The 72,089-nt window shown below is 41.9% G+C and overlaps 1 protein-coding gene across 3 annotated transcripts; it reads left to right on the plus strand.

The window, feature by feature from the left end:
* The first annotated feature begins 19,129 nt into the window (after positions 1 to 19,129).
* Positions 19,130 to 55,114, plus strand: LOC147458832 (beta-1,6-galactosyltransferase GALT29A-like). 3 transcript variants are annotated; one of them, XR_015187714.1, is made up of 3 exons: positions 19,130 to 20,734; positions 54,777 to 54,878; positions 54,980 to 55,114. XR_015187714.1 is itself a non-coding variant. In XM_086509703.1 (2 exons), exons 1-2 carry the CDS (start codon positions 19,410 to 19,412, stop codon positions 53,716 to 53,718), a joined length of 1,335 nt encoding a protein of 444 aa, XP_086365829.1. In that variant the 5' UTR covers positions 19,131 to 19,409; the 3' UTR covers positions 53,719 to 53,851. The 3 variants fall into 3 exon arrangements, 2 of the variants coding, with proteins under 2 accessions (XP_086365829.1, XP_086365828.1); XM_086509703.1 differs by lacking the exons at positions 54,777 to 54,878; positions 54,980 to 55,114 and adding an exon at positions 53,709 to 53,851 and having other exon boundaries at positions 19,131 to 20,734; XM_086509702.1 differs by lacking the exons at positions 54,777 to 54,878; positions 54,980 to 55,114 and having other exon boundaries at positions 19,131 to 20,938.
* Positions 55,115 to 72,089: the final 16,975 nt, after the last annotated feature.

Genomic DNA, 72,089 nt, shown 5'->3' on the forward strand with positions numbered 1-72,089 from the left:
TACTGCCAGCTGATAATGTGATGCCAGATTTCCGAAAGGAAGCAAGAAAGATTTTGCAAAACTTGGGGATGGATTACAATTCGATCCACTCTTGTCCTAATGACTGCATTCTTTTCAGAGGGGAATACATAGACATGGAGAAGTGTCCGAAATGTGATTCCGAGAGATATCGAGTAGATCTCCACGGAACAAAAATTCCACAAAAGGTTTTGCGACATTTTCCTCTGCTTCCTCGCATCAAGCATTTCTTCAAATATAAGTCCATGGCCACCCTAGCATCATGGCATGAAGAGAATAAATCTTCGGATGGCCCTGCTACCGATTCCTGCAGATTGCGCATCCTGAAAACATATAGATGAAACATGGTTGGATTTTTCCAGGGAAGCTCGAAATTTGTGCTTGGGCCTGGCTATGGATGGCATAAATCCATTTGGTTAAAGATCAACATCTTACAGTGTATGGCCTGTTGTCATCGTCAACTACAACATTCCCCCGTGGTTGACTACGAAGAAGGGGCACCTATGGCTAAGCTTGATTGTGCCGGGGCGATATAAAGTGAAGAATATGGATGTGTATCTTCGTCCACTATTGGAAGAGCTACAACAATTGTGGATTGGCATATAAGTGGTGGATATGAGCCGACACACAGGTCGACGGAATTCTTTAATCAGAGGCATTCTAATGTGGACTATGCATGACTATCCCGGACTAACAGAATGCTCAGGTGATTTACACTCCTCACTCAAACACTGTAAATCTTGGTTTTTCTCAAGCTTATCTATTATCATGTGTATACATGCAGGGCTTCAAACACGCGGATACAGAGCATGTGTCACATGTGGACCTAGACTGAATGCACGTAGGGTGCCCTCATTGAAGAAGCAAACCTACAAAGGTCTGAAGCATATCTTCCAGAGAATCATGTGTTACGCGATGGCTTTTTGGGAAGAGAGCCACCGAGGATGTCTGCACAAGCATGGTTAGAGCAGAAGGAGATGTGTGATGACGGATTGCCCCCCAGGGATGAAGAGACTATCTCTATGGTACGAGCTACCATACTAGACCCGACTCATGATCAATCACTTGCTCGATCCAATGCACATATTCAAGAATGTGGGTAATCTACTATGGGACCATGTGATCGGCAAGAAAGATACTTTGGGAGCCAGGGTTGACCTTATAAATGTGGATCGTATGGAGAAATATTGGCCGCAAACAGCGTTCGATGGATTGATAAAACTCCCTAAAGCACCATGGATTTTCACAGGAGCCCAAGAACGCAAAGTAAAAGAGACCATTCGATCTTTGCGGACCACCACTGGCGTAATGCACTCGCTCTGAACGTGTTTTACTAAAGAAGGAAATCTTACCGGTTTGAAGTCACACGATTGGCATAAAATGTGTCAGGTATGTTCATAGTGGAATATATCATATTGGGAATTGTCTAAAAAAATTTTGTGTGGACTTTAATATCATTGCTGCACGTGTTTTGCAATTTATTTTACCGGTTGCCATTGAGGGATGTTTGTCTCTTCACGTCCGTAACATAATCTACAATGTTGCGAAGTTGGTGCAATGGATCTCACAAAAGGAGATCAATGTAGACTCCATACCATTCGCCAAACTAAACGCTGCACAGGTTGCGTGCATGCTTGAGAAACATTTTCCTACTACCATGCTAACCATTCAGGTGCATCTTCTTGTTCACATAGTTGATGAGGTGGAAATAGCTGGCACAGTACATTCCAAATGGATGTTCTTTTTAGAACGTTTCATGAAAACGCTCAAGGGATATGTGCATCAGAAGGCACGTCCGGAGGGTAGGCAAAAGGTTGGCTGGTATCAAAGTCCCTAGTGTACATTGGAGAGTGGCTAGACGGATTTGATAAAGCCCGAGATATGCTATGGAGAACCATAGATGATGAGCGCATATCTGGGATTGTCATGTGCAATCTCGGTGTTGAGAAGAAGATGACGGAAGATCTAGAGGCTAAAATCAACCGATTTTGCATGCTTCACAATCCAGTGATGCAAAAGTGGATTTCACAATATGAGGATGAAAAGCAAGAGCGACAAAGGGCACGAATCGAGTGGAGACAGGGAAGACGACCACCGATGCACTATCCAACGGGTCTAGAGAGCCTACCAACATTCATGAGCTTAAGATGGTTGCACAACCAATTGAAAAGCGCACAACAGTGCGGTGAAGAAGTGACTGAGGAAGAGTGGGAGTACTCTCGGGGTTGCGCGACCAAGGTAAGTTTGCAATGTACGACTAGTGACTTTCTAGATGTTTGAACGGCCACTCATAATCTTTGTTCGTTGTAGTATAAGTCATACACAACAGCATGGTGTAAAGGTTGACATTTTAGGGTGGAACGGATCGACAAAAAGCGTTTTACTCAAGATTATGGAATCATGGCAAAATTTAAACAGTCTAGTCGACGACGGTCCTCTGATGCAGATCCTGTGGTGGCGGAACTCACTTACTTCGGCACGCTACAAGAGATTTTGAGGATCGATTATAGAGGATTTTTTGTCGACTTGTTCGACGTGCAATGGTTCAAGATAATCATGGAGGGTCGCAACGCTACTATGTGTAGAGGAGAGTCTGGTTTTCTTATGGTGGATTTAACTAAGAAATGGACTGACCTAAGAGACACTTTCGTACTACCCGAGCATTGTGAACAAGTAAGTATGTAAATAGTTAACATCCCATTTTAGAAGTAATGTGCTTGGAAGCTCTCATGTAAGTTATGTGGCTCTGGCAGGTGAGCTATGCGAGAATGAGAGAGAGACCTCTTAAAGCCATAAATATTGTATTTGAAAAATTTTGCTCCGTTTTGTAAAAACTCTGGCTCTCTAGGTACCATCCATGTTGTATAACGCTCTGGTTTTTCGAGTGCAAGATTTAATTGTGTGCGCTCTCTCTCTCTCTCTCTCTCTCTCTCTTTCGATTGAAAATTATGAGTTATTGACTTGCCTCTTCCATCACTCAAGTTGAATAGAAGAAGAACACATTCTGTTGTTGCTAGCCTTTGAACATTCCAAAGCTACAAGCACCTTCAAGTTTTACGTAAAAAAAGAAAGAGATGGTTGGGATTCTTGTAGGATTCTCCGTTTTGAACAATTTTGCTCCGTTTTATAATATATATTGTATTCACGTGGCTTTTTGTCCATTTCTATTTATATACGTCATTGCATCATTGTATTTAATGGTCTTTGCATCCACTCCAGGTATGCATGCTTTAGGTATGTTCTCACACCCAGGTTCACGCATCACCGGCGAGAGGGCTTGCCTTACTCCATCGACTTCAGCGGCGGTATCATCTTGGATGATGAAGGCAAGAAGGTGATTTCACGCATGCGTGGTCTTTGCTCTCAGGTGTTTAGACACCCATACTAAACACCTGGAGTCACTACAAGTGGTTGTGTGCTCTTGTGACGTTGTTAGCGACGAAAATACATTGGGTTTTTATAACCCCCGACGTCGCTAAGACCGTCGCAAACAGCGTCGATACGGGAACATCGCTATAACAATCGCTATATGTGTCGCTATAAAGGTCTCTATATAGCAACACCTATAGCGACGATTATAGCGACTTTTGCAGGCCATCTATAGCGACGTTGTAGAGTCTTATATAGCGATGTTCATAGCGACGTTGTAGAGCCTTATATAGCGATGCTCGAGAGGAATTTTTTTTGGTGGCAAGGCATTGAATGCCCTGCCACCCATCAACCATATTGAATGTTTCATTAATTGATTCACTTTTGAAAAAAAGTGCAAAGGTAGATATAGACCCAAAATAGTCACCCACAAGACAATATAACAATTAACTCCATCATCCATAGTAAGTATTGTTTGCAAAATAAAGACAAAACTAACAAGCGTGAATTGATGAAAGTAAATCAATGACAATTGTACACATCATAAGCAAAATCACTTGATTGTTAAACTTTGCAAATGTAATAGTTACAACACCATTGTCATTATTGAAAAAATACACATGGTTTTCAAAAAGACGTATAAAAGTCATCTCATGATACATAAGCTATGATAAAAAGAAACTAATGCTATCTAGCTACGGCTAGACTGATGTCACCTAATTAGACGTCTCATCGCGTCCAAGCGACGTATCTATCGGATTCTGCAAAAAAAAAAAGATAGCTTTTTGTAAGTATAAACATATAGAGACGTTTATAAAACAATACAACAAATAGAAAAGAGTAAACTCTAATACTAACCATGCCGCCGCGAGAACTCAGAATGTCCATCAGGGCGTTTAAGCCCTTCTTGCCTGCGTACTCGCGCTCGTACCGTGTGGGATCATGTCCTGTCATCGACCACTGTTAAAACATACAAAGAATCCATTATGTTAGAATTTAAAAACCCATAAACCCTAAACTATCAAACATAAAGAGAAATGTAAAAACACTTACAAAATCGGCCTCAAATAATGCCCACCCGCCACTCCCCAAGTGGTGCTAGCTCCTTGCCTCTACTCGCACTCTGGCTGCCTCCTTTTGTTTCTTCCACTTGTCGGGATTCTCGCGCGCTGATTTCTTTGCATTCTTCCAATCTTCTTTGGCTAGCCAATCTGATTTGTTCCAACCATGCTTGATTGCTTTTTGCACTTCGGAACGCTTGTGCTTGCAGTATTCACGTATTCGAATCTTCATCAGGTCTTCATTGAAACGCTCATCCCATGTTGGAACGGGAAACTCGTCGTGAAGCATGCTGATGACTCTGTCTTTTAAATCACTCGGTACTTCACTCCAGGTGTTTAGTATGTAGTGTCTAAACACCTGAGAGCAAAGACCGTGCATGCACGAAATCACCTTCTTGCCTTCATCATCCAAGATGATGCCGCCGCTGAAGTCGACGGAGTAAGGCAAGCCCTCTCGTCGCTGACGCGTGAACCTGGGTGTCTCGGTAGGGGTCACTATCGGCGTGTCGACGGGGGTACGGACGTGAGGCGTCTCCACTGGAGTGTGAGTCCCAAAGCGAGGAGTGTCCATTGGAGTGACTTCTGGAGGAGTAGCTAGTGGTGTGTAGCCGCTAGGAACGGCAGTCAGCCGCGCAAAACCTGGTGTCGACGGCAATGCCCTGGTTGGTGTCGGGGCGGGCAAAGAAGGGGAGGGTAAAGAGCCTCGTTGAATACGAGGCGGTGTCGAAGCATCGACGGTGGCATCCCCACAACAACCGCCACCGCCACCACTAGAGCACCGGTGCCTAGACAAGTGTGAAGATCATCTTGTCGAGACCGGAGCTTCAGAGCACGCTGAATGCTCCACATTAGAATGCTTCTGATCAAAGCATTCCGTGGACCTATGTGTCGGCTCATATCCACCACTTCTATGCCAATCCACAATTGTTGTAGCTCTTCCAATAGTGGACGAAGATACACATCCATATTCTTCACTTTATAACGCCTCAATACAATCAAGCTTAGCCATAGGTGCCCCTTCTTCGTAGTCAACCACGGGGGAATGTTGTAGTTGACAATGACGACGGGCCATACACTGTAAGATGTTGATCTTTGACCAAATGGATTTACGCCATCCATAGCCAGGCCTAAGCACAAATTTCGAGCTTCCCTGGCAAAATCCGACCATGTTTCATCTATATGTTTCCAGGCTGCGCAATCTGCAGGAATCCATAGCACACCATCCGAAGATTTATTCTCCTCATGCCATGATGCTAGGGCGGCCATGGACTTAGATTCGAAGAAATGCTTGATGCGAGGAAGCAGAGGAAAATGTCGCAAAACCTTTTGCGGAATTTTTGTTCCGTGGAGATCTACTCGATATCTCTCGGAATCACATTTCGGACACTTCTCCATGTCTATGTATTACCCTTTGAAAAGAATGCAGTCATTAGGACAAGCGTGGATCGAATTGTAATCCATCCCCAAGTTTCGCAAAATCTTTCTTGCTTCCTTTCGGGAATCTGGCATCACATTATCAGCTGGTAGTATGTGCTCTTTGAGCAATCTACACAACATAAAAATACGATACAATTGTGTAAAAATCTATCAGATCATTATACATTTAGAGTTTTATTAAAGTAAACTAATTGTAATAGATCACTTGGAAAGGCTGTGATGCTAGTGTCACTCCATCCAAACGTTGCCTGCATATTGAGAAGAACCAGGAGCGCTTTCAATCTAGACACATGTGCTCCATTATACAATGGCGTATCGGCTTCACTTTTCATATCATCATATATAAGCCTTTCTGAATCCATGATCGTCTCGATCATTTCATCAATCTCGGGCTCAAACATTGCCTCGTTGAGAATGTGGTCTGCATGATCATCCCCCGAGCTGTCAGAGGATACATCTTGTGGCCTCACATATGCTGCTTGACCAAAGCGCCTGCGAACACATCTATTGGGTTGCAAGATTGATGCCTGTTGGCGAGCACCAGAGTCCGACGAGTTATAATTGGCAACAACTCGATCTATAATAGATGGATCGAACTCGCCAAATTCGCGAATGTGCTACAAAGAGACGCGTCTTGTCCGTCGCACAACATGCTTGCATTGATTACAAGGACATAAGATCCTCGTTGAGAGATAGGTGTTTCGGTTTGATGGCCCCACATCCTCTTCACTACTCATAATGAGGGTAAAAATCTTATAACCTGGACAACAAATTTAATCTTCTATTGGCATTCTTCGTCTTTTATCTCTCTCTCTCTCTCTCTCTCTCTCTCTCTGTTCACATTGTAAACTACCTCACATTCTCTAGTCATGTCCAATCCCTGCACACCTCGGTCTAGAGGTGCACGGAGATCAGAACCACCGGGTTATAATCTCGTCTTTATTGATCAATGCCTATATTTGTGGGTACAAGAAATCTACACACCCACGTCTACATGATAGTGCATGTAGTGGACAAAACCCCTTTGCCTGTTCTCTAGCTGTAGCATTTCAACATCTTAACATCTTTTCACATTAGATCTTTTCACCGTTTGTGTAACTCTAATTTTTTTACCGTAATCTCGAAGGTAGACTGTAATATAAAAACTCATCCAAAATCTTATCTTAAATCTAACCTAATTGAACACGTGGTGATTCGCTCCATTGAAGGGTAAAAGACATACCAATGGGGCTACTAGCTGTGTAGATGTGAATGGGGCTCACATATACAAATACTTCAATGCAAGAGTTTAATACTCTCACCTCTCCACCCCGTCGATCCATGACCTAGGTGATGGGACAAAATCCTCCTCGAATGGCCCATCCGCCACTCCCCAGGTGATGGGATAATCCCGTCTTGATGCAAACTCTTGCTGCGTCCCTTTGCTGCCACCACTTGTCTGGATTGGTCATCCTCTCCTCCCTTATACCCCTCCACTCCTCTCTTTCATGCCAGTCAGGTCTGGCATCTGTGCATCTGACCTCCGATGCTTCATGTAGTCGCACATGCGTCTCCTCATCCAAGCATCGTCAAATGTATTCTCCAGAGAGGGAATTGGAAACTCACGATGCACCGTAGTATTAAGATAATCGTTAGAGGCTTTATCCTGATCCCTGCAAGAGACCATGACATACTACTATGTGTCAAAAAACTTGTTTACACAACTGTTGTATGCGGCCCATCACTTGCTTCCCCTTAGGGGTCATAATGGTCACATTGGACATACGATTGATGAGGTAGGCGTATCACTTTGGCATGTCCCTCCTGTGAACTATAGCAACCCTGTCCGATGAATGCTCATCATCCAGGCCTCTAGGTGACCCCAACGTAGTGTTCGGGTCACTCCTCAGCATCTCCGACGCACTGGCCGGGACACCACTCTTCAATAACATGTAAATAACCTAAACAAACCTAAATCTAATCTAATATAACGTAAATCTAAATCTAGCGTAAATAAACCTAAATAAACCCAAATCTACTCTAATATAACGTAAATCTAAATCTAACGTAAATAAACCTAAATCTAATCAACAATAAATCTAACTAAAAATAAACCTAAATCTAATCTAATTTAACTTAAATAAACCTAAATCTAATCTAACGTAAAATCTTTAACGTCTTTTGGGATAGTTTCCTACGATGTTAAAACTCTCTTCTTCTCGTGCGTGTGTGTGCCATTAAAAAGAGAAAATTGGTATAACCTTTCTATCACCCAAGTGTGGTAGATTGGTTATGCCATTTCCCTCTTGAATAATAGGTCTTAAGTTCAACTCCTCGTCGACTAGATCTTTAAGGTCTCTTGAATTAGTTTCCTACGACGTTAAATTAAACTCTCTTCTTCTCGGGTGTGTGGGTGTGGGTGTGTGTGCACGCCAATAAAAGGAGAAAAATGGTATAACTTTTCTATCACCCAAGTGTGATAGATTGGTTATGCCATTTCCCTCATGAATAACAGGTCTTGAGTTCAACTCCTTGTCGACTAGATCTTTAAGGTCTCTTGGGATATTAATAATAAAATTCTATTTACTTAAAATATCATTGAATCACAAAAAAAAGATTTTGAAAAATAGATTTTGGCTTAATTATGCACACAGGTTTTAGACCTTGCATATCGATACAAGCCACACGTAGCTCAAAATGAAAAAAATGCCCGCTGCATTCCTTGATCATTGCCACGGCTTGGGCAGGAGCTCACCGTAGTCGGTGCTTCGATGATCACGGGGAAGGCGCTATGATGTGAACTCTTGCTCGCATGCCACTTTACAATGGTGCAAAAAAATTGTTCTTCCTACAACTTTGGCAATACTTAGCCTGCAATCGATTTATGGATGGTATGACACAAGTGTGACAAAGCTATTCAGGTAAATATATGACATACTAAGTTAGCTTCAACACAAAGTTATTTTTTAAATTGTTTAAGTGCATGGTGTTGACATATTTCTTAACGAGCAGATTTTTCTAGAAGGAAATCACATGCCCCCTACCCAACCTACCAACAAACATCTTCTTACAAACTTGGGGATGGATTATAATAAAATCTGTGTATGTTCTAACGATTATGTACTCTTTTGAAGTGAGTATGAGTATTTGGAATAGTGTTCCAAATGTGGATCAAATAGGTATATAGAAGACACACAAGGAAAATTTGTCCTTGCAAAGATTCTATGACACTTTCCAAACATTCCAAGAATAAAGAGCATCTTCAGGTCCAAGTCTATAGCAGCTTTGATGACATTACATCGAAACAATAGATCCACAGATGATGTGATGCAGGTGCATGTTGATTCTCTTGCATGGAAGCACATATAAGAAAGTTGGCATGTATTCAAAGAAGAACCTCATTGTGTTCGTTTTGGTTTAGCAATGGATGGAGTGAACCCATTTGGATTACGGAGTTTCTCATGGAGAACATAGTCTATTTGCTTGGTGAACTATAATCTTCCACTGTGGTTAGCTATCAAAAGTGGCCATCTGCTACTATTAGTGATTTTTCGAGGGAAGTACAAGGCAAAGAACATGGATGTTTATCTGGCACCACTTATATAAGAGCTTGAAATATTGTGGATAGGGATTGATGTGTTGACTAGGGAGGAGCCGTAGGAACAAGACATCATGAGGAAGATGGATATCAAAATGCGTGAAAAGGTTACAAGGTTTTGTCTTCTCAACTCAAAAGTCATGTAAAAGTGGATTGAGAAATATGAAGTGGAAAAGCAACAATGTCTGGCTGATCGCTTGCAATTCAAGCGTAATCATGCCACTAGAAACCTTTCCTTTTCAAATCATCTTGAAAACCTGCTAGACTTTCATACTAGATGTTTGCTAGATAAATTTTTTTTGGAGACAAAGCGAAAGGGAGTATTGATTATTGAAGTAGAAGAGGAGATGTTGAGGGGATGTGATTGGCATGTATATATTTTGTTTGTTTCTTATTTTTAATCCACATGATAATATTTCTATAGTAAGTCTGATACTGTTTTATGTACTTGTAGTATTACAAATACGGAGCATTGTGGTCACGTGGGCGACACTTGTTGGAATTAGGGTTGTAGAGAAACACACACAGCTTGGAGAAGACGAAGGAAGCTCAAGGCACACAATAGAGAGTGTGCTACTTAGTGTGCAATGGAAAGATAGATATCCCTAGAGTGATGGACATATATACAATGCTTGGGGGAAAAACCTCCTAAAGAGGGAAAAAATGCCCCGGTGGTCCTAGTGTGTTCACACACATCACTACCACATGTATATGGTAACAAATCCCCCCCGGAGTGATGCGGTGAACGAGAGCTGGCACATGAGTAAAGGGAAGTGCCATGCCCTAAGGACATGATCAGTCCACAAAGGGGAGTAAGCCCAAAGATTTGCGGAAAGCTTCAAGCTTCTCATGAGACAAATGCCTTTGTGAACAGATCTACAAGGTTGTCCTGTGTTGGCACATAAGCCAAGCTGATCTCTCCTGCTGAGAGCCTCTCCCTGACATAGTGGTAATGCACCTAATGTGCTTTGTGCAAGCGTGAAAAACTGGGTTCCTTGCAACTGCCAATGCGCTCTGACTGTCAGTGTAGATAGTGTTGGCAGTGTCTTGTCCAACACCCAAATCAGCCATAAGGCGTCTGAGCCATACACAATCAACCGTAGCTATGAAGACTGACTTGTACTTAGCCTTACAACTTGTTGATCACCCTGGGCTATGCATAAATCTGCTGACCTGTGAGACTGCAAACTGAATATCTGGCCTCGTGTTGCATACATAAATAAGGCAGCCAACAGCAGTTTGGTAAAGAGTGACATCAGCTGGATCACCAGCATCATGTAGACTCAACTTCAAACTTGTTTCCATGGGAGTGGCAATAGGTTTGCAATCCTCATGTCCAAACTTACATACAATGTCTCTCTGTAACTTTTTTGACACAAGGCAATACCACCATCACACTGCTTAAACTGTATACCCAAGCAATGATGCAACAACCCCAAATTTTTCATCTTGAAAGTAGCATTGAAATCAGCCTTAAATTCAGAAATATGTCTCTCATTTGGTCCAGTGATCAACAAATCATCGACATAAAGAACCACAATGAGAAGTACATCACCCTCACACTTTACATACAATGTGCTTTCTGTTGGAATGTTATGAAAGCCTCGTTTGACCAAATGAGTGTCAGCTTTCTCATACCAAGCATGAGGAGATTGCTTCAACCCATACAAAGCCTTCTTATATCTGCACACTTTGTCCCCTTGTCCTTTTATGACAAAACCGTGAGGCTGCGTCACATAAACTTCCTCAAATATGTCACCATTCAAGAAAGTAGTAACAATGTCTGATTGATGTACATCCCAACCAAAATGAGTTGCCAATGCACATAGAAAATGCACAGTAGTCATACGACTAGTGGGAGCAAAAGTCTGTTCATAATCTATGCATTTTTGTTGTGCATAACCCTTTGCAACAAGTCGAGCCTTATGGCGATCGATCTCACCATCCGGCTTGCATTTCAACTTGTAAACCCACTTCGTACCAATGGCCTTTTTGCCAGGAGGGAAATCACATAAAGTCCATGTGTCATTTTCTATAAGTGCATCATATTTTGATTGCATGGCAACCATCCAATTTTTTGAATTTTGTGCTTCATCAAAGACAGAGGCTCCTGAACATCATGTAAGCTAGACATAGCCAAAGCATAACAATCTGATGCATAAGATGCATGGCAAGAGCTTGAATGAGTATGACTAGACAAAGATGCATCCAATTTACTGTCTCGCAAAGTGTGCACTAGTCATTTTGGCATACCTCTAGCCTACTCGTTTTCAGTCCTTTCCTCATCAAGTACATCATGTACATATGCATTAGTAATAGACTGATCTGTAACATTTTTAGAAACCCCCATAGGCTATATATTTGCCTCATTGGAACTTACATTCGTATTTCCACCACTAAAAAGAGGCAATAAAGTGTCATAAATGTCCTGTGAGCGTACATTACTCTCTAGTACATGACAACAAGGACTGAGCAGAATCTTCCACAAACACTACATCCTATGAAACCAGAATACGTCTCTAGTACATGACAGCAGGGGCTCAACAAAATTTTCCACAAACACTACATCCCGTGAAACCAGAATATGTTTTGTTTGCGGATAATACAACCTGTAACCTTTGCTTTCAGCACTATAATCAACAAAAATACATTTGACAACCTTATCATCCAATTTTCTGCGCTATGTTTGTGGCACCAAAGCATATGCCAAACAATCAAAAACACGCATGTGCTCAATAGAAGACTTTCTATCATGCCATGCTGTATATGTAGTAATAGACTGCAAAGCTTTCGTAGGACACCTGTTTAGTACATAAGTGGCACACATGATGGCCTCAAGCCAAAAAGAATGCGACAAAGCTTGAGTTTTGACCATACATCATGCCATTTTCGTAAGTGACCTGTTTTTCCCCTCAGCAATACCATTTTGCTGAGGTGTATAAGGCACTATACATTGGTGTTTTATCCCACGACTAGCCAGAAATGCATTGTTCATGAGACATATACTCCCCCCCTCGATCTGAACGGAAGGTATCCATAGTACATTTCGAGAAATTTTCAGCCATAGCCAGAAATTGTTTGAAGCACATAAAAACTTCGGACTTCGCTTTAAGCGGAAATACCCATGCATGCCTGAAGTAATCATCAATGAAAGTCACGAAGTAAAGGTAATTGGCCAAGGATAGAGTTTGCATGGGCCCACAAATATCACTATGTACAAGCTGCAACCTGCATGTGGCCCGAACTGAACCATCCTTTGGAAACTTAGAACGCTGCATCTTACCCAAAATACAACCTTCACAAACATGTTTGACAGGTGCTTCAAGAGGCGGCAAAGAAGAAACCATATTAGATTTCTGCAAACCTAGCAAAGTGGCAAAATTCAGATGACCAAAACGTGCATGCCAAAGTTTTGCATCTGAAATAGCCCTTGAATTTGCAACAGCATTTGTAAAATTGTGTCCACACTTTTCATACAAAGTAAGCTTATACAACCCACGTCACAAAAGGCGAGATGCAACAATTTCATCACCAAAACAGAGATCATGAATTGTACATTTGTCATCCACAAATTTGACTACAAGTCCAAGTCTAGCAAGTGCGGATACAGAGAAGAGATTCTTCTTGATCCGAGGTACATAAAGTGCATCAACAAGTGTGAAGGAACTGCCATTTGCAGTAGTAATCACAATCTTTCCAACTCTCTGAACCGGGTAAGAGGCATTGTTGGCACAAGTGACTGAATTGCCATGAGGGACAGACTCGAGAGAGGTGAACAATTCACTATGTGAGGTAATTTGTAGAACCACTATCAAAATACCACACATGTGAATCTGCAGCAACTGACAAGCATGCATCATGGATAACAGGATTGTAAGTGCACTCTGCGCTAAAACCCCATTCTGCATCAACATCAACAACACAGTCTCCTTTCATAGGGGACTCAACAATGATTGCATTTGTAGTGGAACCGACATTTGGAGTGGAGCCACCCTCTTTCTTCTTAGCCTCTTTTGCCTTCAACTTAGGACACTGCTTAATCAAGTGTTCATTAACTTTACAATAATGGCAACGCATCTTCTTTTTGCCCTTATCACTAGAATTGCCAGCCGAAGTGCTACCAGTAGAAGCATTGGGAACAGAAGTTTTGCCACTTGCAGCAGAACCATAAGAAGTGGTTACATTGCTGTTACCACCCTTTCTTGGAGAAGCAATAAAAGCCTGTTCAACTGCACGTTGTCTAGTCCTATTTTTTCTGGAAAGTGACTCTTGCAACAACAATGTTCATAATGCATCAAACTTGACAACTTCTGGATTTCCTTGGGTCATAAGTTTCGAAGTACTAGAAAAAGTATGGTAAGAATCTGGTAAGGGATCAAGAATAGTTTGCACAAGGGAACTGTCTGAAATGACCACCTACAAAAATAAGTTGCTCATTGATATCCTTGACACTAGCAAGGAATAATCTTCGACTCCAGCTCTTTATGTAGCAAAGCAATTTTAGCCTCATTGCGGCTTGCATAAAGACCAACCAAAATATCCCAAGCGTGTTTTGTAGATTTTGCTAAACAAATGTGAGGAACAATGGTACGCTTGACAGACAACGCAATCAATGCATGAGCCTGTGCGTCCTTTACATCCCAACGAGCTTGTTCTGCCATAGGCAAAACTACTCTAATAGCAACAATCCTTGCAGCAAGCTTGACCTGCAACATTCTCAACATCTCTTGTATCCTCAGAACCAGGACGTACATCAATGCCCTGCACAATATTCCAGAGGCCCTTTGACACAAGAACATGTTTCATTATGTAAGCCCACATAGGGTAATTGTCCCCATCCAACGTGCCCTCAACAACAAACATCTTGAACACATATGTGTTTTTGTCAGCCATGGTAATTGCTGACAAAGATGTGAAAACATTCCAAAAAGAGGAGAAACAAAGCAGGAACAACACGTGATATATAGCACAAACGGTAGAAGACTGTAAGGCACCTATTATGCAGAAAATGGCATTGTAGAAATTTTGTACAAAATGACGAAATAGCCTGTGCAGACCTGCGTGTAGTGGAAACGGAGGCCTAAATGAGCCCGAATAAAAAATATGAGCAGACTAAGCTCTTTGAGCTTTCCCAAAATTTTTGTCGACCTGCGAACTCTTGCCAAACCTCATTGTAATAGGAGAAAGTGAGTAGGTGTGTGCTGGAGCAGCTGGCGACTAAGCCCGGGAGGACGTAACCTGCTCTGATACCAATTGTTGGAATTAGGGTTGCAGAGAAACGCACACAGCTTGGAGAAGACGAAGGAAGCTCAAGGCACATAATAGAGAGTGTGTTACTTAGTGTGCAATAGAAAGATAGATATCCCTAGAGTGATGGGCGTATATACAATGCTTGGGGGAAAAAACCTCCTAAAGAGGGAAAAATGTCCCGGCGGTCCTAGTGTCTTCACACACATCACTACCACATGTAACAAAACTTTAAAGTTTAGAGTGAAACAAGAGAAGAACAAAGGGTTACCTTCGACAGTGGTGAAAGACCAAGCTTTGTCCGAGAAAGTCAGAGTAGTGCCGGCGATGATAACACATAGACTAGCCAGCTTGAATACTTTGGTTTTATCCAAGACATCTTGAAAATTAGCTTTAGAAATTTGACATTTTTATTTTTGATGTGAAGTGGTTCAATGTTATTACTAGTGGTCCCAATGTAACTATGCACAAAGATAGGAGTGGAGTAATTCAAGTGAACTCTAGGCAGCCATGGACAGATAATCGGTATACATTTGTACTTCCACATCATTGTGAACAGGTTGTGTTTATCATAGATCCACTATGGAATGAAAAAATAAAGATGATTTGACTAAACCATGCTAGCTCTTTGTTGTCCAAGTTGCTCCATGGAGCAAATAAGTGTGTGAAGGATTGGAGGTTGAGGACAAAGAGACACATGAGTAGCATGCATGGATTGCGGATGATGTTGATGAGGATATCGAGCTTGAAATCGGTGCTCTTGGTGAGTAGATGCATGAACCTACAGATGAGCGATTAGATACTAAGATAGATACAGAGATGGATATAGCCGTGGAGTTTGATGATGAAGATTAGAAGTTTAGATTGAGAAAGATGTCTTTGGTGCATCAGCTCTCATAGAAGATGAGAGATTGACTGGTGATTTTTGTTAAGAACTCTCTTGTAATGTCTACTTATGATTATTGGATTTTAATTATTATCCAACAGTGAATAGATAGTGATTTGTGTTGCTTAAGTTGTTTATTTATGGTTAAGTGAGATAAAGTATTGTTTATATGTTTTGAAATAAGTCTTTGCAACTATGGCAAATGACAAGAAGCCATACTCTCCGAGCTTCAATTTTCCAGTTACTCTGGTCAACATGTCACCTTATCAGATGGCCGCATTTTTCTCACAGTTTAATCATGAGCAGTGTGAATATGCACATCCGTTTTGGAGAGCTGGTTCTTCTAGACCAGCTCTCCAGCTGTATTTGGTCCTTCTAGACGAGATATAATTGCTCCAACTCTTGCAACGAGTGTGCCAATTACACCAGCAAGTGGTGCCACACCTACGATGAGTGGGCCAATCACACTGACGAGTCGAGCTACACTAGAGACTGTGCTCCCTTGTTCTTCTTCGAGATGACGAATGCCTCATCCATGTTCTTCTGGCGACACCTCTCTGTTCAATAGAGAATACACCACTTAGCACACAACGTATACATTGGGGATCACTTGAGCATGATCCTAGCAAGGTGTACACGATAGGAATGGGGTACTGGTTATGGATAGGGCTGGAAAGGCCATGCGATAGTGGGTTCGAGAGCACTGTATAGTGCAGTTTGGATACTTTATGATGAAGCATTGGGATGCTCAGGATCTGGAGAGGAAGAATTACATCATTGAGGCCATTCATAGAGAGTACATGCCAACAGATGGGTACGATTCAGTCCCAATGACCGGATCATGAGTGTGGTTATTGTGACGATGTCAATCGTCGATCGGAGGCGAGAGAAAAGTACAAGAATAATGAGCCAAAGGCGGCATGGTTGGACAAAGAGGAGTGGATGGGGATCGCACAAGAGGTGCAAGAGAATCCTAACATGTTTCCAAAGAGATGTAGATAGAGTATGTCTGGAGTTTGTAGGATCATCTCATCTTGGGAGTGGAGGGTGCGAGACTCTTTAACATGAGTTTGTAAGTGCCACACACTATTGAAATAGCTTATGTCCATATGTTTTTCTAATATTTATCTTATGATTAAGGGTTTATCTTACAAGAACTTGCCATGCATGAAGTGTCCTCTGACATGTCGAGAAGAAAAGTATGGATTGTTAGCTCTTCTGTGCTAGCTTCAGGATGAGGGAGAGGCCATCGACTACGAGGCATTACCTTGACGAGTATGGTTCATGTATATATTTTCTTTGAGTATAGCTCATGTATAGTTAGTTATGGTTTTGCTTTTGTTTCATGTATACTTAGACACCGGTTATGGTTCTAGTTATATTCCTATGCGCTCAGTTTTGGTTTTGGTTATGATTATGAATATTATTATGATTATGGTTATGATTCTGATCGTGGTCATGGTTATGGAATTGCTTTTTGGTTATGGTTTTGGAATTTTGTTATGGTTATAATTATGATTTTGGAATCTTGTGATGGTTATGGTTTTGGAATCATATTATGGTTATGATTATGGCGAGAAGAGGAGAATTTTAACGTCGTAGGAAACTATCCCAAGAGACCTTAAAGATCTATTGGACGAGGAGAGAGGTTTACTGTATGCGGAGAAGATGGAGATCGCACAAAGCTGCCCTAAATCCACACTTCTTCGTTGCTCGTAGCGCATGATAGTTGCTTACTCTCTAGAATGGCATGTAGCAATGTCACAATCAATCACCTCTCCCCGTACGAGAGGTTCAAAAAATGATGACTTCTTGAAATGGTCTTCTTAATTTCTTTAGCTTTTCCATGTCCCCAATAAACGAGGACAAGGGAACAAATTAGGCGTGAGAAATATCTCAAAAACCACCTAGATATATCCTAAAAGTTGACCACCCTTTCATGCTTTCACCCAATGCGAAGGTTTGAATAGAATCTTGAACAGAACAATCTTCCACAAAAATCATCAAAATAAAAATTAGTTGATGATATTGCCTCTTGCGAATCTTGGGGGTGTATGTAGTACGAGTGTAGTTTCAATACATGGAGGAGAATCTTGGGGGTGGGTGTAGTATCAACACATGAGGGAGGAGAATGGAAAAACCCTTACCCTTAACCAATTCTTTGATTACTCTTGCTTGCCGCGAGCTTGCCACTTATAGATTTTTAGCCAAAATCAAGCTCTAATAGGTGATGTAAAGACACAAAGAAGGAGATCGTTGGAGCTCTTGCAAATGCACACTCACACAATCAAGAGAGCACACAATGGAGATGGAATCTGAAAGATGTTGCACGCCTTCACTACTAAAAAGTGATAAGATGATCTACAAAACATAAGAAGGAAAACACAACATAAAGAGATAACTTTGTACAATAATTAATGTTAAATTGCTTGTGGCTGAGGTGACAAGATAGGTGCCATCACTCTCGATTGGTAGACCACGTTGGTGAAGTCCAAGTATAGTACCATTAACAATCAATGATCGTTGTGTCCACTACCTTGTGCTAGTGAGATGAAGATAGCCTAGAAGTCATCCAGGAGTGCCATGTGCGAGTTTGATGTCTCAATAATTCTTCCATCTAACTAGAAAGTGGAGTATAACCACAATTCATGACTATTTCTAGCACAAGGTGCTTCATTATAGTCAATTTCAAAGTTTGACTAATTCACACTAATAGGAGGTCGATTCCACAAGAAGGACCTGCCAGTACAACCTCACTTTCCTCTACTTAGAATTAAAGGTAAGCATTCTAGTGTGCATGTCCACGGGAAGGGGGGGAAGGTACCTATGCGAACTCAATGTCATGAGCCTTTATTTTAATTTGTAGGTGGTCTATAGCTGGCAGCGATGGGTCACAGTGTATTGGTTAGTGCCAGCAACCTTTACAGTGGACCCCTATACGCGAGTTCAAGTCCGTAGCATGTCGCTTGGCCTCTTCTAGTCTTGCTTGTCGAGAAACGGGGAAGATGAATCTCGAGAGATTTTGGTTGATAAATTGGAGCAGAGCCAATATTGTCCTCATTTCAAATCTTCCAAGAAAGAAATTGGAAGATTTGAACTTTAGTCTTAGTATACGTGCATGTTTTGAATTGAGTCTTAGAGTGCTAAAAGACTTTTCAGGAGTTGGCTATCTTCCAAAATGGAAGCATGAAGACAGGCAATTAAATTGAAACTTTGCCGCACAGTTTTTTAGATGTGCAATGCTTATGATTGATGTATCTCACTTGCTACACCCAAATGACAAGTTACAAGAGAAAACCCAATGTGACATCCTCTCTAGTATTAGCCACCCTGCAAAAGCAAAGAGGCGGGTGCCCAAGTGTGAATGGGACTAAGTTCTAGGTATTTCCTAACACTACCCTTATTTTTTGGGGATAAAACTACAAGCCAGGTTCTTAGCGGCCACCCGTACCCTATTGCTTGCAGTATGGAAATCTTCACAAGATCTTGGACTTCAGGGTAGGATGAGGATAATGGACATTTGATTAGCAATATGGAGGGGCCCGTGAGACGGGACAAAGGTTCACACTACGTCGTAGACGTGCGTGCGTATCGGGGAGGTGGGCTGGTACAGATTCGATTTGGAGCAGGATTTGCTAGCGCAGCCTTAGCTACTCTCGCCCTGTCGAAGATCTCCCGAGCTAATCGCTCTTCAGCACGCAGACTAATCCTTCCTTCTCCTCCATCGGGCCTATAAGCTGCTGTCTGCATCACGTTACTTCTCACTCTCAACATACTGCTATTCATTTTGCTTGCGAACCCTAATTTACTAAACATGTCTTACTCTTGCTGCAGACTGATTTCCATCATCATCTTCATCTCCGTCTCCATCTGCAGCATCGCGTCTTTGTCGGCGCTCTTATCTCGACGGACTGCACCTCTTCCTGCACTTCGCTCACTTGGGCTCGACCCGACCCAGCTCGATCATGAGAACAACAGCAGTGCCAGCTCTTTTCCGTCTCTCGATTCATCCCAAGCTGAAGACCTTTCCGCGCCTGCTTCGGCCAGCGGGCACAGTAACTTCTCCACATTACAGCCGCATTGGGAGGGAGCTGGCGATGGCGACCTTCGACTGGAGGCGCTAGCGACAGTCGACTTGGGCGAGCGGCTATTATCGCAGCAGGCTTCTGTAATGCTCGATGAAGTATGGGAGCCCTCGCTGGCAGATCAGCTATGGAACGGACTGCTGGGAATCAATGAGCGGGAGAGGCTGGAAGCCGCTAGCTTTAAGCTTGCGAGGCAGGGGCGCGTGGTACCAATGAAGCTGGCAAGTCCTTGGTACGTGAGCAGGTGGCCGCAAATCAGGAAATCTGTGAAGAAGTGGATGCAAAGAAGGCGCGTGTATGATCCCGGCGTACTCTTTACGCTGCTGCAGAGCGTGAAGGGCCCCATAGATGAGCATTACGAAAAACAACTGCTGGGGGCAGCGCATTACGGCTACGTGGCGAAGGCGGGCGAGCCTTACAAAAGCTGCGCCGTAGTGGGCAACAGCGGGGTACTTCTGGATGCGCAGTATGGCGGAATCATTGATGCCCACGAGGCGGTTTTCCGCCTGAACAACGCCAGAATCGCGGGCCTGGAACAGCACGTTGGAACAAAGACAACGTTGGCTTTCGTCAACAGCAACGTGCTAGAGGCGTGCGCAGGAGAGCGCCGCTGCTTCTGTCAGCCGTACGGGGGGCACGTTCCCACGGTCGTGTACATAGCGCAGCCGGTTCATTTCACAGAGGTGACGCTGTGCGGAGAGAAGGAGAGGGCGCCGCTGCTGGTGGTGGACGGGCGGCTGGACAAGCTGTGTGGGCGCGTGGCAAAGTATCATTCTCTGAAGAGATTTGTGGAGGAGGAAGGACCAATGGTGTTGAAGGAGGTTGCACAGAGGTGGAGCGCGGCAAGGGACGGGCCTGCCTTTCATTACTCGTCAGGGCTGGAGGCGGTGATGATGGCCCTTGGCGTGTGCAGGCGGGTGAGCCTCTTCGGCTTCGGCAAAGGGGGGCGCCAGCATCATTACCACAGTTCCGACCAGCATCACGAGCTGGACCTGCACGACTACGCCGCCGAGTACCAGTTCTACCGCCATCTGCAGCTGCTTTCTTTCAAGAGGTCCGCCCCCCTCATCCCTTTTCTCTCTGATTCTCTCTTTGTTTTCCCGCCTCTGCTTGTCCACGGCCCCCTCTGATCAGCGACCCATCTATATATTCCATCGCATCATTAACCCTTACTTCTATCGTTTGTTCACTTGTAACGTTTGAGAATCAATAAAAATTGAAATGCATATTCAGAACGGAAATATGTTTTGCCTTGCCATCAATGAATCTCTTTTTCATTGATTACTGCCCAAACATTGGACATCTCGTGTCCCTAGGGGGATTCTACCTTCCATTGGGGGATGAACTCTCTTACACACACTTACACACATAGTAAACTACAATTCTAGATTAAACAATTGAAATTCATTTATCAGATGAAGTTTTGATTTTGAAAAGAGTGCTACAAGTTAAAACTAAGGTAATTGGGTGCCCGATTGATGAGTTATAAGAGAAATCAAATTAAGCTCCCTAAGGAGTCTCAAGAGAAACCAGAGTCCCCTGTTAGTCCAGACATAGAGTCTCACACGTCCAATGAACCCATAAAGCACGACGCTAATACAAGTGGATTACAGGACCTGAAGTTAGATCTAGTTAGCTATATGATTCATATCTCGAGTGCTACGACCCACATTGTCAACCAACTAAAAAGAAAGATTAAAAAAGTAATACTCTGTGCTTAATCTCTCTTCGGTGTTATATTTTGTTGCGTTGGCTTGGCTGTCAAGGAGTTGTTATGGTAGGGCTATCTCCTTGGTGGCCGCAACCCCAAGTCCTTATATATTTCCCTTTGTTGTGGCCGTTAGGTGGCATCCTTTATCAGCTGATGTATCAGACATATTCATTTTGGTTGTTGGTAGCTACCATGTGTCAGAGGGAGTATGGTTTCCATTGTAACTTTTTTGGTTTCTTAATTTGCATCCACTCACTATTGTAAGTTTGGCAAGAAAAGGGAAAAAAATCTAAGGCTTGTGTTCGAAGGGTTATATAAATACATAGATGAATCTAGGATAAGCATAGTTACAGGGGACGGAGGGGACGGACCCTAGGGACGGGGGACGCTCGATTCCGGGACGGGGACGGAAGACAAAAGGGTTGCTTGGCCGGAACGCAAGCAAAACGTCCCCGGGACGGCAGGAGACTTTTTTAAAAATTTGAAAATTTGATCACTTCTAGTGGCTAGTTCCTCTCCAATAGCCACATGTTTGAACTTTGAAGCACCCCAATAGCTATAACATCCATCCTTTGGTCCTCATTTCTCAATGTTTTATAAGCACATTTGCGTCTATATCACTCATATTATTTGGTCTAATTAGTGTAAATTTGTGGTCAAAGTGATGCTCTATGTGTGTTGCATGTGTGTAGGTCAAAAAATGTCAAAAAAATCTTCTTTTTTTTTGCCGTTTCGACCCCGTCCCCGTTTCTTGACTTTTGCCGTCCCGTCCTCGTCCCCGTTCCCGACCCCGACCCGCCGTCCCATGTAACTATGAGGATAAGCCAAAATTCTCCCTTATAGGAAAGTGCAGGGTTTAGACCCATGGTAGTCACCCATAACAAAATATAACCATCAGGTCCATCATGCATAGTATTACTAAATACTACAACATCCCTGCCGACGTCTATAGTGCCCATTGCCTAATAGTGGGTGTAGAACTAGGTACTAACATATGCTCCCAAACACAACACACCACACGCACACACATATGGGCATACATCAACATAAATTTTAGCATACCGAGTTTCTGTCATTACTCCGGAGATCAAGGGCAAACTCATGTTTGAAGGGTTATCCCAATGGTTCAAGGAAAGGAAAATTTTAACCTACCTTGATTAGGCTATGTTCCATCTAGAATTGGAAGGGCCACTCTTTAAGAGTTTTCATAATGATATATTTCTTTTGAAGGGAATATCTATTCTATCCTTTCGGCCAGGCACTGAATGAAGCCTTCACAAACTAGGATAGAGGGGCCAATAGAGTACTGTAACTTGTGTACAGCAACGCATGACAATGTTTTCTTGGTGGATATAATTGCTAAGAGGTGCAAATGGTGTGTAGCTTCATAGTGTGATTGACACCTCCGACAACATAGCAGAATGCTTCTCCAGTGGCAAAGTGCCTAGTCCAATGCAAAAGTGCATACCTCAAGCGCTAGTAATAGAGATAATCAAGCGCTAGTAATAGTATGATTTTCAAAAAATCACAAACATACATATAAGCTAGATTTCAAGAATAGTTTACATTTGTGTCTCTAAACTAGTGGTAAATCCAATCTCCTTTTGGTGACCGCCTACCTATTGCTTCATCGACCCTTGTGTTGATTACAACCTCCACATCTCATACTAGTTACAATATACTTGCTCTTTTTTGTTTGTATTAGCTCGAATCTAAATAGATTCCCTCCCCTGTCCCCACTTCCCAAAAAGATCTCACACCTCCCCCTATCAGCCCCTCGTCACATCCTACTTCCGTGCGAGCTTCAAAGAGAAGCGATGGATGTCCTCATCATTTGCATGCATGATGCTATGCAACTCACCATTGTAGCATGTGTGTGTGTGTATTGTACAGCCTCTGTATCTCCCCGTGAGCCAACCCCCCCCCCCCCCCCCCCCCCCCCCCCCCTCCCCTCTTCCCTCTCTTACTCCGTCTCTAGTGTTGTGAATAACCCTTTTCGGTCGCCTCTTGTGCCTTGCACCTCCCACGCGACCTGGAGCTCCATCCTCTTGCCTACTAAATATAGCCCTTCAAATCGCATGTGAGTCCCGGCCCTTGGCCTACTACCCAATTCTACCTTAGGTCTAAAATTACTTCCCCTTTGAAGAAGCATTTTTGTCCTCAAAAACAGAACTGGTGATATCTCCATAAGAACACTAATTTTTCCACAGTGGTATCCCTCACGGATCTAGCTGTACATTTGATCGGAAGACAGTTTAGCAGGAGATTCAATGAAATCAAGAAGAACATTTGATATTCGACATTGTTGTTCCTTTTGTAACCGTTTTGTGTAACCTACCTATATCCAACATAGTGTGTAAACTCGATTAATAACTCATTAGAGTATGTTAAATGAGTTGCCACAACTAAGAGGCGCCTAAAAGAATACCTCTTCTGAACTTTCCAGCAAGTGACATGCTGACATAACTCATCAACAAAGATTAAGTCCTTGACTTGCTATCATTTCTTCTTACTAAACAATCCCACCATAAGTGGCGATCTAGTTTGAGAACCTAACTTAAACAATATGAAGGGACTAAATCTAGTCTTAAAATGCTGTGTATTGTTTAAGCAAACTTCAACAGGAGAAATAACATTTCCAATTGGATTGCTTTGTGCTAATGTACCTGCTTAGCATATCCTTTAGGACAAGATTAACACTTGTAAACTACCTATCATCTTTGGACGAGTGGCATTACTAATATTGAGGTGTTTCTTCTCAACGGTTTACATACAATCTTGCAAAAATGACTGGTAAACATGGGTCACAAGGATTCCTAATATTTATGAATAATCCATATAATAAGTGTAGATTATAAACAACCAACTTGGTTAACTTTAGAGATTGAATAGTGAATTGAATGAACTGTACCAAGTTCAATCAACTTATTTACAAGTACCAACAACGAGCCACGACCTCTGATAGTGATTCGTAGACCCACAATTAATCTCATAGAGATACTGCACATAAAGTGCGAAATGCTTCATAAGTTATCAATTTCATGAATTTGCATGCCGTTCCAAATCAACCTTTGCTAAACGTGAGGACCTATAACACCTAATGTATATGCATTTAGTAAATTTTGATTCAAACTTGCATTTTCATGACTATAATTGTCAATGCTTATGGTTGATGCGACGCTCATAGCACACATGAAAGATGAGGGTTAATAGTTATGAAAATAAACTATATACTCCCGATTGCAATCACTTGCAAGCCTTGCTAAAATGTCTGTACCAAAATAGAATGTGAAACATAAATCACATCTAGACACAAACAACGAAACATTTTCATTAACAATATATAGCCTTGCTATCTGCTTAAATAACCATCCATTAATGTGGTTCAACAACACTTGTAACCTTAATAAGTCCTTTTAAGCACCCATTAATTTTGGACATTGAAATTGTTTCCAATATTGTGTACTCAAAATGGTCTAATAAATGGATTTGACCAGTACTCAGAGACTCTGTCACGACATATAATTGGAATAATAACCGCTAGTGTCAGTCCCAAAGACTCATATTCTCCATATGTGGAATATGTCTCATATAACGATGTCCGAAAAAATGACATCCATCGAGTATAAGAGGTACTTGTGTGTGGAGATAACTAAAAACACTCAATGACATGAGTGAGAGAAACCCTCATTAGTCATAACTCTTGCTCAACACTAGTTAAACCAAACTCCATGAGTTCTTAGACCATGTTGCATCTTTGTGACTAACAATATGTACCAAATAAAACCTTACTATGTACATGTCCATAACTACAAGGTGCAAAAATGTATCTAGTACACTCTTGTCCCATAATTCTTTGCTCCTACATGGCCTTGTTATGTATTGGAAGAGTGAAATGGATAAAATCATTCTATCATATTCATCCGACTTCGAAAACTTAACCAATCATTTTTAGAAATGAAATAAAATCAAATCATATGCTTATTTGGAGGTTGAAATTAGCGTCCACTTTTTCAGAGTCAAGTGTATCATCCAAAGCCGAAAGGTACAACTTGAAAGATACATTATAAAAAAATCCAACCTGAAAAGTCCAATATTATCTTTAACCTGTTAAACACTAAACAAAAAATTATTGAAAATCAAGCCATATTGGATTGATAACCTTGGGTATTGCCTTGGCAATCCAAACCCCTTGGTTAGATTATACAATTTCAAACCCCTTGATTAGAGTTTGCATGGAAACTGCTTTAACTAGTAGTTAACAATGACCAAGATAGTCTACCGTGTCCAAAAGTGATTGTAATCAACTTGTGAAGTTGAACAATATATCCACTACGCTTTGATAGGTTGAGCACTTCTTTTCTTAAAAGTACAACTATGAAGAGGCCGAACCGTGACACTCAATACTCATAGAGTAATTTAGGTCGTACCCCTGGAAATACCACAGCTATAGGTACAATGAATGCTATAAAATAAACAGAAGATCCTCTTTAATTTGAATTTTATAACTGGATCTTAAAATAATAATATCTCCCTATGAAAAGAAGAGTTATATTCTCAACACCCAAAACAAAGTAGTCCTATTAGATTTTCTTTGGTGTTTGATACAAGAGATTACCTGATTGGAGGCTCTCTTAGTGAATTCATGTCATTACGTGAATTAGTTGTTGGATATTTGAGCCATGCTTACTTGCCATCCACAGAAAGCATTATCCGTGGTGGCTGCACCGTGTGCATATAGCCAATGATGTAAAGTGTCCACCACTCTACATATATATATACAACAATCAGAAGCCAATGTACGAGTTTAACTCTTCCTGAACAGAGTAGTTGATGTTCTAGAGAAAGCGTAAACAATGATTCAATGGAATAAATCTCAGTGTACCGGCACTCCTTGCATGCATATCAAAAAAATATTATGATAAGCCCTTGTTTCAACGACTATCTCATTAGCGTGAGACTATGTCGTATGTGTCTTACACAATTTGTAGTGACATGGATACATCATAGTTTGATGTTGTCAAATGTAAAATGTGAGCTTATATCTGTATAGCACATTCCAAACTTTGAAAGCTTCTATGCTTCTAATCGCATAAGTTCATCGGAAAGATGGGAGAAAAGCAGCTTGAGTGCTCTTAGCTAACATGGGCTCTTGAGATGTCAAAGCAAAAGAAAAATGACCGTGTCAAGATTTTCTAGAGAATCAACCTTGTCGAATTGTACGTTTTATGGAGAATCGTGAGATTGCCCAATATTGAGAGAGATAGCTCAGGAGGCTTAACTATCCAACTTCATCTAACTGCCAAACTGTGCTTGACCGAAGTAACCTTTGCTTGTCAAATTTAATGTACTTATTGATTTTTTGGAATTACCACCCTGGGCATCGGAAGTCATAGCACTCGGTGGTATGATTGTTGACATTGAATTCAACTCATAGCTATGGATATCAACGTGCTTCCAATGTGCTTTGTGTATTTATTTTGCTTGCACTCTGGCAAGCTGTGTATGCTTTGGAGTGACCATGCACCCGATGCATATATATAGATATGGAGTCGTGCTCTTGGAAGCCTTGCTTTTCCCCTTCTCTTGATAGCACAAAGAGGACATATCAAAGAGATTGGCAAACGAAATATATGGCTACTTATATACAAGCCGGATTCTTGAGCATCACTCCTTAGTTAAAATGTACAATGGTGCATCTTTTGGCATTGTCATACTAGACAAAGTTAAAAGAAAATTAACCCTGTCGATTGTCAACCTTGTTGGGTAGGATACCGTAGTGAAACTTGGAAGCAGAAAAATATCTACAATAATTTCACAATAGAGAAAGCGTACCTGAGTTGCCTTATATTGCATGCATGTTGCCAATTACCCGTGAAAACATGTCGAATCTTGCTGGCCAACAATGGGTTGATCATGACCATTTTTTACTACCTCTAGTGGATAAAAACTTGCCTTGAAGCCATGCTCTAGGACAATTGAAATCAAAACTGAGACACTAAGAGTGAGAGACTCCGCTTCACATCATTGCACTTGCTTCCATTCTAGCAATGGGTGTTAGAATCATTTGCTGTCGATATTCTTTGCATGATGCCATGCATATGAGAAGCCGCACTTCTTGTGCAAGGACATTCAAGAAATGTCCTTTTGGAGGATTGTGTCCTTGTCGAGATTCGTTATCTAGGCTGATTTTCGTTGTGTTTGGCATGGATAGCAGCGATTTATGGTGTGCTTTAAAGTATTCCTTGAAGAGGCCCTTGCCGTATTCTCACTCTTGTCGAGGCCGTATAGTTGTAGTGTAATCCCTTGGATTATTGTTATATTGTCCGGGTCAATATACTTTCCTTGCTTAGCCATTAAAGGCCGTGCGAATGGATCTTTGTACCTTGGACACCTTCATGGTCAGTGCGGAGCGCCTCTTTCCGCCTCGCATGGGCGATCTTTCTATGGAAGAGGCCCCTTAGCATGGCCTTAGGGCACCCTCAGGACTCCCGCGAAAGCAAAAACAAAGAAAAACAATGTGAAATGCAGCATCTCCCTATGCACGACGAGGGCGGTATGATCTAACAAGAAGATATGTTCGGGACGCCCTTTGCGTTGCTCTGTTGGAGTAACCAAAGAAGCGAATCTTTCCTAGCTGGGTGGGGCACTCCTCTTTGGAGCAAGTCGGGCTCAAAACGGTATAGTTCGACACTGCCTCTCCTTTCGTCTAAGGGCTCTTTCCTGCAGCCTTGCTGAAGATGCCCTATCGAAACTGCCATAGCCCGAGGAGACACAGAGAGAGAGAGAGAGAGAGAGAGAGAGAGAGAGAGAGAGAGAGAGAGAGAGAGAGAGAGAGAGAGAGAGAGAGAGAATGTGCTCCATATCGCTTCTCCCATGCACAACAAGTGTTCCATGCCCCTTCTCCATGCTGCTTCTCCCCCTCCTCCATGGTTGGCTCTAATATCCATCTAAGAGACTGGGAACTCACGCATGCTAATCTCCACCTATCCATGCTTTATAGAGGCCCTTGGCCTACTAAATATAGCCCTCTAAACTGCATGTGCATCCGGACCCTTAGCCTACTACACAGTTCTACATGAGGTCTGACAATGAGATTTCTCAAGGGTGCTCAAATTCGTGTTTGACAGGAGCCTTATATATCACACCATTTGAGCAATCAAAAAGTGAGCTTAAAAACTTAATTGCACTTGTGTATGTGGCTTCTTTTATTGCTCATCCAAAGAAACCTATTGGGTGCTATGATCATTGTGTACGTATACCCTCCAACCTACTCCTAGTATATACATAACAAGGGTATATCTTGTAGGTTGAGATCCACAAGAAGGGGACCTCAATATGAGTGTAAGATAGTTGCAAAAAATGAGGAGTGTCACGTGAGCATGTTGTAAAACCCTGGGACTGCCTGACCTCGCTCCTCCACCCAACCTCCCTTTATAGGCCTTGCCCCTAGGATCCCATCTCCATTGGCAGTCGGTCCTTGGACCTCCAGGGTGGCTCTTGGCCTGACATTACTCCCCCCTTGGAGAAGCGTTTTCGTCCTCGAAAACACAAGTGATAGTATCTTCGTAAGAACACTGATGTTTTCCTTATTGGCATCCCTTACTTGGGCCAATTTTCCTGATAGTTGATACTTGGTGCAGTGAGGAGGTTCAATGAAACCAAGAGCAACATCTTGATTTTCAACATTGTTGTCCTTTTGCAACCACTTGTATCTAAATGGTAACTCAATTTATAACTCACTTGAGTACTTTAAAGGAGTAACCACAACTAGAAGGTGTCTAAAGACAACCAGTTTTTAGACTTTCTGAAGATACTCGAAAAATGCAAGAAAACCTTGGTGCAACTTTCCATGAAGTTGTGAGCCAGATTTCCAACTCGCGTGAGTATCTTGAAAAGCTCATAGCTACTGAGGGACAGAATAGGGAGTGTCCTCATGGCAGACTTTTGAACATTTTGGAACACACATAACTATATGTTCACCCCTAATGAAGGTTACATACCAACATGCTTTGTCAGCACACCTACTAAGTCCTTGACTTATGAAACTGTTTAATCGGTATCCAACCCCACCACAACAGGTGTTCAAAGTTGAAAATCTAAGCAAATTCTATAATAGGGAGAGAATCGCCCATTCAGAATGCTTTGTGCTAACGTATGCTCTTAGCAGATCTTTTAGCACTAGAAAAATACTTGTGAGCTGTAGAATACTTGTAAGCTGTCCATCCATCGCGGGATGAATAGCAGCAGTAAGAGTAAGGTACTTTCCCCCAACCACTTACAGACAGTCTTCCACGACTGACGATAAACTATGACTCAACCAGTGAGTATCCAGCCATATACTCGATATAGAGTGGAGGCAACCAACTAGGTTGAAAGCGGGTTGGAGTGGAGTAAACTCATAGAGTTCAGACCAACCAACCCCAGACACCTATACTGAGCCATTGCCTTGTATGGCAGGGTGTAAACTCATACTAAATCTGCAAGAGAGATTGCACGGGCAGTGCAAAAGGGCGGAGAAGAATAAAGTCCATGAATTTGCATGCCGCTCGAATAAATTTGTGTTAAACACTAGGACCCATAACACCTAGTGTGCATGCATTTAACACAAACATATCCGAACCGCAATTCCATGACGAGACTTTCCACGATACGTACGTGAAAGTCTTGTAGCAAAGTTGGACCATAACAGAATGTGACAACCCAGTCACACCTAGGTACCAACCATGAGACATTCTCATGAATGTAGCATTCTTTGTTTTATGTAGAACGACCCTCCGTTTAAGTGGTTTCACAGTACTTGTTATCACAACAAGTTTGTACTTAGTACCCGAAAAGTTCTGGCCACTGAAATTGTGCCTGATATTGTGTGCTTCAAATGGTCAAATGAACAGATGCGACCAGCACCTAGGGACTTTGTCGCGACATATCATTAGGAATTGAGCGCCAGTGTTAGTCCCAAAGACTCCTATTCTCCACATGTGGAATATGTCTCAAAGAAGGATGTCAAGAAAAGTGACATCCATCAAGTACGAGCTGTACTTGTGTGTGGAGGTAACTGCAACACTTCGTGACAAGAGTGAGAGGGACCCTCATTATCATGCTCCACACTGGCTAAACTGAACTCCTTGAGTTCCTAGACCATGTTGTATCCCATGTGACAACATGTGCCAAATCCAACCCTACAAGTCATAACAACATAATGTATAGTGGACATTACGGCCCAAAATACTTCATTCCGACATGCCCTTGGCATGGCTCTGAAACCTTCAAGCGTAGTTATATGACTTGAAAAAACCAAGCAAAGCATACTAAAAAACGGAATAACAACAAGTCAATAGATGCGTACTTGGAGATTTGAACTGAATGTTTACTAACCCGTATCCAAATGCACAAGAACACCTCGTCCACCTGTGGAAAAACAAGCAACATTGCACTAGAAACCGTGGGTGTTGCCTTCGCAATCTAAACCTGTTGGTTAGAATCTACGTAGTCAAACCCCTGGGTAAGACCTTTTGGAGGAACTGCTTAACTAGCAGGTAACGGTAATCAACATAGTCAACCGTGTACAGAATGATTGGAATCAACTTAGAAAGTTGAATTTGTCTGTTATCCCGTGGTAGATTACGGGTTGCTTTCCTTGAAAGTAGAACTGGAATAGATCAAACTATGATCCTCAATGCCTACGAGGAGAGTTAGCAATCCCCGTCGGGTCTTACTCCAAAACAGTATGTCCATAGACAATTCCGTAGTGCTATAGAGAGAGCCAGAGATCCACACAAGTGAAATGCCTAGCTCTTATGGACAGCCATGCTGTCTCAACTGATTGCTGCATCTATACTCCGTGGTAGAGATCAGATGATGGGAGTTTAAGGCTATCAAAAACTCAACTCGAGCGTCGCATTGAAAAAATGTAGTGCAAAATGACACTCTAAACATCCAGAATGACAAGACTCTTGCTTGTCCATTAACGTAGATGTGTACTCCAATGGGTAGAGCTGTACGATCTTGAGAACAATCACCCAAGGAATACTAACAATTGGGTCTTACCCTAGATTCAAAAATGGCTCAAAGCTATACAACTTATCTTGTCCTTGACAAAGTGTCTCGTGTTATAGCGAAAGCGTGTTTCATGAGGTGGCAGAATGGAATCCACCTAGCTAGCATGCGGTGCATACAAAATTTTAAGCCCTTGGCAAAAGTGATGGCCTCAAACATGAGAACCAAAACCATAAGTGCCTTGCATAGTCTAAACTGGTAGGGACTCTGTGAGGTGATATTCCCTATTTTGCAAGTCTTTTCAAACTTGTGTGCCACTGCCCTTGATGCCAAGTCATTGGGCAGTACCTTGGCACAAGGGAGAAGCCTTGCTTCATGTAAAATTGTCAAAGCTCTTTGCTTTGCACAAAAGCAATAGTTTCCAATCAAAGATGTAAACATGGAAAAATAAGAAGAACGTAAAATTGGCTAACCTGGTCGTTGCTGTAACCAGTTGGCCCGAGAATCCGTGGAAGAAAACTCGCTTAAAAATGGCTCATAGCCATATCTGCTGCACAAGTGGGAGCTGTTGTATGTACATATACGTCCCTTGTATCATATACGCCCGTCTGTCACGTAATGAAATAACCTACAAGCATATTGCCAAGTCCGTCCCAAGTTTGTATGCTCATAGCATAGGACGAACGTGGGGAGCATTGCAACATGCATAAATAGAAGCCTTGCTTCACATAAGTTCATCAAATTGATGAGATAAGAATGTAACCTGAGTGCTCATAGCTAACAGATGCTCTTGGTGACACACATATGTCTGAGCAGAAAAAGATTGACCTTGTCAAAATTTCATAGGGAAACGGCCTTGCCAAATTTTGCTACTGATTGAGAATCATAACATTGCCCGATAGTGAGAAAGATATCATCTACCATTGAGCTATCAAATGTTAGCGATTGTCCAAGATTGCTTGCTGAAAGCAACCTTTGCTTGACAAGTTGGCATTGTGAAAATTCATGTGGTGGTCAACATTGCATTCAGTTCCTAGCTGTGGATATCAATGTTTTTTCCATGATGCTTCATGTATCTATATTGCCTGCTCCCTAGCAAGCTACAATGGCTTGGAAATGAGTATGCATCCAATGCATGGAGCCGTGCTCTAAAAAATCTTGCTTTCCTCCGCCTCGAGATAGCACAACGAGGAGAGATAAAAAATTAACAACCGACGGAAGACACAAATCGGTTTATTGGAGTGTCGCTATAGGAGCCTTGCTCCTGAAAGGTTTCTGATGGTAGACAATTACTTGAAATTATACTTACCAATCGCCCTTGCCGAATATCGTAATCAAATATGTCACAGGCCCTACCCGAGTTGCCTTTCTATCAACCTTCAACCTCCGACGAACGTGAGTTGTCGAAGTATTGTGTACTCAAGCCGTGCTTGATATTGATCCCTCAACCAATCAGTGGTTCTTTGCAAACAAAGTAGTCAACAAAGGTTGAATGCTTATGGAACTATCACAAGCCGTGCTTGTGCCTGCATGCAAGAGCTACATAGCATGTTTGAAAACATGCATGAAACCCAAAACAAAAGCTAATGCATACCTGGGTAATCATGCAATTTGACCTGTCAGTCAATGTGTCCATGGACCTCAAACTGCAGCCGAGGTTACGGAGAAGCCTTTCAGCACCTGCCGATTGGTTGCAGCCCGCCCTTGACAACACCCTTGCCGAGTCCGGGTTGTGTATGCCATTGGCCTCCGTGGTCACGGGATTCAGCCGCTCGCTCCTTTCGGATTTTGCAAGTTCCCTCCATTCGGCATCCCAACTTGCCATAGAACTTTGATTTTTCAGTAGCAATGCAAATTCTGGCATATAAACGTTTGAAAAGCAGGACATCCTGCATGTGGATGGTGTACCAACGCATGGATGGTCCATGCATAACGGCGAAAAGAAGGCTTTCTTACTCCGACTGTGTGACAAACCCCTTGTGTGGGGAGGGTGCCCAAGTTGGGGCGCCCATTGGTGTGTAAAGGGGAAAAAAAAAACGAAAACCACCTCATGTTGCAGTGATGGGGGCCGCTTGTCGATGACCAAGCGTCTCCAGAATCCACCCCGTTGCTCAGATGGCAGCGCTCCAAAAATGCGTTTGGCATCCCTTGCCGTTGCGCACTCGCCAAGCCCAAGCATGGGCCAAACGTTGTAGGTCGACCTTGATCTCGTGTCTTACACAAGGGTGCGTACCCGCGGGTCATCGAGACTCCTCTGTCGAAGGGAGATGACCCGACCTTCCTGTGTATACAAGGGCCATGTCCACGCCTCGAGTTGAGAGAGAGAGAGAGAGAGAGAGAGAGAGAGAGAGAGAGAGAGAGAGAGAGAGAGAGAGAGAGAGGGCACCTGCCACGCCATGCATGAACATGCAATACTACTTTCCCCCCTCCTCCATAGCTCCTCCTTCCACCGATCTCTGATACAAGTGTAAAACCTGGGACTGCCTGACCTCGATCCTCCGTACAACCTCCCTTTATAGGCCTTGTCCCTAGTATCCCATCTCCATTGGTAGTCGTGGCCCTTGGCCCGATCCTTGACCTCCAAGGTGGCCCTTGGCTTGACACATGCCTTGATGGGTATTGTGGCAGTAAGCGAGAATGACACCATGGAAGCCCTATGCATGTGTAGGGAAGAGAGATTGATATCTTGGGGATCCACTCTTCATAGCAAAGGACACGCTACCTATGCGTGGAGATTAAGAAAACCCTTTGTTTACGAGTTATAGTGGAAAAATTTGTCATCCTTCTATCTTACGAATATTGTTCTTTGAAAACACTTTAAAGCTAAATTTACGTACTATGTAGTAGAACTTTATTTTGTGTTTATTTAGTATTAGTCTATGTCAATAAACCACCTTGATAAGAGTCTCCTTATTCCTAAGCGCCTCAAATACTCCAAGGAATGTATCTAAGTCTTGCCCCCATTATAGTTAGCTTATCATGTGTAAGAATTATGAAGTATATACGAAGATCATTCAATAAAGCAAGGTGGCGATTATTGTCATTGGGAAAAGGAGAAACTATGAAGAGTGAGACAAAGTTGTGACTGTCGCTATGTCGGAACTACATGGGTAAAAGTTAGTTTTTTAGCCAGCCAAGTATTTCACCATTGCCGTGGGGTGGTCCCTCTATTAGCCAATGTACAAATGTTTGTTGAAAGACGTCATGGCTCGTCATGAGTATGATTAGTTTTTGTAATTCTTTTGGGTGTTAATATAATCTACTCACAATTGGGAGTTTCAAAAAAAAAAAGAAAAGAATTATGAAGCATATAAAGTGAAAACTAAGCTCGAAACCTACCTTAAAAAACTTTTATACTTATTGTACTCTTGCTTCTCGTACCAACATATGAGACATACGATCAATAGCTCTACAAACATCAAAAAAATACAACCACCTCTTTGGTATGGCCTCAATTTGTGCTTGCATGGATCGTGCTCTTGGGCTTTGAAGCGAATTCAAGGAGCACAAGGCTTTGCTATCGTTTTATCACCTCATGTTCGTAGCCAATATGGCTCCATCTTGCCCTTGTCTTGCAAGTGTCCCTTAGTTCTTAAAGGCTCACACAAAAAGATCCCCACGTTCTTGAATATGTGCATTGGATCAATCAAGTAGTTGATTCATAATCTAGCATCAAAACAAGTATTATGGAGAATCTCTTCATTGTTCCTCTTCATGCTAATCAATTTTCTTTGGCCACTTTCTTGCGCTTATGCTCATTGGTGCATGTTCAATAACTAAGAGACCTGAAGAGCTTGGTGTCTGGATTCTTGAAGTCAACAATCCATGTATCTTGGGACGTCATGTATAGTCCACATGAGAATGCCTTGAATGAGAGCAATGCTCTGACTTGCATACTAGCTCATATGTGTGACTTTGATGCCTCCGTAGTTGTTGCAATCTTCTTACTAGTGGGTGAGGGTAGATATCCATATTCTTCAGGTTGTGGCAATGTGGGACATGCAAGCTTAAGAACAAGTGCCTATTTTTGGTTGCGAATATATAGTGGATTGTTTTATAGTTGACATCTACTACTAAATGAGCTACATCTTAAGAACTATTATTTTGAATATTTATTAAAATAACTAGATTCATAGTGGATTGTTTTAGTTGACATCTATTACTAAATGAGCGATCTATTTTTTTTGTGGCAAAACTCACAATTGTGAGTGAATTGTATTGATCATCCCAAAAAATTACAAGATCTTGCCATGCTCGTGCCAAGCCATGACATCATCAACATACCATAATTACATCGGCTACCTGGGGAGCCACCCCTAAGGATCCACCCCGTTGTCCTTGATACACAAGGTCAATTATCATGTGCTTCAGAGATCTTCTATTTTCCAATGGCCAAGATTTTCTCCCTTCTTAAGTATTCCATCTGCTGACAACAAGGCACAGGTAATCCTAGACTAATCATCCAAGTTTTGCTTGCGCCCGAGCGTTCATATTAGCAATTTGCTTTCTTGTATAATTTTTGCAAAGCTTGCCACCTCAGGATCTCCTTCAAATACACGGCGGTTCCTTGTCTGCCATACATTATGTAAGAAGAAGTACCTGACAATTTGAGTGCTGATGAGGAGGACAAGACTACCCAAATCTTGCCTCCAAGGAATAAACCAATCTTGAAAAACCAATTTTCCATGTTCTTTGGACGCACTTGCATATTTATCCTGTGAGGCCTATGATAGCTGGACATTCCATGAATAGGTGGGCCAGATCTTCACTAGCCAACGTGCACCCCAAGCATCGATCTGTCCCAATCCCTCTCTCCTGAATCTTCACCCCCGTCGGTAGAGCACCCCGAATTACCTTCCATAGAAATACCTTCATGTGCTGTGGAACCTTTGGCTCCCAGATGTTCTACCTTTCCTCCAACCATTGTTCTTTCCATATCTTGTTAAGGGGGCTAGACCAATTCTGCTTCAGCATCATTGTATGATAAATGCCTCTAGAATGGGGTTTCTATAAGAGACTGCTTCCAAGCCAATTTCAGGCATTCCAGTCAAACTCCGAATCACAGATTGACATCACTACATTGTCAAGCTCTTTCATCACTTTGTTGACTAGCAAAACCTCCAAGCTATTAAGTTGGGAGAAGGTCAATGGTTTTCCAGCTATTGTTGTCACTGTCCCAAAAGTTCCCAAGTCGATTCAGACCCTTATTATTCAGTTTCTTCGTTGTTTCCATCCAATAGGGATTTTGCGGCGGATCTACAACCTTGGAAAGCCAGGGGGACCAATGCAAAATGAAGTTCTTGAAGTATTTGGTTTCTTCCCCCCACTTTAGGACTCCTGTTGCTCTGTTGCGTTTCCTTATTAAATTGCCCTGAGCCGCCCCCCAGACTTAGGATAGACCACGTCGGGGCTAATAGCTTGTCATGAACCTCTACCCCTCTCCACTTTCCACCTTTCGAGCCAAGTTTAGCTGCTTCTATCATATCTCTGATCATGATAGCCCAAGCTTGATCTTGTTTAGCCAAGGAGACAACAAATTTGGTGCAACAAGCTTCTGCATGGGCCACAAAGTTGAGAATTCTGAGGCCTTTTTGATTCACTGGTCGTGCGACTGGCTCCCAGCAGGCCCATTGCTACGGCTTGGAGGATTTCGTGTTGTTTTTCCATAAAAACCTTTTTACCTGTTTTAAGAACTCTTTCAAGTGATACTTAGCTATCTTGAGAAGCGGGCTAGTGAAGGCAATATAAGGGAGCATAAAGGCATTAATCACTTTTATCCGGCTTGGGAATGGGAGAAGAGCATACTCCCACTACCCATTTTTGTTCTGATTTTTTCAAGGACCCACTGAAATCTTTGTTTGTGAGTTACGTCCACCTCCAAGGGAGCCCCCAGATGTCTGAAAATATTTCCTTTTGTGATAATCTCCCCCAACCAGTCAGAAGGGTCAAATGAGTCATTTTTCGATAGGGAGATCAGCCTTGACTTCTCTATATTACACTAGGACCCCGAAGCTAATGAGAACATTTGTATAATCTCTAGAGCTTTCCTGACAACTTGGAGGCATGCCTTCAAGAAGAGGAGAGAATCGTCTGCAAATAGTTTTGCTATTAGTTGTTTATTTCCAGGTAAAGCAAGGCCTTGCAACTCCCTTCGCTCAACACTAGCTTCGAGAGTCGTGATTAAAGGATGTAATCCTATGGCTACATCTTAAGAACTATAATTTTGAATATTTATTTAAATAACTAGATTTATAGATGAGATTTTGCATGTTTCATGGGATAATAGACACTTAGATTTGTATTTTCCTTTTGTTGTCAATTGTGAATGAATTCCACATTTTAAACGTTCTTTAAAGGAGGCAACGACTCAAAAAAAAAGATCTTGTTGTTTGAAACGTTCAAAACTACCTTGTTACTGAGAGATGGTAGAGCATAGAGTTGGAATAATATTTTTATTAATGTGTGAGTCTAGGAAAATGACTAGAACACTAGAAAAGGATATATTGATTGGGCCACTTTGGTACCTTTGATATATTACATCGGATGGGTGACAGAGAGTATTTAGAAGGTGTATCTGACCATCCGGAACGGAGGTTTGTGATGGATCATCAACGGGATTGGTGATTTTGAGCATGGGTAAGCCCTAGTGCTTTTTGGTGCGAGAGGAGGAACAGCTTGAGGCAGCAAAGACGGCAACATGTCTTATCGGGTTTGGGGTTTTCCAAACAACACAATGTAACTTCTTAGCAACTATCAAGGTGGGCTCAGTGAGACACCACAATGTGACCTCGTAGGGATGGTGTAGCCTTGTATGTGTGTAATTTGCTCCCTCAAGACACCATTTATTCTTGAGGATTGTTGTACATCTTTTTTTGGGCTAATATAACTTCTCCACTCTCCATTGTGAGTATGGAAACAAAATAAAAAAGGAAAGCAAACATTTTTTTTTCCAAACTCACAATTGTGAGTGGATGTATTGTATTAAGCATCAAAAAATGTAGAGTAGCCTCAAGCTGATATCGAGCCTTGAGGGGCCGTTTGAGACATTAGAAGGCTTACACAATGCCAAGTAACAATGAGCCATTATCCACGCACCCTTACTCGTTGCAAAAGGTAATATGACCGCTAGAGATGCCTGGCTCCACTCGTCCGAATCCTTCTTTTTTCCCCATGGCAATAATTAGTTCACTGCTTTCGTGGATAATGTTCTTGAAGCTAGCTGTCATGGTGTCATTCTCAAAAATCCTATGGTTACTAGCTTTCACAGGTATTGATAATAGCAAAGTCTGGTAGTTTGAGTACATATCAACAATGCTTGGCTTTCAATCGCTTTCCCTCCAGGCTTCTAAATAAGTCATTCTTATAGAACCCTAAGCTTGCCTGCAAGGCCTCTAATTGCAGGGCACTTCTTGAATAAGTGGGAGGGATCCTCACTTGTAGTTCTACACCCTAAACACCTATCTGTCTTGATGCCTTTAACTAGGATTTTGGTGCATGTCGGCAAGGTCCCCCATAGCACCTTCCACAAAAATATCTTCATTGCTAGAGGCCGCTATGGGTACCATATGTTTTTTGCTACTACTACCTGTCTAGCTTCTGGCCATTGTTTTTACCCCAGAGTTTGTTGAGGGGGGCGAACCAATCAACCTTGAACATCATAGCATGGTAGGTGGTCTTTGTATGCAGTTTATAGAAGTGGCTGCTCATAGGCCATCACCAGGCTTTCCACTCGAAGTTGGGACTCACAGATAGGTATCAAGAGATTGTCAAGCCTTTCCACAACTCTGTTGACCAACAGTCTTTTAGTGCCATCGAGGTGAAATTGTGTAGCCAATTGTTCTGTATCTTTCCAACTCTTACTGTTGTTGTCTTAAAAATGGGCCAAGTGATTGAGTCCTTTGTTATTCACCTCTCTGGCAATTTCACTCCAAAAAGGGTTTACTACTATGAGGCCAGCTTGGGATAGCGAAGGAATCAATGTGTTATGGAGTTATGGAAATATCTAGTTAACTCTCCCCACTCCAGTGGCGCCATTGTCATGGACCTCTATCCCTTTCCATTGGCCACCATGAGAGTAAAGCTTTGCCTTGCCCATCATATCCTTTGTCATAATAGCCATGCCTGGTCTTGCTTTGCAATTGAGACTACAAAGTTTGCACACTGGGCATTAGCATGAATAATAGGGTTGAGTATCTCGATACCACCATGTTCCACATGCCTAGCCAGTGCCTCCCATTTTGCACATTGCCAGGGCGTTCAATCGTTGGTGTTATTCTTCCACAAGAATCTTTTCACGGGTTTCAAGAACTCTTTTCAATTACATTTGGCAATCTTGAGGAGCGGGCTCGTGAAGGCAATGTAAGGAATCATAAAGGAGTTGATCGCTTTAACCCGGCTTGGGAAGGGTAGCAGTACATACTCCCATCTTCTCATTTTATACCTGGCTTATGAAAAATGTTTGCTTCACGATGCAACTTTTGCCATTGAATCTCAAAGATAACATTTTCATAAACCAGTGTGCATCAACATTAGATTTGTGTAATGGGTGTGTAGGCAGTGAGTTTCTTACAAGTTTTCAAATAAATTTTGAAGGTTTTTAAAGGGTGCGGCTTGCCACTTTTAGGTTGGCAGCTAATATCCATGAAACGAGCAGCCCAAAACTTGTTGCCTTCTTTCTCTCTCCTTAGTGCTCTCCCTAGAATCACCTTCTCTCTCCTCTCTGTAAAAACACCCTCGTTGCCATTGTATTTTGGTTAAGAAAAAGTAAGACACCCCCTATAATCTATTGGGGGGGGGGCTTGCCAATGATTATAAGAGAGAATGACTCCGCTTCCCTCTCTTAAATTTAATTCTAGAAGATGTGAAAGCTTCTCGTATGATGCTGTTGTCTTGAGATGATGTCGAGCCTTTGTATTTGTTTGTATTGTTGCATCGAGTGTTAGAGTGTGCTCACACGGGCTTAGTTATCCGTAATGGATAACTAAGGGCGACTAGGTACTTGCAAGCCCAGGGAAGGCGGCAGGAAACTACCTCGTGGTCACGCGTTGCGAAGCAAACAGTTCTAACCTCCACTTGCAGGTAAATCAGCAGGAAGTCACTCACGGTAGCAGGTGTCGAGGAAGGAGAGAGAGAGAGAGAGAGAGAGAGAGAGAGAGAGAGAGAGAGAGAGAGAGAGAGAGAGAGAGAGAGAGAGAGAGAGAGCACCCTGCGCTGGTGCCTTGCCTGATCGCATGGGCCATTAGGCTGCCTGCACGTCGCTCAAAAACTACAAAAGCTGCGGAACGGACAGGCGCATTAAAATACTCCTTTGCATAGTTGTGAAACTATGCCGAAATCGGCATAGTTGCAAAGGCATGTGCTTAGTTTTGTTGCGCATCCTACTAAGCCTCGTGTGACCATGAGAGAGGCATAGTTATCTGTCAGAATTACAGATAACTATGCCTTGCGTGACCACAGCCTTACATAGGTTGACAATCTGAAGGAGTACCTGTGAGGATGGAATCGATCTCTATTTTTCTCTCTTTCGCTCCATAGACTAAAATAGAGTCAATGTTTCTAATAACACTTCTCACTATGTTGATCATCAAACCATATTGTACGTGTAGCTTTTCAAGTTCTTAGCATTGATAGGTGTTCTTTTTGGTCTTGGACTCATCTAGCATGTTTCCAACTATCACAAAAAGTTTTGGACAGATTCTCACAATAATTCCCACATTATGACTTACCTCAACATCATGAGCTTCTGTGAGGGAGGCATGGCATACCTAGCTAGGTACGATTGGGGGCAGGGGACTGCCGGCCCGGTGGGGGGGTCGGTGGTCCCCTGCCCCCAATCGTACCTAGCTAGGTATACGGTGCCTCCCGAGCAGAAGCTCATGATGTTATGCATTGTATGAAAAACACTAAAAAAGGCTCCCTTTTCCTACATGACAAAATTTCTAAATCTTCTTGTGTATATTCTTCCTTTGAAGAGGTAATAGGAGCAAGAGAGGACTTAAGTCCTTGCTCAAGGAAAGTGATTTTTGTACTAGTGCCAAATGATCTAAAATGAGCATCAGGAATTTGTGCGCATTATGAATTTATGCCTAAAGGCATCCATGAATGCGCGAGCGCTGATTGCTGATCAAACGAGCTGTCTTTTGCAGAACAATAAGTATTCGTTGTGTTAAAAATATTGTTTTTGAGCAATAACTTGTGATTTTTTTCAAGACTTTCATAGGGCAACTTATTTCTCATATTTTTACTTGCATTTTTCTCACATTTTTCCCAATTCGGTATTAGAACAGTCGAGAATCCCCAAAAAAATTCAAGTCTAGTGATGACGTGGTGACAGGTCTACTCGCCTGAGTAGCTCAACAAGTTTTACTTTTAGTAATATTCTTACTTAAACTCAAGTTGCAACACTTTCTTACTATTTTTAAAGAAGAAAGCTATATAGAGGCCATCTCTTTCTCTCTCTGGAGTGGGTACATACACACACCCTTCCATTTTCAGCCATCGGGAGCCTATCTCTACATAAAGACGTTGTCTTCTCTCATTCAACTCTTTGGTGAACAGCGAGAGCACATCTATATGCTTGTCTCAAAGTTCCATGTAGTTTTGAAGGGTATATAAGCTTTAGATACGTACAACGACGAAGCGCTACTGAATTGTTCGCAAAAAGGCAAGTTTTTTAAGACTATTGATAAATAGCAGCATCGAAGGATTCCATCATAGCGCATTCGAAGAATTGGAGAAGACAACTGGTGTTTGTCTATTGGAAAGCCTTTGGGATAGAACACATATGGATGAGTTACTTCAACACTTGTACGTGTATGTAGATGAGATTGCGCACAAGCGAGGAGAGAAAAAGTACTTAATTGCTCCATAGTCACAGAGGACGCCCTTTTTCGAGCTTCCCGTCCCCACTTGCCATCCCACCCTCTTTTTTACACTAAAAATCCATTTGAGCCTCGTTCCCCGTTCCCCATCCCGGAATGCGTCCCTTGTGACTATGGTTTGCTCGTTTGTTGGTGATTCCATGCTGAATTTTGAGCCTATATACTTGTAATTTTGACAAAATTAATTTATGCCTATGAAGGGCAGGTCATTTTGAGCGAGTGTTGTGTCACTCAATCTTCTCTCTCTCTCTCTCTCTCTCTCTCTAACCTATCATATGACTCAATCTCTTAAGCTCTCCCCATCTATTATGAATATATCTCTATGAATATTTCTCTCTTGCTGAAAATTAATAATATACTATGCAAAAATCAACCCTAACTTCTTGTGCAATGTGTTGATTGGTGGTATAAGCCTGTGATGTATCAAAGGTGAGTTTTATTGGTCTCAGAGCGGAGTTACCTTCCTTACTTTTTGGAAGACGTTTTTGGATTGAAATACTTTTGTTGTAAGGTGTGAGGCCACAAAGAGATTGAAGTCAATGACACACTCTAGTCACTAGAAGGTGTCCTCTTCTTCAAAAAGAGAATTTTCCTTCAAGCATAACAACCATGAGAAATCAACCTGCTGACGTATAGAAAGATTCCATCATCATCTCACGCCCTCAACCATAGAGAAGATGGGTAGACAAAGCTTGAAAAGAAGCTTCTTCAACGTATCACAGAGATTGGAGGATTTTTTGTCAAAATCATAATGTGCAATCGATGGTCATTAGAAAGGCAATCATAAATTCAGAGGTTTCACTTTGAAGATTTCATTAAAAGTTATGATCTCGGAGACCCAATTGACTTTGCGAAGGAATATTAAGGAAGGGCATCTCGGCTTGGACTCCCAAAATAGCCATTTTCTTGGAGCAGCAAGTGCTAGCATCTTGTTGTTCATCAAGGAGAAGAAGATAGACAAATCAAAGAAGGGGAAGAATAAGAAAGAAACTTGAAAATTGGAAAACAAGAGTACGCAACTTCCTTACTTTGTTGAAAAGAGAATGGATATCAGAAAGGCACATTCTTTTATCAACGAGATTGAGTTATCCTTCAAGAATTGTGACTTTTCTGGAGCCTCTATGCTTATCAAATATCTGTGCATCCAAAGAAGTTACTAGTAATTGGTACCTAATAAAAAACACAAATCCTAAAATTTGGAAGAAATTTAAGGAGATGGATTACATCTCAATTCTTGCCAACGACTTTTCAAGGTGTGTGCATAGACTTGGATAAGTTGGAATTGTGTAGGACTGCACTAGCCCTCCATAGAAGTACCTATGTAGCCTCTTTCAGAAAGGCTCAATGAACTGATTCCCCTTTCACAAATGCTCTTTTTCTCTTAGTAATCATGTTCACCGTTGTTGGTGTGGCATGTTGAGCTACTTTTGGCCATTTTTGGGTTATTTTTGACCATTTTATGGTCGTTTTTAGCCCATAAATGTTCCTTTTTTGCCTGTAAAAGTCCAAATGAGTTGGAAAAAATCCGTAAAGTTTTGAAAAAAATCCTTTTTGGCTCACAATACATGATGAACCTCATTTTTCCACTTAGTAAGCACTTTAGATGCATTGTTTGCAACTGTGTACGAAATCTGCTATTTTTAGACGAGATCGCTTACTTCTAAGCGAGAAGAGTGGTCGACCACATTGCATTGGTTCTTATCAACATTCCCAAAGCGTATTAGGGATCATTTACATTAGAAAAACACTTACTACGTCGCATTGAGGGCCATAACTCCCCGTTAAGGTACATACACGGCAACAACCGTTCCTACACATAGCACACTATGTACATGATGGCAATTGTTCCCAAAGGCATAAAGAGTGAGTTTTCAAATTATATGCATGCCACGGCATGACATCCGTCCCCTTCAAACCAGCACATCCTGAGGATATGCCACTATAACAATATTGCAATATCGGTATTCATGTTCATATGTTGCATCTTCGTTCATTTTCCTCACTTTCCAAAGTGCTAGTATCTTCATCTTGCTCATTATCTTGTGCATCAAAGGGATTAATATCCCTCTTGTCTTGAACACTTAATCCTTTTTCCCGCAATTGGAACCTTTTTCTCAGTTCCATCCAGTTCACTTAATGTGTAAGTTGCATTTCCATGCACATGCTTAACAACATACATAGCAAACCATCTTTTTGCAAATCTTCTCATTGAAGTATGTTGGTTGTCAATGTCACGATTGTGACTATGTTAACAACAATACATCTACTCCTAGTTGCAGATACGCAAAGTGCCATGCCAAGGAGAACCCCTGCACTTGGATGATCACACCCCTTCGCCCAAGAGACGTGCCTTCGCTCTACGGGTGTGACTCTTCGCCCAATGATTATGTGCAAGCGTGATTCTCGTGTTGCTGCATGGGTAAGAGCAAAAGTGTGCCTTCGTGTGAGCACCCTTTTGGTGGAATTTCTGCTCCTACGGGCTGAATTGCATACGGGCTACCTTGCACTCTTTAGCTGGTGTCCCTTCATTGGTGTCCCTCTGCTGGTGTCCCTCCGCATGGTACCTTTCCTCAAGCGGCACCTCATCTCTCCCAAGCGTCCCTTTTCTCCAAGCAACAACACGTTTCACTAGCGGCAGCACATAAAAAAAAAAAAAAAACTATGCGCGTTGGTCTTTATTTTTTACGCCGCACAGTTTACGTTGGCAGCCAGTTCAATTCAGCGCCAGTTTTACTAAAGGGCTTCATTAAAAATTTCCCGGCCAAGCCTTGGTTTAAAGTGGCCGCCCATACCCCATCATACCTATTCAATAAAAAAAAAACAATGAAGAGCCAGCGTACGTTTCGAGAGAACCTTTCTAGCGTTAATTCCCAGCCAGTGCTACACTCTCTTCCACTTTCCCTCCCTGGCCTTCGGAGTACTTTGTGCGCGCGGGTTTCTTCGTCGTCATGGTCGACGATGCCTTCGATATTCCAATTCCTTTTCTCTCGTACATAGATGAGATTCCCGATGCAGTTTTGCCGGCATACATACTCTCGGCACTCGAAGTCATTCTTATTCCCGATTTCCTGACTCCAAAGCACGAACTTATTCTAGAGGCATTTTTCGCTCACGGAGCACCCATCCCCGAACCTATTCCCCACCCAAAACTTGCACCTGTTCGAGTTCCTTTTGAGATGTAACCATGCCGAATTCTCAGGACGGAGATGGTCAATCTGACGATGCCCTTACTCTTATCAAGGAGCAGATGGCCACACTTTCCATAAGCCTCGCATCACTTCACACTCGCTTGGATGAGATGCACACGCAAAACACTTCTCGTGCGACTTGAGGAGCATAAGGCAATGGTTATGGCAGCCGCCAAACTCAAGACCAACGTTGTACTTACCGGCACTTTCCTTTCGGGAGCCTAAGGTCCCTCTCTTCCGCCAAAGTCGTCATGCTGTTTCTCGAACTACTAATGCAGCATCTTCAACACCTTCTTCCGAAGCTTCAGTGGACGAACCAAACGAACCAGACCCAACTGAAGAGGTAGACAATCGCGAACTTCAATTACTTTACAAAATTTTTAATGCTACACAGAAGAAGAAGCTTGATGTTAAACTGCCGGAACCATACACTGGTCGCCGCGACAAGCGCGTGCTGGACCAATGGCTGTTCAAAATGGAGATTTACTTATCGAACACAGACTTGGTCGAGAGTAAAAAAGTTGCACTTGCTAGTTCTCTGTCCAAGGACACAACATTTCTTTGGTGGCAACGACGGGTTGCTGATGGTAAACACACACCTTCTTGGGATAAATTTCGGCGTGCTATTCGCAAGGCGTTTGAACCTGCCAATGCGAATTTTCATGCCCGATCCTCTCTTCGCCGCCTGAGCCAGACAGGTTCCTTGGCCGCGTACGTCACAGAGTTTCGAAGGCTAACTCTGGAGATAGAGACCCTAAGTTCCTCTGATAAACTTCATAGCTTTATCGACGGACTCGAACCCAACTTGAAGGACGATGTGCACAAATACAACCCTACCACCTTGGATGCTACAATTGCCTATGTGGAGCGTCTTGGTGAGAATTGGCACCCTATACGGAATTTTCTCCCTGGTGATAGATCTTCAAACAACGCTCAGCGCGATCACAGAGACAGCTATAGCCAAAGTCCGCAATATCAGTCTCAATTCAGACAGCAAGCAATGCAACCTTATTCAGCTTCAAGGTTCTATTCTCAAGATCGACAATCTCAAAGGAGATCTTCTTCACATGTTCCTCGACTTGATCGTGGTAAAGGACGTGATTTTTCTCAAGATCGGCATTCCAATTCTCTGCAAGGCTCTTCGTTAAAAGCTTCTTCGACTTCAAAGAAGGAAGGATCATGTACAATTTGCGGTGGTGACCATAGATGGTATCAATTTCCAAAGAAACCAAATCCGTCTAATTCGAAAAGAAATTCCAATGCGGGAACATCATTGAATGTTGAACAACTAGATCCTACTAAGGATAAAGGAAAGTCTGTGGTCAATACGATTCGTGTTTCAAAGGATACAACTATTCTTATGAAACATGCTCAGTGCAATTCTTCAGTTTTGGAGCCTCTCTCAAAGCAAGTTTTGAGCCTTCTTGGAACTATCAATGGTCGCTCCATCAATGTTTTGGTGGATAGCGGATGTTCTAATAATTTGGTGAGCACTCAGATAGTTCAACAGCTTGGCTTAACAACTCAGAAGACATCTCACTTATATGATGTGGAATTAGCAGATGGATCAATTTTGACTTGTGATCAGACAGTTCGACAGTTACAGTTTAAGATTTAAACTTATGCAGATCAATTGGATTTTGAAGTCATGTCTTTATCTTATTACGACATGATTCTTGGTCAGCATTGGTTAATCCAATATGATAAAGCAATTAGCTTTCGTGGAAATACTATCAATTTGTTCAAAGATGGACGTGAATTGACTTTACACTGGCTTTCTCATGCGGAAAGAGTGATTCAAGCCTCACGTGTACTAGTCAACGGCATGATACAGTGGATTATGAAGAGAATATGATTTTTGATGCAGATGCAAATGTTATTATTGATGAATTTTTGAGTTCATTATTGCTGAAGACAAAGATGATTTCAAGCAAGAAGTTTTTCCAAATGATACTTCGTTACCAGACAAAGATAAGGAGATAGTTGCAGATTCTGAGTGTGAAGACGACTATGCTTTCTTTGATTCTTTGCTGGATGACGACATGCCAATTGCAAGTCATGAAGTGACAGTTCTTGAAGATGATTCTGAAGAATTTTGGGATTTCTTATTGGAAGATGATTACAGTGTCAAGCCAAAATCCTCTCTTGTGATTACTAAAGTTTAAGTTACCCAATCTGAAGAGTACCTTGAGAATATTTCCTCTTCCCCAAATATTTCACAGTTAGTGGAATATTTTGAACCAGAAGTCTTACATCACATGAAGAATTTTGAAGATCAATCTATTGCAGTCAACCTCATTATGCCAGATTCCTCTAAAAAGTCTTTGAATAATGCAATGACATGGGATTTAGCAGTCAAAGCAAAAAGGTTTCGCAAGAAGCAAAGGTTCAAGACAAAGGTTTCCGATAACTCAAAGACTGAAGATTTTCGAAGATTCAATGCTTTTCCAGAGTTCTACACTACAAGAGGCTCTTCACATTAGCGACGCTCACACAGCGACGCTCAAAAAAAAAAATCCCGACGTCGCTATGAGCGTCGCTATAAGCGTCGCTATGAGCGTCGCAAATTTCTTTGTAAATTTGCGACGCTCATAGCGACACTCATAGCGACGCCAACTGGGGTAAAAAAAATAACCGAGCGCGCCCAAAAACTCAGATCTCAAATCTGAGTTTTTCGGCGCCCTCAAGCAAAGAGCAGGTAACGCTCTCCCTCACTCTCTCTCTCTCTCTCTCTCTCTCTCTTTTTCTTTTACACACACACACACACACACACACACACACACACACACACACACGAGGAGAGGAAGGAGAGCCAGGTATGCTCCTTCCCTCTCCTCATTCTCATGTTCCCTTCCCCTCTTTCTCTCTCCATCGCGCTCTCTCTCACACACACACACATACACACACACATATAGTGTTTTTGAGAGAGAGAGAGAGAGAGAGAGAGAGAGAGAGAGAGAGAGAGAGAGAGAGAGAGAGAGTGCAAAAACGCACACACATACATAAACAAAGAATGCACACACACATTGAGAGAGAAAAAGAGAGAGAGAGCATGCATAAACAAAAAACGCACGCATTGAGAGAGGAAAAGAGAGAGAGAACATGCATAAACAAAAAACGCACACATTGAGAGAGGAAAAGAGAAAGAAAACATGCATACGATCCAAAAAAACGCACACACATTGAGAGAGAAAGAAAGAGAAACTAAGGGAGCGTCGTAGGAAACTAATTAAAATTAAAAGACCTAAAGATCTAGCCGACGAGGAGTTGAACTGAAGACCTATTATTCAAGAGAGAAATGGCATAATCAATCTATCATACTTGGCATGGGTGATAGAAAGGTTATACCATTTATCTCTTTTTATTGGCACACACATCCACACACGCGCACACACACAGGAAGAAGAGAGTTATAACGTCGTAGGAAACTATTTTAAAAGACGTTAAAGATTAGGTTATATGTAGACTTACATTAAATTAGATTTAGGTTTATTTTTAACTAGATTTACATTTATTTAAGCTAGATTTAGATTTATGTTATATTAGATTAGATGCGGGTCTCCATAGACTGCGATGCCTGCATGAAGCGGGTGAAGAAAGCCCTCAATGGAATATAGGGTATTGCTGCCTTCACTCATAGTGGGCTCCGTCGATCCAAAAGTACTGGTGAAATGTCTTCAGAAGATAGGGAAGAAGGTGGATCTTTAGGGCGGCAAGAGTCACTACATCCCCGACACAATGACCATCTAGACAACCTCTAGTCATTAGACTTACGTTAAATTAGATTTAGCTTTATTTTTAGTTAGATTTACGTTTATTTAGATTTACGCTTATTTACGTTAGATCGAGTCCACGCAAGAATTACTTACGGTTTAGGGTTTAGAGTTAGACGAACAGTGAAAAGATCTACTGTGAAAAGATATTAAGATGAAGTGAAGTGCTACAGCTAGAGAAGAGGCAAAGGGATTTTGTCCACTACATGCAGTATCATGTAGACGTGGGTGTCTAGATTTCTTGTACCCACAAATATAGGTATTGACCAATAAAGACGAGATTATAACCCGGTGGTTCTGATCTCCGTGCACCTCTAGACCGAGGTGTGCGGGGATTGGACATGACTAGAGAATGTGAGGTAAAGAGAGAGAGAGAGAGAGAGAGAGAGAGAGAGAGAGAGAGAGAGAGAGAGAGAGAGAGAGAATGCCAATAGAATATTAAATTTGTTGTCTAGGTTATAAGTTTTTTATCCTCATTATGAGTAGCGACGAGGATGTGGGACCGTCCAACCGAAACACCTATCTCTCAACGAGGGTCTTATGTCCTTGTAATCAATGCAAGCATGCTGTGCGACGGACAAGACGTGTTTCTTTGCAGCACGTTCGTGAATTTGGCGAGTTCGATCCATCTATTATAGATCGAGTTGTTGCCAATTATAACTCGTCGGACTCTGACGCTGGCCAACAAGCAGCAATCTTGCAACCCAATAGACGTATTCGCAGGCGCTTTGGTCAAGCAGCATATGTGAGGCCACAAGATGTAGCCTCTGACAGCTCGGGGGATGATCATGCAGAGCACATTCCCAACGAGGCAATGTTTGAGCCCGAGATTGATGAAATGATCGAGACGATCATGGATTCAGAAAGGCTTATCTATGATGATATGAAAAGTGAAGCCGATACATCATTGTATAATGGAGCACATATGTCTAGATTGAAAGCACTCCTGGTTCTTCTCAACATGCAGGCAAAGTTTGGATGGAGTGACACTAGCGTCACAGCGCTTTTCAGGTGATCTATTACAATTAGTTTACTTTAATAGAACTCATGGTGTATAATGATCTGATAGATTTTTACACGACTGTATCATATTTTTATGTTGTGTAGATTGCTGAAAGAGCACATTCTACCAGCTGACAATGTGATGCCAGATTCCCGAGATGAAGCAAGAAAGATTTTGCGAAACTTGGGGATGGATTACAATTCTATCCACGCTTGTCCTAATGACTGCATTCTTTTCAGAGGGGAATACACAGACATGGAGAAGTGTCCGAAATGTGATTCTGAAAGATATCGAGTAGATCTCCACGGGACAAAAATTCCACAAAAGGTTTTGCGACATTTTCCTTTGCTTCCTCGCATCAAGCATTTCTTCGAATGTAAGTCCATGGCCGCCCTAGCATCATGGCATGAGGAGAATAAATCTTCGGATGGTGTGCTACGAATTCCTGCAGATTGCGCAGCCTGGAAACATATAGATGGAACATGGTCGGATTTTGCCAGGGAAGCTCGAAATTTGCGCTTAGGCCTGGCTATGGATGGCGTAAATCCATTTGGTCAAAGATCAACATCTTACAGTGTATGGCCCGTTGTCATCGTCAACTACAACATTCCCCCGTGGTTGACTACGAAGAAGGGGCACCTATGGCTAAGCTTGATTGTGCCAGGGCGATATAAAGTGGGGAATATGGATGTGTATCTTCGTCCACTATTGGAAGAGCTACAACAATTGTGGATTGGCATAGAGGTGGTGGATATGAGCCGACACACAGGACGACGGAATGCTTTGATCAGAGGTATTCTAATGTGGACCATGCATGACTATCCCGGGCTAACAGAATGCTCAGGTGATCTATTGACACTCCTCTCTCAGACACTGTAAATCTTGTTTTTCCCCATAGTTGATCTATTATCATGTGTATACATGCAGGGCTTCAAACAAGCGGATACAGAGCATGTGTCACATGTGGACCTAGACTGAATGCACGTAGGGCACCCTCACTGAAGAAGCAAATCTACGAAGGTCATCAAGCGTATCTTCCGGAGAATCATGTGTTACGCGACGGCTTTTTGGGAAGAGAGCCACCAAGGATGTCTGCACAAGCATGGTTAGAGCAGAAGGAGATGTGCGATGACGGATTGCCTCCAGGGATGAAGAGACTATCTCTATGGTACGAGTTACCATACTGGCCTCGACTCGTGATCAATCACTTGCTCGATCCAATGCACATATTCAAGAATGTGGGTAATCTACTATGGGACCATTTGACCGGCAAGAAAGATACTTTGGGAGCCAGAGTTGACCTTAGAAATGTGGATCGTATGGAGCAATATTGGCCGCAAACAGCGTCTGATGGATCGATAAAACTTCCTAAAGCACCATGGATTTTCACAGGAGCCCAAGAACGCAAAGTAAAAGAGGCCATTCGATCTTTGCGGACCCCCACTGGCGTAATGCACTCGCTCCGAACGTGTTTTACTAAAGAAGGAAAGCTTACCGGTTTGAAGTCACACGATTGGCATAAAATGTGTCAGGTACGTTCATAGTGGACTTTAATATCATTGCATAAAATGTGGACTTTAATATCATTGCTGCACATACTTTACAGTTTATTTTACCGGTTGCCATTGAGGGATGTTTGTCTCTCGACATCCGTAACACAATCTACAAACTTGCAAAGCTGGTGCAATGGATCTCACAAAAGGAGATCGACGTAGACTCCATACCATTCGCCAAACTAAATGCTGCGGAGCTTGTGTGCATGTTTGAGAAACATTTTCCTACTACAATGCTAACCATTCAGGTGCATCTTCTTATTCACATAGTTGATGAGGTGGAAATAGCTGGCACAGTTCATTCCAGATGGATGTTCTTCTTAGAGCGTTTCATGAAAATGCTTAAGGGATATGTGCGTCAAAAGGCATGTCCGGAGGGTAGCATGGCAGAAGGTTGGTTGGTATCAGAGTCCCTAGTGTACATTGGAGAGTGGCTAGACGGATTTGATAAATCCCGGGACACGCTATGGCGAACCATAGATGATGAGCGCATATCTGGGATTGTCATGTGCAATCTCGGTGTTGAGAAGAAGATGACGGAAGATCTGGAGGCTAAAATCAACCGATTTTGCATGCTTCACAATCCAGTGATGCAAAAGTGGATTTCACAATATGAGGATGCAAAGCAAGAGCGACAAAGGGCACGAATCGAGTGGAGACGGGGAAGACGACCACCGATGCACTATCCAGCGGTTCTGGAGAGCCTACCAACCTTCATGAGCTTAAGATGGTTGCACAACCAATTGAAAAGCGCACAACAATGCGGTGACGAAGTGACTGAAGAAGAGTGGGAGTACTCTCGGGGTTGCACGACCAAGGTAAGTTTGCAATGTACGACTAGCAAGTGACTTTATTTATAAACGTTTGAACGGCCACTCATAATCTTTGTTCGTTGTAGTATAAGTCATACACAGCAGCATGGTGTAAAGGTCGACATTTTAGGGTGGAACGAATCGACAAAAAGCGTTTTACTCAAGATTGTGGAATCATGGCAAAATTTGAACAGTCTAGTCGACGACGTTCCTCTGATGCAGATCCCGTGGTGGCGGAACTCACTTACTTCGGCACGCTGCAAGAGATTTTGAGGATCGATTACAGAGGATTTTTTGTCGACTTGTTCGACGTGCAATGGTTCAAGATAATCATGGAGGGTCGAAACGCTACTGTGCGTAGAGGAGAGTCTGGTTTTCTTGAGGTGGATTCTACTAAGAAATGGACTGACCTAAGAGACACTTTCGTACTACCCGAGCATTGTGAACAAGTAAGTATATAAATAGTTAACATCCCCCTTTTACAAGTTATGTGCTTGAAAGCTCTCATGTAAGTTATGTGGCTCTGGCAGGTAGTATTTCATCCTACAAAGTCTACATCAAACTGGTGGTACGTCATAGAGTTAGCCCCTCGTAGTGCAAGGACGTATGAAGGCTACCATGTGCCAATCACAACGACATCAATGGAGGAGATCAGAGAAGATGCTCAATCAGAAGCCGATGCGGTGGTGCCAGACGAGTATCAAGATGCTACTACTCTATATGGGGTGCATGCAGAGGAGCTACAAAATGAAACAGAGGATATGTGTTTAAACGGAGAGCTCTATATAGATATAGGAAGTTATGCTGAGTTATGCGAGGATGAGAGAGAGATCTCTTAAAGCCACAAATATTGTATTTGAACAATTTTGCTCCGTGCTGTAAAAGCTCTAGCTCTCTAAGTAGCTTCCATGGTGTGTAACGCTCTTTTCTACTCGCGCTCACATCTTTTGATTGAAAATTCTGAGTTTTCGACTTGCCTCTTCTACCACTCGATTCATTGCGTCATTGTATTTATATGCGTCATTACGTCATTGTATTTAATGGTCTTTGCGTCATTGTCTACTCTATTCATTCAATATTAAGTTTAAATATTCGTGTGTTTAATGCAGGTATGGATGATGAGGAGTTTCTTTCTTCTTTGTCACCGCAGCAGAGACAGTGGTACGTGGAGCGTCATCGCTCTGGCGCATCATCGCGCGTTCCTACACCATCCACATCTCCCTCTCTTTCGGAGCATTCGGCGCGCTCCGAAGCTTCGGCGTCGACGAGACGAGCGTCACACTCTTCTAGACACCGGCGCTCTAGTGGTGGCGGTGGCGGTTGTTGTGGGGATTCCGCCACCGATGCCTCCACACCGCCTCGTGTTCGACGAGGCTCTTTACCCTCCCCTTCTTTGCCCGCCCCCACACCAGCCACAGCATCGCCGTCTACGCCAGGTTTTGCACGGCTGACTGTTCCTAGAAGCTACACACCTCTACCTACTCCGCCAGGAGCCACCCCACTCGACACTCCTCGCTTCGGGGCCCAGACGCCGGTGGAGACACCTGACGTCCGTACCCCCATCGACACGCCGCTAGAGACCTCTGCCGGGACACCCAGGTTCACGCGTCACCGGCCAGAGGGCTTGCCTTACTCCGTCGACATCAGCGGCGGCATCATCATGGATGATGACGGCAAGAAGGTGATCTCGCGCATGCGTGGTCTTTGCTCTCAGCTGTTTAGACACTATATACTAAACAAATGGAGTGAAGTACCAAGTGATTTAAAAAACAGAGTCATCAGCATACTTCATGATGAGTTTCCCGTTCCAACACGGGATCAGCGCTTCAATGAAGACCTGATGAAGATTCGAATGCGCGAATACTGCAAACACAAGCGTTCCGAAGTGCAAAAAGCAATTAAGAATGGGTGGAATAGGCCAGATTGGCTGGCCAAAGAAGATTGGAAGAATGCGAAGAAAGCAGCGCGCGAGAATCCCGACAAGTGGAAGCAACAAAAGGATGCAGCCAGAGCGCGAGTAGAGGCAGGGAGCTCGCACCACTTGGGGAGCGGTGGATGGGCATCATTTGAGGCCGATTTTGTAAGTCTTTTCACATTGCTCTTTATGCATGTTCGATAGTTTAGGGTTTATGAGTTTTTTAGTTCTAACATAATGAAATCTTTGTATGTTTTGACAGTGGTCGATGACAGGACGTGATCCCACACCGTACGAGCGCGAGTACGCAGGCAGGAAGGGCTTAAACGCCCTGATGGACATTCTCAGTTCTCGCGGCGGCATGGTTAGTATTAGGGTTTACTCTTTTTTATTTTTTGTATTGTTTTATAAATGTCGTTATATGTTTATACTTACTGAAAACTGTCTTATTGTCTTTTTTTGCAGAATCCGACAGATACGCCGCTTGGACGCGATGAGACGTCTGATTAAACGACGTCAGTTTAGCCGTAGCTAGATAGCATTAGTTTAGGGTTTCTCATAGCTTATGTATCATGAGACGGATTTTATACGTCTTTTTGAACCATGTATATTATTACATTTGTCACCGCAATTCCTTTTGCCAATCAATTCTTTATGCCTATGATGTTGTACAATTGTCATTATTACATTTGCCAATCAATTCAGTTTGTCTATGATGTGTACAATTGTCAATTTTGCAAACAATGCGTCTTGTGGGTGACTATTTTGGGTCTATTATTTACCTTTGCACTTTTTTTAAAAAGTGAATCAAGTACAATATGGTTGATGGGTGGCAGGGCATTCAATGTCCTGCCACCAAAAAAATATTCTCTCAGGCGTCGCTATAAGCGTCGCTATTTATGGCTCTGTAGCGTCGCTATATGCGTCGCTATACTCTTCTGTGACAGCGTCGCTATAAGCGTCGCTATAGGCGTCGCTATGAGCGTCGCTATATAGCGACGCCTATAGCGACGTCTATAGCGACGCATATAGCGACGCTCTCGTAGCGACGCATTTAGCGACGCTTATAGCGACGCCGGGGGTTATAAAAACCCAATGTATTTCCGTCGCTAAGAGCGTCACAAGAGCACATAACCTCTTGTAGTGCTATTAACATCAGAAGTCATTTCTTTGACACGGGCTCTCATTTTAAATGGGAGGGAATGTCACAATTATGACTATGTTAACAACAATACATCTACTCCTAGTTGCAGACACGCGAAGTGCCATGCCAAGGAGGACCCCTGCGCTTGGATGGTCACACCCCTTCACCCAAGAGACTTGCCTCTTCGCCAAAAGCCACACCTCTTTGACGACTGGTCACACCCCTTTGCTCTACGGGTGTGACTCTTCGCCCAATGGTTGCAGCTCTTCGCCGAAAGTATGTGTCTTTACGTCTAAAGTCGCGTCTCTTCACCATGAGACGTGCTTTTTCATTTATGTCTCTTCGTCTCCTATATAAAGAGCCCTTGTGTCACACATTCAATCAATCAAACACAAAGTCTTCTGAGTCTTGTTTGTGAGTTTAGTTCAAGTTTCTTAAGTCTTAATCATGAGTTTAAGTACTTGATTAAGGATTAGCACCTAGAATCCTCACAGTCAAGGCAACTATCATACATAAGCACCCAATCTCCTTCCTTTATGTCTTTTGGTTTACTTGTATGCCTTTTATCAAATCTTTCTTTATTCCTCAACCGTGCATCTTTCATTCGAGCAATTGCAAGCCCAATGCCCTTAGGCTCTCTCTAATTGTTGTATTTGCAAACCAAGAAGGTCTTCCCTTCTCATTCCATCCTCCCAAGGCACTACATTCCATGTTGGAATTACATTCTCAATTGGCATTTCAAGCTTTTGACCATACATCATTTCAACATGCATGTAATGAGTGATTGAGCTATGCGTAGTATGGTCAGTCCATAAGGCATATGGTAACAATCGTGGCCATTCAAGAACCTTTTCCTTGCATGGCTTAGCCAAAGCTTTGATGATAGGAGGATGTTCTCTTTCAAATTTACCACTACCTTCATGATCATAAGCACTCGTAAGAGCAAGCTTGATACCCATCCTTGAGAAAAACTCTCTTGCTTCATCAGCATCCAGTTCTCATTGGACCCCTCCAGGCCTAGCCAATCATAAGCAGGAGGCATTACAAGCAGCAAGGGTAGCTTTGAGACAAGTGTCCCCCCTTTCCCCTTTGATAGAGAGGGCTAGATAAATGCAAAATCAATTAATTAAATCTCCTAAATTATCATTGGACCCCTTGGGTGGCCAACCAATAGGCTTCAGGCACACAATGAGGGCAACATGAGGAGGAACTTGACAAGTGTCCCTTTTGCTTTCTTTGTACCATGCATGCCTTGTGTGAGTGTGTGGGTGTTCTCTCTCATCCCCCCTCATGTAGGGCTCGCCCCCTCCTTGTAGGGATTGAATCTTTGACTTTTTGACACCTCAAGCCCTCATGCATAGGCCCAGTTCCCACCACAAGCTTGGCCCTTAAGCACTTTAAGCTTGGGTTGGGTTCTCACCTCAATTGCAACTCTAACATCTCAATCATGTCAAGCACCTCAAGAATCTCAATCATTAAGCACCTCAAGCATCTCAAGCACCTCAATCATCAAGCACCTTAGTCATCAAGCATGACAAGCAAGACAAGCACCTCGAGCTGGGTCGGGTTCCCGCGCGTCAAGCTCAGCCCTAGCTTACCTAAGGTCAAAGGACTTTTACACATATTATTGGAGGTCTTCAATGAAGCTAACCCTAAGGTCTTATGCTCCATTGGTTAGCCTTGCTCTTTGATAGACCATCTCTCATTTGGGCCCCTTTACCATTGGCCCTTTGTTGAGATATATCTATAAGCACATGTCTATATCTTAACCCTTGTTCCCGTTTATTCTCCCACATTAAGTGATCAGTTTAATATGAGAAAATCATTTGGGTTGGTTAGATATTAGTTTTTATGACATTACCTCTCTCTTGAAATCATAGTCGTCCTCGACTATGAGGTAGAGATGGTAAAGTCTCACCCATTAGTCCATTGGTCTTAGCGGGTAGAGGATCCATTTTTACCCTACGACATCATTCCAGAGTGGATGACTAATCCACTTGGTGCTTGAGAGACATTGTCTGCCGCAAGCATGTCTACTCTTTTTAGTCCATATCATACTTCCAAAGTAGAGTGACAAGTTCTACCTGGTGTTTGGGAGACGTAGTCACCGCAAACATGATCCTAAGTATGCATACTTCTTAAAATTTGTGCACAAAACATAAAAAGAGAGTCTTATAAGACAAAAATATGGATTATGTAAAATGCATTTCTTTTACATTTGATTACTCTTTTGTGTCATTGTAAGCATCATTAACAAGGTTTATATTATCCTTAAGCTATGTTCTTTGCATGCATTTAGCATCTTTGAAAGGATAATTCTTAACTTAAATAAGATACTGTCAGTAATCTTACCATTTCTTAATACCTTGTGTTCTTGTCGAAGGACGAACTTGGGTTGGAGTTTGCTTCATCCTCGATCTCTAATGGGTCTACATTTATAGCCTCTATTGGTGGCTCTCCTTAATAAGGCTCGAATAGGCTCTCATGAAAAATGATATATATGAGCCAGTAGTTGGGCAACTTTAATTGTTTAGTAAGACCCAAAGAAAGATTTCTTTTTCTTTAAAGGATAAGGCTCTTTTATGCCTAATGGCAGGGCCTCTTTTGCCTAGCTAATAGATGGATATAGCTTATTTAATATTCTAAAAAGATTCTTTTTTATCTCGGCTATACTCCTTTCCAATGAAGATCTTCCCAGGTACCTTAAGCTACAAGGGACGTTTGGATCTTCCATCTTTAGCCTCGAAAGGTACTTTCCCCTTAGAAGTATGTTCATATTATTAGAGACATACTGTTGTTAGGGTAAGTACTTCTCCCATTTTGAGCATTGATCTACCTCGAATCACAAGCTTTTAGTAGATCAAGGATCATTAGTTTTCTAATTTTCCTTTTGGCCATCCGTTGGAATAGTAGGCCAACATAAGAGGGTTACTCTAGTTCTGATAGAGACTCTATCAGAAATTAGTGGTCATGGTAGGATTTCTATCCGACACAATTAGATGTTGGCATGCCATGGTCCTTCTATCATACTTCATATTTTGGTATACCCTACATTTTGAAACAAACTCTTGTATGTCCTTGTTTCTTGGTAAGCCAATACAAGTATGCTTTTATTCCTAAAAGAATAAATTCGAATTCCTCTTTGCCCCGCATATGGGAGGAGCAGGGAAAGTGAGGAAGATATAGCCTATTGAGGTATGGAAGATAACCATCTTTAACGTGAGTGGTTCTTTTTCTTCCATTTGTAAAGGCTATTATCATATCCCTAAAGCCTGGGTTAGAAGCTTATTTAACTATCATAAAATATAGTTCATTGTAAGTTGCTATTGATATCCTATCTACCCTTGGTCATCGGGAAAGTGTATCAACTACATGTTTGTGCTTGCCAGCAATGTGAGCGATGTAAAATTTAAATTGCAAGAAGAAATTTGGCCACCTCATTTGATTGTCGAAGAGCTTGGTTTGTATCATGGATGGGGTCCGCAAGAAGTACTTCCATGTGTCAACAACATATAAAACAGCTCGTAGTTCCTTTTGTATATGTCCAGCATTCGCTCATTGGATTTGAGTCTTTGAATCTTGTATTCTATGGTATTCCCTTCTTGAAGCAAATTTTTGCTTGAAGGCATGCATCCAGGCATTACATTGGACCTCAAATAGCTTTGAGGGATCCCGCATAAGTTGAGAGATAAGTTTCTCTTTGAACTTTTCAAAAGTATTTTTCTCTCTTTGTAGTCCATGTACACTTAACGTTCTTTTTTGTTAAGTCATGTATTGGACGTGCTATAAGCATGAATTTTTCCTATGAAGCATCTCTAGTATGCACTCATACCTTTAGAGCTTCGCAACTCATGTAGACTCCTTGGATTATTACCTCTACCTTTTGTGGTTCCATACAAATACCACCTTTAGAGATAATGTGACCTAATTATTGAATCTCTTTAAAAAAAAAAATTCACTTTTCTTTTGGTTAGAGGAAAGCCTAATCTCTCTCAAAACTTACCAGTTCATGCTATTGCTTTTTGAACTCCTCTTGTGGAGCTTATAAAGCTCAATAAGGAGGCTTATTAGGCAGTGAGCTTCGTGGTAAAAGCTCCATTCCATGGTCATTGTCCCCTCATTGTGGAGATAGCTCACGGGGGTATCATCAATAAAAACATTTTGGAATCCATTTAGGAATGTAGAAAATTCTAATTCCTCTTGATTCCAGTCTTTTTTTTTTATATTGTTATTGGTTGAAATATTGAATTCATTTACAGACTTTTCAACAAAAATCATGTATATGAATATATAGATTTTCATTAACTTACGAAAAGCATGCATATTTACATGGTATAGGATGCTACCCGACTCATAAACATGTATGTACATATCTCCTAGCTTAGGAAAAACAAAAGCCTTTTGCTATGAGCATCCTCTTTTGGAGTTTCCAGCATAGAAACTCAAGGCGGCTTGTTGCATGCATTTCTTTGGGGACAAGCACGATAGACATGCCCTTGTTGTCCACACTTGTAGCATTTGTTATCCTTACGACAACACTCTAGCTCTGTTGGAGAGAGTCTATTCTTACCTTTGTAGACTCCTTTCTCCTTAGCTTTTTTATCGGTGTTGCTAGAGTTGCCTTTGGAGGAAGTTTGAGCATTATTCCTTCCTCTAGGCTCATTTTGATCCTTCACTTCCATGGGCTTAGAGTTTCTCTTAACCCCTTGTTGGAAATTGATTTGAGAGGCGACCATAGTATGGTGTACGACCGCCGATATGGCATTAGGCGTTTGTGAGTTGATATACTCGGCCATCTCGTCAAAAAGACCCGCACAAAATTGTTGCTTTTGCTCCTCAAAGCCTATCTTTTTGTAGACACTGGTCTTGAGAAGTAAATCCCAAAACTTATCTACATACTTATGGATAGACTCGTAGGGAGAGAGTTTCAAGCTTTGCCATTCTGTGAGGACATTGTCTTTAGTGTTGCTTGCCAGAAATTGTTTCATGATGGAGGCTCTTAAAGCCTTCCATGTCCTTGGAGCTTTCCTTTGGGCTCGTAGGCTAGCCCACCATTGACGAGCGGAGCTCTGAAAATGCATAGATACCTAACACAGTTTAGAGGACTCCATAAAGTCCTCATCACCAAAGGCCACATCAAACTGTTGGATGAAGGCCAAGATCTTGTCCGTAGCACCAAAGGTGCCATCATAGGTAAGAAAAGTGGTGTCCTTTCCTCCCTCCTTGAACTTCTTGAGCTTCTTGGACCTTCTCCATACCGGATAGGACTTGCGATGGCCTTTCCTTTTGGGCTCTTTGAGAGAAGAGCCGCTACCTTCATTGGAATATGAGGAAGGTGATGAAGACGGAGAAGAGGGTGACCTCTTTCTCTCCTTTTCCTTCTTTTGGTACCTCTCTTCCTTTTTGTGATAACGAGGAGGAGGAATTTCCGGCAATCTTTCTCTCTTGGGGGAAGCTGGAGATCGTTGAGACTACCGTCTTCTTGGTGCCACATCTTCAGAAGTATTGGGAGACTCACTTCTTTCTCCTTCTCTTGGGGAAGGCTCTATAGTAGAGACTTCACCTTTCTTCTTGGATGGAGGTAAGCCCGCTAGTAATCGTTTAAGCGCTTCATATGGGTTCTCCTCTTCTCTCATCGTAGAGAGCCCTCTCTTGGAAATCTCTTGAAGAGACTTCTCAGGTGCTCTCTCTTTTGGGGGAGTTTGGAGAATCCCATAACTATGAAGTTGTTGGAAAACTTCACCTTGTAGGGCTGGGTTTTCCATAGCTTGTTGCGGCTTAGAAACAAGACACTTGATAAACATGGGAGCATCATCATTAGCAACTTCATGTGCAAAATCAAAGTTATCAATACTCGTTCTACTCTCTTGATTATTGTCAGTCATGTTAGCAAAATTTATGTATGTACTTAGTGTATGATTTGTCAATTCAAAACCTTAGTTGCCACTCCTCTTAGCCTTTGAAAATCCGCTCTTAAGTATCTACACCCATGGCTCAAAGTGGTTAATTATAGAGAGTAGAGGAGTAGGTCTAACATAGCAGAGTTGCCAAGGGCTAGCTCCTTTCGGACTTCTTATGGCTCAATAATGGTAAAGCCGTAGGGAAGTCTAAAAAGACTCCATTATTAAGTCCAAAGCTCCCGAGGTGTGCACCATCCCCCACATAGTGGGCTCAAAAAAACCGATAATAGATCCTGGTTCCACTTACCCTAATATAATTAATAACATCAACCATTTATAGGCTACTTAAGGACCTCTCTTCTTAAGCAAGAAAAGAGAAACCAAATGCTCTGATACCAATGTAATGGAAATGGCCTATGAATTTAGAGAATAGCGGAATTAAGAGAAGTAGAGTGAGCAACTTTGAGAGCATAGATGGTGAACTTAATTGGTAGTAGCAACTTAATCATAACACTTAATTAACTAGGCATGAGCAATACTTTTGCAAGAGAGAGAGAGAGAGAGAGAGAGAGAGAGAGAGAGAGAGAGAGAGAGAGTTTAGAGAATATGACAACAGTTGAGGACCGGATTTATGTGGAGCCGGTCCCCCCTCCAAAAGGCATTTGTGTTATAGATTCTCTTATTAAGAGAGACTTGGTACAATACAATCTTTGTGTTCCTTGAGACCTCTTTGGCATTATGGAGATGGAAGCTTCATATACCAAGCTTTTGTATAATATCAACAAACAATCTTAGCTTGAAAACAATCAAGAACTCGTGAACATCATTAGTCTTTGTGTTCTCTAAATCATTTGAGTGCATGAGGATGTATACTTTTATGCATCAACTTGTGCCTAAAGTGGCAATTAATCTACCTTGCAATACAATTAATCTACTTGCAATAAACCATTAGCCTTCTTGCAATAAGCATAACATCCACTTTGTGGAAAGCATTAACTATCCCAAGCCTCAGTCCCAAGACCTCAAACACCTTCGAAGGTGGAGAGAGCTAGTAGGGAATGAGGGTAGGGAAGAGATAGAAGAAGTATTCCATAGGAGAGAGAAATAAGTCCTCACTTATCATCACTCTTCTTGCTTAGCATACATAATAGCATAGTAATGAAAATGGAGAAGATGGAAAGCTTAAGCATTGAAGCATAGCTCTTGGTTGGATTTGCATTCCATAGCCAAGAGTGTTGGTGTAGGCTCTCAACTTCTCAAGGAGCTTGGAGAAGGAGATGGAGCTCTTGCACCTTGCCTAGCACACAATGAGAGTGTTTGTGAGTGTGTGTGGGTGAGTATACCCCCTAAGCAACCCCCTAGCTTTCTTGGGTCGACCCCCCCTTGTAGCTCATGCTTGAAGCTCATTGGACCCCTCCAGGCCTAGCCAATCATAAGCAGGAGGCATTACAAGCAGCAAGGGTAGCTTTGAGACAAGTGTACCCCCTTTCCCCTTTGATAGAGAGGGCTAGATAAATGCAAAATCAATTAATTAAATCTCCTAAATTATCATTGGACCCCTTGGGTGGCCAACCAATAGGCTTCAGGCACACAATGAGGGCAACATGAGGAGGAACTTGACAAGTGTCCCTTTTGCTTTCTTTGTACCATGCATGCCTTGTGTGAGTGTGTGGGTGTTCTCTCTCATCCCCCCTCATGTAGGGCTCGCCCCCTCCTTGTAGGGATCGAATCTTTGACTTTTTGACACCTCAAGCCCTCATGCATAGGCCCAGTTCCCACCACAAGCTTGGCCCTTAAGCACTTTAAGCTTGGGTTGGGTTCTCACCTCAAGTGCAACCCTAACATCTCAAGCATGTCAAGCACCTCAAGAATCTCAATCATTAAGCACCTCAAGCATCTCAAGCACCTCAAGCACCTTAGTCATCAAGCATGACAAGCACCTCGAGTTGGGTCGGGTTCCCGCGCCTCAAGCTCAGCCGTAGCTTACCTAAGGTCAAAGGACTTTTACACATATTATTGGAGGTCTTCAATGAAGCTAACCCTAAGGTCTTATGCTCCATTGGTTAGCCTTGCTCTTTGATAGACCATCTCTCATTTGGGCCCCTTTACCATTGGCCCTTTGTTGAGATATATCTATAAGCACATGTCTATATCTTAACCCTTGTTCCTGTTTATTCTCCCACATTAAGTGATCATTTTAATATGAGAAAATCATTTGGGTTGGTTAGATATTAGTTTTTATGACACAGGATCTTCTCACAATGTGCTAAAATGGTCTACAACAAACTTACGACGTCCTCTTAAATGCGTAGATGCATCTTTGTATTCACCTTCAGATCCTTTGATAGGTCCATAATCAAGAAAGAGCATTGTCATTTGTGGTTTGGAGTCCGCTAGAACCTTGTAAATTTTGTTCATCATGTGTGCTATTGAATTGGTCACTCCTTGAGGTGAGGTGCACATTCTTACTAAGCCCAAAGGTGTCTTCATGGTTGTCAGATCTCTACTTTCAAGAGCGAGCTAAAACTGATCATAGTTTGAGTAGAGGTCCCCCATTGAATAGATTGCCTTCCCTACAAATGCCTCTGTAAATTCATCTACAATTGGTCCTGTACCCACATTTTTAATGGTAACCTTATTTACAGGTTGCATATCTTGAATAAAACTCAAGGCTTCATTCTTCTTGGGCACTATGAACCAGCTGTTTGAATATTATGCACATGAAGGCTCCAATTTACCTATACTAATCTTTTCATTCAATAACTCTATCAGCTTTGGCAATTGAGCTTTTGGAATTGGTATCGGCCGTAGATTTCAAGGTGCATGAGGGATAGTAAAAATCACCTTAGGAGTGACAACGTTAGGATCGACACAACCTATGTCATGTGATTGAAAAGCAAAAGCCTTACCATATGTATAAAGCACTTCATTTATTCTTTGGCCAGAAAATCCTCATAGCCAACCTTCATTTCTTTTAAAGAGTCCTCTATAAACTTGTGTCCAATCTTTCTTGGATCCTTAAGATTTGGCTGCAAAGAAGCTTGTTTTGTCTGCTCTCTACAATCTGGTGGTAGAGGCAAGGCCACTCGTTTGACCTAATTTTCCATTGACTTGTACTTGGAACTCCTAGCCTTTGATTGCTATAGCACCCTTTTCCTTCTTCGAAAGCTCCATTCCCTATTGTCACCTTTATATTTGGACAAACCTTATAGAGATCTCTAGGTAAGTTATTTGCTGCTCTAAGCATCCAACCATGGTCTGTATCTATTGGCGACTTGACCTTCATGTAGAGGCTTTTGGAAATTAGATTGATCTGAGAGCCATGATCTATCAATGCAACATATGGCTCCTCAAGATTATCCACCTTCACCAAGGTTTTCACTGTAGCTCTTGCCCAATGGCTTTTGGAGTAGTCGCTTCGAAGAGTGGATTCATCTTCATCATCATTATCCATAAATTGAACATGCTTTGGTTTTCTAGCAGACTAAAAGCGCCCAACCACACTATCATCTTCATATTGCTTTTCTTGAATATGTATCCCTTGTGTGTCTAATGTCTCTTCTCAACCTTGTAATTGTGAATTAGATTGATCTGAGAGCCATGATCTATCAATGCAACATATGGCTCCTCAAGATCATCCATCTTCACCAAGGTTTTCATTGTAGCTCTTGCCCAATGGCTTTTGGAGTAGTGGCTTCGATGAGTGGATTCATCTTCATCATCATTATCCACAAACTGAACATGCTTTGCTTTTCTAGAAGATTAAAAGCACCCTATGTATCCCTTGTGTATCTAATGTCTCTTCTCCACCCTGTAATTGTGAAGAACTCAATTCCATTAAAGTTTGCCTTCTTCTCTTTATGATGTCAATGATCTCCTCGTGGAACTCACGCTTAGCTATGCTAAGGACTTTGGCCAATGTAAGCTCAACCTTGCTATTCAAGATATTTTGTTCCAATACCTTCTTCAAGTTTGTAGCAACTTCGATGTCGGATTGTAATTTGTAAGGAGTGTTGGAAATAGGGTTGCAGGGAAACACACAAAGCTTGGAGAAGACGAAGAATCTCAAGGCACACACAACAAAGAGAAGTATTACTTAACTCATTTAGTCAAACAAGGCATTCGTAACAGTCCAAGAAAAAGCACTTTGTATGTAAAACATGAGGGTGATGTACTTCTCATTGTTGTTCTATATGTGAATCATTTGTTGAACACTCGTGCGAATGAGGCACATATTGTTGAATTTAAGGATGATTTAAATGCTACTTTCAAGATGAAAGATTTGGGAATATTGCATCATTACTTGGCCATACAGTTTAAGTAGTGTGATGGTGGTATTGCCTTGTGTCAAACAAGTTCATAGAATCGTCGTTATGTAAGTTTGGACTTAACTTAATTTGGTCACTTATACTTGCGAGGTTTATTATCTAGGATAACTTTCACCATGACAATTGTGTGTGTTTGGCTCAGACGCCTTGTGGCTCATTTGTATGTTGAACAATACTTTGGCCACCTATATCGATACTTACATTGAATGTGTGCTTGAAACGGTGAAAGATCTAGTATTTCATGTTTGGACAAAACACATCTATATATGCCTTGGTCCACTTATGAAGGATGTCTTGTGAGAATCGAAATCTTTTGCAAAACTTTGGGCCTTACTTCCCTTTGTCGATTGGTCATATCCCCTAGGGCCTTTCACTCCCTTGGATTTTATGTGCTAGCTCTCGTATATCTCGATATTCCCTATTCAGTTTGGTGCAATTTTTTGGTGGGCATGCCTAAGAACACACTTATGTTTTATTCCTCTGGCACTATGGGGTTTCTTCTGGGTGCATTTGTATACATATCCATCGTCTTAAGGCTAACATATATATGTACTTACACACCAAGTAAAAATAAATCCTGGAGAGAGCTTTACTTCTTCTGTAAACTTCGTGTGTGCATCCAAATCCAAGAGTATTGATGTATTCTTTTGTTTGTGCTTGCACACACATTGGTATGTAAGTTTACAATGGGAAATGTCGTAAGACTTAAGTCAATAATGTACGATCATTTATTTATTTTCAAACCACCAAGCAAGGATTCTAGTGTACATGTAGACTTCACATGTACAATGTACATGTGTACATTGTTTCAGTTCTTCCTATCTTCCGTGGTGCGCATGCCCTATCAACTACCTTATTCTTCTGCTAATTTTTCCTGTTTAATGCTTCTTTTAATGCTAGGCTTCATAAAGATTAAGTCCGTCTTGCATCTCTAGAGTTATGATGGGAACTCAATACGCAGATATTTTGTATTAAGTGTATGCTCGTGTGTGTATCTGTGTGTGGGATCTTATATTAGTAGCTAGTTTTACATCCACTGTTGGGCACTTACCTGCATGCTACCGGTGATGTTATAGAGCTGATGGTCATAGTGACTTGTGGATGACTACCACCTTGCACTTTTCTTTAAAGGTGAATGTGGGCTTCTCCTGGATTCAGCTAGGTACATACAAGGATTCTAGTGTAGGTAATGGTGCCAGTTGAGTGCATGAAGCAAGTATTAATGTGTTTACATTATTTTTGAATTGAAATAAAACTTATTGTTATGTTTAAGAAACAAATCATATTCAACGTGTGTTCTACACTATGACAATTTTTTGTAAATACATTTGACCATTATTACAGGCAAGATAAATGCGTGTCTTTTGTCAATGTGATGTTAAACAATGCATTCTATTGTTTTTAAACATATTTTTGAAAAGCATAGCTACATTAATATTGATTGCAATTTATATGTAAGCATAGTATGTATAGTTGATCTTTGAGGCTCTCTACGACGATGTTTAGCAGACTCTTTGCGAGATTTACTTAGGACTATCCAATGGAGAAGAAACAGGGGGCTTGAAATTCCCAAATGGGCAACCAGCTATAGGGGTTAGAGTTGGTGGGAATATGAGCATTAAGGGATGTGATGGAGTCCATATCTTCATGAACAGGTGCTTTGGGAGGCCTGTTGAGATCAATAAAGCTACCACCAAATGTACCATCAAGGACGAAGGCGGAGGTGACGCGCGATCCACCTAATGGCTGTCCCCCGTCGAAATTGTGCCACTGCAGCCGCTACATCTGAATGATTGCAGTATGTGATGAACTAAAAGCCCCTTGACCAGAGACCAAGCTTCCTGAAACCCTGTATAGTCGACTACTAACTAAAACTACCTCAAGGTAAGTGAAGCCTTTTTGGGTTAATGACCAGTAGTGCTTGGTCTACAAACCAGCTTTACATGTGCAACTCGGAGGCTATGAGAGCGAGAGAGCTGAATGCCGCTTTTTGACTTTATTGTATGGTTCCTATTTGTGCATGCCTTTATGGTGTACACCCACATGTTGATACTCTTCACTTTCCCAACCACATGACTTGACTTACTTTATATCCTCAACACATTGATGTTGTAAAGATGAGAGCCTAGGTGCTCTATCTCAACGAGTACTTCCATTTTTGCAGTCCCAACTTTATGATTGCTATCATAGTGCTTTCTGTCATATCTTTACGCTCACCTTCCGGATGCTTTCACTCCTGTCTTCTCACGTGCACAGAGACCCTTGGTTGTGGATCGATTGGTGACACTTTCACCCTTCTTAGGGCTAGAAAAATATATTTTCCCTAACCGGTGAAAATAAGAGCAAACTTCGATTTCTCTCGGTTTTTACGTCAAAATTTGAAGCTTTTGACGGTAATTACACTAAAACTTGTGTAAATTTCCCGGTTTTCTTGAAGGCAAGCTAGCCGTGATTTTATAATTTCAGCAGGTTAAAATACATTGAACCCCGGTTTTTTTCTAACACTGACCCTTCTTATGTATTGGTGACATCATCCTTCTCCTAGGGATTCTAGGCATATATAGAGTTTGTACCATACATTTTACCCATTTTATTATTTATTCCTACTTTTTTGGATTGTCTGTGTTGGGTATTTTTAGAGGTTTTGCCCAACCACCTAGCACATTAATATCACTTTATGACAAAAAACCTTAGCATTGTTGCGTTGATGGTCTTATGCTAGTTGTTCTAACGTTTCAATTTGCTCTACCACCGGGTTATATGCTAGTTGTTTTACCCATTTCAGTCTGTTCCCTTGTCCTCACATCGGCTTTACTTCCTTTTTCAAGCGACGCTTCTAGATATCCTTCGATCTTGTGCTTTTACTTCGCTAGACTCTAAGAATTTTTAGTGTGCATACTTTTCCTTGCAACTATCTTGACTTTCAAAAATGGGATGCTGATCTTTCTATCCGAGAAGTTGGATGGTTCCAACTTTATGGTTTCGAAGATGAAGTTCATGGTCAATCTTATGGTGACTGACTTATGGATCGCAACAATGCCACTTGTCCTACCGTTTTTGGTTCCTCGACTATAGCTTCTAGATCAGTGACTTCCGTCTCTTTTGTCAGTGTATTGTTTATTAGATCTAGTCCTTTACATTGGTTGTTATGCATGCCATGGTTGATACGTGGAATGAGACTAATCCCAAGGTGTTTTGCTAACTTTTGTATGATGTATTGTTTATTGGATCTAGCACTCTACTTCAGTTGTTACACAAGCCATGGTTGATGCATGTAATGAGACCAATCACAAGGTGTTTTCCATCTTTTGCATCCATTGGGTAAATAATGTGATGCGAAGGTGATTTCCTACCTCCACATGACATGTGCAAACTCTTACCATATACATGTGGTAGTGATGTGTGTGAACACACTTAGGACTGTTGGAACATTTTTTCCTTCACTACGAGGTTTTTTCCCCGTGCATTGTATTTACGTCCATCACTCTAGGGCTATCTTATCTTTCCATTGTACACTAAGTAATACACTCTCTGTTGTGTGCCTTGAGCTTCCTTCGTCTTCTCCAAGCTGTGTATGTTTCTCTACAACCATAATTCCAACAATTGATATCAGAGCAGATTGTGTCCACCCAAGCTTAGTCACTAGCAGCTCTAGCATACGCTTGCTCACTTTCTCCGATTTCTATGATCTTTGGCAAGCCTCAGCAGGTCAAAAAATACTTCAAAAAGCTCGTAGAGCTAAGTCAGCTTAGATTTTCGATTCGGGCTCATTTCCATCTCCATTTCCACTACAGACAGTATTGTGCAGGCTATTTCTTCATTTTGTGTAAAATTTCAGTTAGTGTCGTTTTTTGTATAACATGTCTCTTACAGTCTTCTACGAGATGTGTTATATAGCACGTGTTGGTCCCACCTGGTTTCTGCTCTTTTCAGACAGTTTTCACATTAGGTGCAAGCATTTGTCATGGTTGACAACAACACAGATATGTTCAAGATTTTTGCTGATGAGGATAGATTGGATAGGGACAATTACTTTATGTGGGCTTATATGATATAACATGTTCTTCTGTCAAAGGGCGTTTAAAATATTGTATAGGACATTGATGTACGTCCTGATTCTAAGGATGTAGGCGATGTTGCAGGTTTTGGTGACAGGATTGTTGCTGCGCGTGCTGTTTTGGTGATGACTGAGCAAGCTCGTTGGGGGCACATGCTCATGCTTTGATTGCATTGTCTGTGAAGCGTACTATTACTCCTCATATTCATTTAACAAAATCTGCAAAACAGGCTTGGGATATTTTGGTTGGTTTTTATGCAAGTCGCAATGAGGCAAAAATTGCATTGTTGCGTAAAGAGCCGGAATCATAGATTATGCATGAGGAAGATGGTATGGACATTTTCCTTACTAGTGTCAAGGATAATATTTAGCAACTTATTTCTGCAGGTGAAGTCATTTCTAACATTTTTCTTGTGCACACTGTTCTTGATATTCTTACCAGACTTTTGCTAGTACTTGGAGACTTATGACCCAAGGAAATCCAAAAGTTGTCAAGTTTGATGCATTATGCACATTGCTGTTGCAAGAGTCACTTTCCAAAAAAACCAGGACTAGACAACGTGTAGTTGAACAGGCCTTTATTGCTGCTTAAAGAAAAAGTGGTAACAACAATGTAGCCACTTCTCGTGGTTCTTCTGTGAGTCATAAATCACCTGCTCCTAATGCTTCTACTAGAAGCAATTTGTCTGTGAATTCTGGTGATAAGAGCAAAAAGATGCATTGTCATTATTGTAAAGCTAATGATCACTTGATCAAGCAGTGTCCAAAGTTGAAGACCAAAGAGACTAAGAGAAAGAGACTACTTTCACTACTAATGTTGGTTCCCATATGAATACAACTATTATTGAGTTTTCTATGAAAGGAGACTGTGGTGCTGATGTTGATGCAAAATGGGCATTTAATGCAGAATGCACTTATGATCCTTTTGTCCGTGATGCATGTTTGTCAGTTGCTGCAGATTCACATGTGTGGTATTTTGATAGTGGTGCTACAAAGCACATTACCTCACATCGTGATTTGTTTATCTCCTGTGAGTCTGTCCCTCATGGAAGTTCAGTCACTTGTGTCAAAATGCCTATTATCTGGTTCAAGAGACTTAGAAAGATTGTGCTTAGTGTTGCAAATGGTAGTTCTTTCACAGTTGTTGATGCATTGTATGTACCTAGGATCAAGAAGAATCTTTTGTCTGTATTTGCACTTGCTAGACTTGGACTTGTAGCCAAATTTGTGAATGACAGATGTACAATACATGATCTCAGTTTCGGTGATGAAATTGTTATATCTGCTATTTTATTTCGTGGGTTGTCTAAGCTCACTTTGCATGATAAGTGTGAACAAAATTTTACAAATGCAGTTGTGGATTCTAAGGCTATTTCAGATACAAAATGTTGGCATGCACGTTTGGGACATCTAAATTTTGCCAGATTATTGCATTTGCAGAAATCTGATATGATTACTTCTTTGACACCTCTTGAAGCACATGTCAAACATGTTTGTGAAGGCTGTATTTTGGGTAAGATGCAACGTTCGAAGTTTCCAAAGGATGGTTCAATTAGGGCCATATGCAGGTTGCAACTTGTGCATAGTGTTGTTTGTGGACCCATGCAAACTCCATCCTTGGACAATTACCTTTACTTCGTGACTTTAATTGATGATTACTCCAAGCATGCATGGGTGTATCCGCTTAAAGCGAAGTCCGAAGTGTTTATGTGTTTCAAACAATTTATGGCTATGGTTGAAAATATCTCAAAATGTACTATGAGCCCCTCCGTTCAGATCGAGAGGGATGTATGTCTCATGAATTTAATGAATTTTTGGCTAGTTTTGGGATAAAACACCACTGTATAGTACTTTATACGCCTCAACAAAATGGTGTTGTTGAGAGGAAAACGGGTCACTTACGGAAATGACACGATGTATGGTCAAAAGTAAAGCTTTGCCGCATTTGTTTTGGCTTGAGGCCATCATGTGTGTCACTTATGTGCTTAACAGGTGTCCTACGAAGCTTTGTAGCCTATGACTCCATATGAAGTATGGCATGATAGAAATCTTTCTGTTGAGCACATGCGTGTTTTTGGCTATTGGACATATGCTTTAATTTCACACAACACAAAAATTTGGATGATAAAGCTGTCAAATGTTTTTT

Source organism: Adiantum capillus-veneris, chromosome 4 (genome assembly GCF_014529385.1).
Source record: "Adiantum capillus-veneris isolate H3 chromosome 4, ASM1452938v2, whole genome shotgun sequence".
Taxonomy (NCBI): Eukaryota; Viridiplantae; Streptophyta; class Polypodiopsida; order Polypodiales; family Pteridaceae; genus Adiantum; species Adiantum capillus-veneris.

Excerpts from the sequence above, each read along its gene's own strand:
- LOC147458832 (XM_086509702.1), top strand. The coding sequence starts at position 19,410 with ATGTCTTACTCTTGCTGCAGACTGATTTCCATCATCATCTTCATCTCC.